This window comes from Triticum dicoccoides, chromosome 3A (genome assembly GCF_002162155.2).
Source record: "Triticum dicoccoides isolate Atlit2015 ecotype Zavitan chromosome 3A, WEW_v2.0, whole genome shotgun sequence".
Classification (NCBI taxonomy): domain Eukaryota; kingdom Viridiplantae; phylum Streptophyta; class Magnoliopsida; order Poales; family Poaceae; genus Triticum; species Triticum dicoccoides.
In genome coordinates, this window is record NC_041384.1 from 84,895,441 (window position 1) to 84,967,529 (window position 72,089).

The window sequence follows — 72,089 nt, forward strand, 5'->3', positions numbered from 1 at the left end:
GGATTAGGGGGTCTCCGAATAGCCGGACTATATCCTTTGGTCGAACTGTTGGACTATGAAGATACAAGATTGAAGACTTCGTCCCGTGTCTGGATGGGACTCTCCTTGGCGTGGAAGGCAAGCTAGGCAATACGGATATGTAAATCTCCTCCCTTGTAACCGACCTTGTGTAACCCTAGCCCCCTCCGGTATCTATATAAACCGGAGGGTTTAGTCCGTAGGACAAAATACAATCATACCATAGGCTAGCCTCTAGGGTTAGCCTTTACGATCTCATGGTAGATCAACTCTTGTAATACTCATATCATCAAGAACAATCAAGCAGGACATAGGGTATTACCTCCATCAAGAGGGCCCAAACCTGGGTAAAAATCTTGTCCCCCTCCTCCTGTTACCATCGGCCTTAAACGCACAGTTCGGGACCCCCTACCTGAGATCCGCCGGTTTTGACACCGACAACCGTCAACCTCCTCCAGCCTCCACCTGCGACTATTCATCCATGGGCTCCTATTCATCCAGCCTCCACCACGCGCTACTCCACCAGCCCTCTCCACGGGCTCCTATTCAACCACCCCTCCATGGGCTACTGTTCATCATGCCCTCCATCATCTACTGTTCATCCTGCCCTCCACAGGGTGGTCCTGTTCATCCTGCCCTCCATGGGGTCTTGTTCATCCAGCCCCAACCGGCTCGATCGATCGGGGTACTGTTCATCCAGAGGCAACACCACGGGTTCCTGTTCATCCACCCCCACCAGGAACTGTTCATCCCCCCCCCCTGCAACACTCACTGCTCATCCAGAGGCAGCATCGATCGGCTTCAGTTAGCAGCAGTAGCGAAGGAATCGCTCGATCGGTTTCAGTTAACAACCATCGATCGATCACTCGGGTTCAGTAACGCGTAGCCTGTAGTGCAATCGCTCGGGTTTAGTTAGAGCCCAACGCCTCGCTCGGGTTCGGTTAAAGCCTAATGCCTCGCACACACGCGCGTACGTACGAGAGAAATGCGCATCGCTCGGCCCCCGACCCACCGTAACGGGGACTCCCCGATATTTTCCGCGCCCTGGCTTCTACCATGGTTTTTTCCGTCATGGACGGCCCAAAGAATGTCATGCGGCTGCGTCTCCGGCCTGCCCAGGATGAAAAGCCCATTTTCTTTCATGATTTTTTTTCATAGAAGTAGGACCCCACCACATCTATGATGATACCGTGTTTTTTCACAATTATCATCATAGAAGTGTCATAAGTATGACAGAAAAAATTCGTTCGGCCCAAAATGTCACGGATGTGTCCTTTTTTGTAGTGGTGGCAGCCCCTTTTCCTATAAAAGGAGGCCCGAGGCGACCAGGAGAGGGATTCGGCCTTTTGGAACAGGACAGCCACTGTAGCTAGTTCAGAAAGCTCAAGAACACCTAATGCATCCACCAAAGCAAGACTAGAGTTTTACGCGTCCTCGCGGCCCGAACCTGGGTAAAGGATCCGTGTGCTTGCTCCTAAACCTGCTCTTCTCACGACCCCGCGCCCGCCGACCGTAGAAGGGATCCCAGTGATCCCATAGGTGTCGTTCTCACTGACAGATTGTCGAGATTCGATGAATTGTGGATTTATGTAAGATTATCTATGAATATTATTTGAGTCTTCTTTGAACTCTTGTATGCATGATTAAATATCTTTGTATTTCTCTTTGAATTATCGGTTTGGTTTGGCCAACTAGATTGGCTTTTCTTGCAATGGGAGGGAGAGGTGCTTAGTTTGGGGTCCTTTCTTGCGGTGTCCTCACCCAGTGCCATAGTAGGGGTAGCGAGGCACGTATTGTATTGTTGCCATCAAGGATAAGAAGATGGGGTTTTCATCATATTGCTTGAGTTTATCCCTCTACATCATGTCATCTTGCTTAAGGTTGCTCGCTCCATTGTTCCGGAGAACGGAGTCTTGGTCATTTTTCCCATGAGGCATGGTTCGCACGTGTCAAATGATTCATAATCAAGAGACACCAAAAGTCCATCTGCATGGAGTTTCTTCATGCGTTTGACACCAATGTGACCAAGGCGGCAATGCCACGAGTATGTGGGACTATCATTATCAACCTTACACCTCTTGGCATTCACACTATGAACATGTGTAACATCACATTCGAGATTAAAAAAGAATAAACCATTAACCAGCGGGGCATGACCATAAAACATATCTCTCAAATAAATGGAACAACCATTATTCTCAGATTTAAATGAGTAGCCATCTCGCATTAAACGAGATCTAGATACAATGTTCATGCTCAAAGCTGGTACTAAATAACAATTATTGAGGTTTAAAACTAATCCTGTAGGTAAATGTAGAGGCAGCGTGCCGACGAGGATCACATCAACCTTGGAACCATTCCCGACGTGCATCGTCACCTCGTCCTTCGCCAGTCTCCGCTTATTCCGCAGCTCCTGTTTTGAGTTACAAATATGAGAAACCGCACAGGTATCAAATACCCATGAGCTACTACGAGCACTGGTTAGGTACACATCAATAACATGTATATCACATATACCTTTGGTATTGTCGGCCTTCTTATCCGCTAAGTACTTGGGGCAGTTCCGCTTCTAGTGACTGTTTCCCTTGCAATAAAAGCACTCAGTCTCAAGCTTGAGTCCATTCTTTGGCTTCTTCCCGGCAGCTTGCTTACCGGGCGCGGAAACTCCCTTGCCGTCCTTCTTGAAGTTCTTTTTACCCTTGCCTTTCTTGAACTTAGTGATTTTATTCACCATCAACACTTGATGTTCCTTTTTGATCTCCACCTCCGCTGATTTCAGCATTGAATATACCTCAGGAATGGTTTTTTCCATCCCCTGCATATTGAAGTTCATCACAAAGCTCTTGTAGCTAGGTGGAAGCGACTGAAGGATTCTGTCAATGACCGCGTCATCCGGGAGATTGACTCCCAGCTGAGACAAGCGGTTGTGCAACCCAGACATTTTGAGTATGTGCTCGCTAACAGAACGGTTGTCCTCCATCTTACAACTGTAGAACTTGTCGAAGACTTCATATCTCTCAACTCGGGCATGAGCTTGGAAAACCATTTTCATCTCTTGGAACATCTCATATGCTCCGTGCTGCTCAAAACGCTCTTGGAGCCCCGGTTCTAAGCTGTAAAGCATGCCGCACTGAACCAGGGAGTAATGATCACTACGCGACTGCCAGGCGTTCATAACGTCTTGAGTTGCTGGGAAAATGGGCGCTTCACCTAGCGGTGCTTCAAGGACATATGCTTTCTTGGCAGCTATGAGGATAATCCTCAGGTTACGGACCCAGTCCATGTAGTTGCTACCATCGTCTTTCAGCTTGGTTTTCTCTAGGAACACGTTTGTCGGGTGGTAGGTGCGACATATGCCAACGGGTGGCTTATCATTGTGGGAGCCAGTAAGACATCGCCGGTGCCTGGAAACGGGATAAGGCGAAGACATGCACGCCGGCGGATCTTACCCAGCTTCGGGGCTCTCCGTGGAGATAACACCCCTACTGCTGCTCTGCGGGGTCTCCGCATGATCACTAGATGGACAAGTAGCTACACAATGCTCCTTGAGCTGTTTGGTGGGAGGAGGAAGAAGGGCACGGCTAGCCTGCTTCCTCTCCTTGTGTGGTGTCTAAGACTAGCAGGGGGTCGAACCCTTTGCATGGGTGCCCCGGGGGGTTTATATAGGCCTACCCCCCGGGGGTACAATGGTAATCCGACTGGGCGCGGGTCCCAGCCGTCTGTGACTGCGCTCTCCGGCTTCTGCGCCGGCTGCTGGGGCCCGCCGACTGGCGGGTCCCGCCGGCGGCCGGCTCCTTGGTCGACAGGAAGGCCCCACTGTCCAGGGCCTGGTCGGCGGCTGGTTACTGTTGCTCTATCTTGGTGACGTGGGCTTCGTCGTGGTAGGCGCGGCTACAGTGCCGCTGCCCGTCGGGCGATCGCTGTAGCCTCACCGCGTCTTGTCTCCTTAATGGGGCGTCTCCATCGAGGGAGGCGGCAAGCCGGCTGCGGGGAGCCGGCTATGTCTTGGGCCGACTGGGGGGAGGCGTGGCCGCCTTCGGGTGCCTGTCTGCCCGAAGGGACCCACCATCTGTGGGCCACACTAGCGGCCCGTCGTGGGTGACACCAAGGTCAGCATGGCAACAGTGCCGCGCCGGACGGGTCATGCCTACTCCGTACGGCGCACTGTGCCAGGCGTGCTCCGGGATTCGAGGGTGGCAGACTCCACTGTAGTCACGCCCCGTCACATCGCCGTTAGGTGGATGCAAACTTTGAGGGTACGGTCTCGACCGCTTTATGGGAGCCGGCTTCTTGGAGTCGGCCTTCTCGCGGCCGGCTTCTCGAAGTCGGCCCTCCCATGGCTTTCTTCATGAGGGCTAAAGTCGGACCGCCTTCCGAAAGCCGGCCTGGGTGGTAGCCAGCAAGGGGAAGGCGGCTCCATGTCTTGGTTTCTTGAGAGCCGGACGGGCTCGTAATTTTTTTAGAAGGGCCAGGGGAAGCCGGCTATGCTACCCATGGCTATTTACTCCGACAGTAGTCCCCGAAGCTGATCGAGCTCCGAGGCGGACAAACGGACGAGAAGCTTGGTCAGCTTCCCATCCTGAAGAGCCGGCTATGCGGGCGTATGCCGACTTCAGAGAGCTCCGCGTCTTGCAGGCGGAAAAGGGGCCGACCTGCGTGCTGACCGCGGGCCCTCCCACGGCCACGTGGCAGCGAGATCCTGCCAGCGCGCGACAGGACACCGCCGCAGGCCCGGGCCCGCCACTCACAGGCCTTGGTCCGAGCGCGGATCTTCCGTGGCCCACATGGGCCGCTCCCCTTCCTGCGGCGGTTTTATTTCGCCGTTAAGGCACAATAAGCGCGGGACGTGGGGGAGTGGGCACGATCGATCCCCATGTTTCCCCACGCCGCGCCTCCTCGGCTCCGCCACGCGAGCCTATAAGTAGGGGGAGGAGGGGGAGCAGCAGAGGTTCGCACGCTCTCTCTCGCTCCGCCCCTTCTCGCCCTCGTTTCTTCCTCTTGTTGCCGCCGCAGCCTCCCGTCTCAGCGCCGCCGCGCCTCCACATCGTCTTGCTCCCATGGTGCTATCGAGCTCGTGGGACGGCTCCAACATCCATGAGGACCATGTTGAGTTCCTCCACCAGACTCGGCGCCTGCCCGACGCCAACCTCGTGCGGGTCCGCCTGGCGCCAGAGGCGGAGGTCTCGCCGGTGCCGGAGGAGGGTGAGCGGGTCGTCTTCCGCTCGCACTTCCTGCGCGGCTTCGGCCTTCCAGCAAGCGGATTTCTGCGCTCCTTCCTCGAGTTCTACAACCTTCAGTCGCATCACCTCACGCCCAATGCGGTGATGCTACTGTCGGCCTTCGTCTCCCTCTGCGAAGGTTTCTTGGGGCTGCTCCCCATGCTGGAGCTCTGGGGGGAGTTCTTCCAGAGCAAACTCGGCACCGTCGTCGCAGGCGTGCCCGCCCCCTGCGGGGCCTTCATCGCCATGAGGAGGGCGGGCGAGAACAACCCGTTCCCGCCCATCCCCCTGATCCAGTCAGTGAAGATCTGGCAGAAGTCATACTTCTACGTGAAGAACGTCGCCGAGCAAGGAGACCACGTCAACCTGCCGGCTTACGTAGCCGGCGCGCCGGCTGGGAGGCAGCCTTCATGGAGTTTCCGGTCCCGGTCACTGTCTCAGGCCGGGAACGCCGCCGTCTCCCGGCTTCTGGTGATGATCCAGTCGGAAGGCCTAAGCGGGGCCGACTTCGTGGGCACCTTCATGGAGCGCCGGATATCTCCTCTCCAAAGCCGGCCCCACATGATGTGCCAGATGAGCGGCCGCTTCAATCCAAGCCGGCTGAGCACCAGGGAGATGCCTCACGCGGAGGTATCGTATATGGTAAACTATATCTCCAACTGCAAGCTCGCCGAGGACTGGCGATACGGCAAGGCGCCGTATTCTCGCGCCAACCCTCCGCCCTTGGTAAGATTTCCTTTCTTTCTTCTTTTCGTTGGTTGCCGGCTTTATGATAGCCGGCTTCTGATCAGTCGGTTCTACTTAGCAGAACCCTCTTCTCCCGCCGACGATCGGAGCAGCGGGGATAGAGCGCCAGTATGCCCCCGACCGCACGGCAGACGACGTTGACGACCCGGATTTGGGGGCGGCCGCCATGGAAGACGCGGTCGTGGGGGACGACGTCGAGCCCGGGGGCTCAAGGCTTACCGCCAGCTTCAAGGACTGGCCGGATGATGCTGAAGCCGAAGTCGCCCCGCGTCGCCAGCCGGTGGCCGACCATCAGGGCGCGCGCTCGTCCATCGCGCCGGCTGCCGGCGGTGGTGCACAGAAGCGTCGGGCCGCTTCAGGCCTCTTCGGCAGTCGGCCGAAGAAGTCCAAAGCCTCCACCGCGGCGACCAAGCGAGATGAGGCGGCTGCGAAAGCGGCCTGCTTCCGCAAGGCGATGAAGCAGCCTCAAGCGGTCTTAGCGTAAGTCGTCAATTGCCCTGTCGCATGCTTTTCATCATTCTCTTCTTGTTCGAGCATTCTTCTTAATTTCTTCCGCTTGCTGGACAGGGCGCCGCTTTCCCTTGAGCGTGGTCCGGGCGGCTCCGTAGTTGGGCCGACTGGAGGTTCTTCAAGCTCCCGCCGCGTGGACCCCTCGCCGACCTCAGGGAGGCCACAGAGCGGAACTCCCGTGAAGCGCGGGAGGAGCGCGAGGCAGCGGAGAAAGCGGCCGCCCAGGCGGCGAGGGAGTAGGCTGACGCAGCTGCCAAGGCCCAGACGGAGGCGGCGACCGCGGAGACGGAGGCGGAGGGTTCGTGCAACCAGCCTCCGCTGCTCGCCATTCCCCTCCGAGCCGTGGCCCCCGACACCCCATTGCCCTTGGCGGAGGAGATCGTCCAAGACCCGCCGCTGATGGAGAGGGGGGAGGACCCCGTGGCCTTTGCGAGGAGAGCGCCGCCAGCAGCGCCTACCGGAGCAGGCCAAGGTGGACAATCGTCAGCGGCGCTAGAGGGGTCGACCGGGGGTGAGCTGGAGGACAAAGCCGGCCTCGAGGTGCAGCCAGTGACGGGCCGGCGCGCAGGGGGAGGCGCCGCTCCGCCGGAGTTGCGCCGAGTTGCGGGCGCAGGCCGGTCGGCGGAAGATCTGGAGGCGGCCAGCACTGCTACGTCCGAGTGGACTCCCAGCGGGGGGACTGGCGAGCTGAATGTGGCGGCTCAAGGGGTCCGGAGCCGGCTGCAAGCTCAGGCCGCCCTGCTGCAACAGTTCACCCAGGAATTCCTGTCGACGCGAGCCGCCATCCGGGTGAGTCCTTCATTCTTAGCCGCTTTGATCTCTTGATTTCTTCCGTGGGGGCGCGTCAGCGCACCCACTGGGTGTAGTCCCCGAGATTCGGGCCGACTGCTGCGCAATCGGGTCGGATCTTTCTTGACGGCTACCTTACCTTTGCTTCTTGTCTGAACTTCCAGGAATATCACAACTCCCGTGCTGCCGCCTTCAACTCCCAGGCTCGGGAGTTGAGCCGGAGGACCGACGACCTGGCCGACAGCCGAAGTAAGTACTCGATCTTGTCTGTCTCCTATGGGGGCGCGTCAGCGCACCCACTGGGTGTAGTCCCCGAGATTCGGGCCGACTGCTGAGCAGTCGGGTCGGATCTTTCTTGACGACTCTTTCCTTATTGGTTTTTCTTTTTCTTTGTCTTCAGGGGCCAACGCCGACTTGAGGAAGGAGCTCGGCAAAGCGAAGGCCGCCCTTCATACCAAAGATGCCGAGTACGCTGCCTTGGTCCAGGAGCGTGATCGCCTGGCCAAGAAGCTGGTCGACCAAGAGAAGAGCCACAAGGCGGCCCTGCGGAAGGCACAGGATAGCGAGGCCGCCCTGAAGGCAGAGTATGAGACCGAGGCGGCGAGCTGGGCTGAGACCCGGCGAGCACTGGATGAAGGCTTCGGCCGGATCGAGGATTTGATCGACGGTAAGCCGCCTTCCTCGCCCCTCTCCTGCCCCTTGCCGCCTGGGTTTTTGGCTTAACTTGAGCTGCTGCTTGTTTTTTGGTGCAGGCTACTTCCCTGGCTACTCCGCCTTCGCCGCCCAAAGCATCGAGGCCCATCGCGAGGCGCGCCGTCAGGCGGGGGCCAACATCGTGCCGGATGCGAACCGGACGCTTGAGGAGCAGCTCTTGGCTGTCCAGGCGCAGTTGCAGCCGGCTCATCAGATGCTTCCCCGGCTCCAACGTGCCAGGGCGCAAGTGTTGGCCGCCCTCTGGCCCGACGAGACGATCCCTCGCACCCCAAGCCGGACTGCCGACTGGCTGGAGGTCGCAGTCGGTCGCTTTGAGGCTTGGAAGGCGTCGGCGGCCCGCCTCGGGGCCGGGCGGGCGTTGGAGTTCGTTCGGGCTTGGTACCCAGGGCTGAGCCTGGACCAGCTGCGCACTTGGCGGATGGAGGCCAACGCGGAGCTGGAGGAGGTGAGGCCGGCTATCGCCCAGCGGGCTTCGACAATCGCCGAGTGCACCGACATCAGCGTTTTTGCACCCGAGATCGATGATGACGGTGTTGCCCAGCCGGAAGAGTGGTTCGGGCTGAACCCGGCGGTGGGCGAGGACTCGGCGGAGGAGATTGCCTCCAGCGACGAGGGTGAGGATGACGAAGAGGAGGACGGCGAAGACGTCGAGCCGGCTGGTGGAACAACCGGCCGACCTCAGGCCGCCCGTGCCTCTAGCAACGAGGCGCGTGGAAGCGCGCCCTCTGCGGGAGGCGGTGACCAAGCCGAAGTTCGCCAGCCGGCCGCTCCTTCAGCCGGCATGACCGTCTCTGCCAACCAGCCCGGCTCGTCAGTTGCTCCGCCAGCTTGACCTACCGTCTTTACTTATCCTGCTTGTTATCTTTTGAACAATCTTCATTAAGTTTCGCAGTTCCACCCACTGGGGGTGTATCCAAACTATGTTGAATGCTGGCCTCTCAGAGGTTTTTTATGTAAATATTGTTATGTGCATGTTTGGTTTCCATTCGTGTATGCTTTTTATCCTTAGGCCTTTTCCTTTGCCGCCTTCCCTCTTTGGGGAGGCAAGTACTTGAGCTTTCTTGGATTGAAGTGAAGTGAATGGAAACCGGCTGGCCGGCTACTCTGGTAGCCAGTCGGCGGTGGGAGAAAAAACGGCTTTTGTTATATTAGTCCGTTAGTCCCTAGCCGTTTTTCATGTGGGCGCCCGTTCCTGCCTTTAACTCTTGCCAGCCGGACAGCCGGTTCTTCGAACTGCGACTTTTGGCGAGAGAAGGCTTGGGAGCCGGCACACTACTTGTCTGACTGCGGGTAGGACTTCTAATATAACTCCAGTCGGCGAGTCCCCGAGCCGACTAGTCGAACCCGGTGCCGGACGGAACAAGTAAATGAAATGACAAGGTCATAAGCATGATACTTTTCATTCATAGATAAGAGATGGCAGTCCCCGAGCCCTCCTCGGGGGGCCTATTGTCTCGAACTTAGTTCAAAAGTTAGCGTGATACATACTGCATTTCAGCTGTAAAATCTTCGAAGGAGGTTGGCGTTCCATAGTCGTTCCGACTCCTTGCCGGAGTCGTCTCTCTTGCGTGCCTTCGGCTTCTGTGCGTCAATCAGGTAGTAGGAGTCATTGCCTAGAGCTCTGCTGATGACGTAGGGGCCTTCCCAAGGGGTCGAGAGCTTGTGCTGGCCGGTTGTTCGCTGGATCAGCCGGAGCACAAGATCGCCCTCTTGGAAAGATCTTGGCCTGACCTTCCGGCTGTGGTAGCGGCGTAAACCCTGCTGGTAGATAGCAGACCGGCTGAGGGCTAACAGCCGGCTTTCTTCCAGCAGGTCGACGCCGTCTTCTCGTGCTTCCTTGGCCTCCGCTTCCGTGTACATGGTTACTCGAGGCGAGTCGAACTCGATGTCAGTTGGGATGACTGCCTCGGCACCATACACAAGGAAGAAAGGGGTGAAGCCGGTTGACTTGCTTGGTGTAGTGCGCAGACTCCAGAGGACAGCCGGCAGCTCATCGAGCCAACAGCTGGCTGAACGCTCCAGAGGTACGATCAGTCGGGGCTTGATGCCGGAGAGGATGAGGCCGTTGGCTTGCTCGACCTGGCCGTTTGACTGCGGGTGGGCGACGGATGCTAAGTCTAGCCGGATACCTTGGGCTGCGCAGAAATGTGCCAAGGCTCCTTTGGCAAAACTCGTGCCATTGTCGGTGATGATGCTGTGTGGCACGCCGTACCGAGTTGTTATGTCTGCGATGAACGTCACAGCAGTCGACCCATTCAGCTTGTTGATCGGCTTTGCTTCAATCCACTTGGTGAATTTGTCCACGGCGACGAGCAGATGCGTCATGCCGCCGCGCGCCGTATTGAATGGGCCCACCATGTCCAGTTCCCAAACGGCGAAGGGCCAAGTGAGGGGAATGGTCTTGAGTGCCGAAGCCGGCATGTGTTGTTTGGAGCTGAAGAGTTGGCACCCCTTGCAATGTTTAACTAATTCTTTGGCGTCATCCAAAGCAGTCGGCCAGAAGAAACCATGGCGGAAGGCTTTGGCGACAAGTGATCTTGAGGCCGCATGGTGGCCGCATTCTCCTTGGTGAATGTCTCTGAGGATTGCAATGCCCTTCTCTTGCTCGATGCACCATTGGAGGATTCTAGTGACACTGCGCTTGACTAGTTCTCTGTTGACGATTGTGTATGCTCCGGCTCGACGTTGGACTTGTCTTGCTTCTGTTTCGTCAGCCGGCAGATCTTGGTTTACTAGGAAGTTGAGGATGGACTGAGCCCATGACGGATCCGCGACTTCTTCTACTGCCAATGTGGCTACTGCCACCAGGGTGGGTGGGCTGGGTGGTGAGATACTGGAGTCGGCCGCCGGCTGTTGTGCTGGTGCAGTCCCCGGGCCGGCTACCGCAATCCCCGAGTCGGGTGTGGCAGTCCCCGAGCCGGTTGCCGAAGTCCCCGGGCCGGCTGCGGGAGTCTCGGGGTCGCCTGCTTGGTTCCTCGAGCCGGACCCGGCCGCATCGGGGTCAGGCGGCACGATGATGGAGTCGGACTCTGGAGACGACTTGATAGATGGCTTGAGGAGGCGCTGTAGAGCGACGCCGGTTGGTATTGCTTGCCGAGTAGAGCCTATTCGAGCCAGGGCATCGGCCGGCTTGTTGTCGGCTCGTGGTACGTGGAGGAACTCGCATCCTTCAAAGTATCCGCTGAGTTGTTGGACCAGGAAGCGGTAGCTCGCCATATTTGCGTCCTTGGCGTCCCAGTCGCCGGATGATTGCTGGACCACCAGGTCCGAGTCGCCATAACATAGGATCCGGCGAATGCCGAGTTCTTTGGCAAGCTGGAGCCCGTGTATGAGCGCCTCGTACTCGGCCACGTTGTTGGAGGCGGCAAAGTGGATCTGTAGTGTGTATCTGAGCTTGTCGCCTTTGGGAGAGGTAAGGACAACGCCGGCTCCCAAGCCTGTGCGCATCTTGGACCCGTCGAAGTGCATGCGCCAATGGGTGGAGTCGGGAGCCGGCGGCAGGTACTGGGTCTCGGCCCAGTTGACGAGGAAGTTGGCCAGTGCTTGGGACTTGATGGCGGTGCGGGGCTGGTAGAAGATCGTGTAAGGGGCCAGCTCGATGGCCCATTTCGCCACCCGGCCGGATGCGTCCCGGCTGCCTATGATCTCGGCCAGCGGGATGGTGCATACGACCGTGACGGGATGCTCTTGAAAGTAGGGCTTCAGCTTCTTGGCGGTGAAGTACATGCCATAACACATCTTCTGGTAGTGCGGGTAGTTCTGCTTTGAGGCGGACAGCACCTCGCTCAAATAATACACCAGCCTCTGGACCGGCTGGGCTCGGCCTTCTTCTGGGCGTTGGACTACGATCACGGTGCTGACCACCCGGCTGGTTGCGGCGATGTAGAGGAGCATGGGCTCTTTCTCAGTCGGCGCCGCCAGAACGGGCGGCGTGGCTAGCATCTTCTTCAGCTCGTGAAAAGCTTGGTCGGCCTGGTCGTTCCACTCAAAGTGAGTGCTCTTCTTCATGAGGCGGTAGAGGGGGAGAGCTTTCTCTCCGAGCCGGCTGATGAAGCGGTTCAAGGAGGCCAAGCACCCGGTGAACTTTTGAATGTCTCGAAGCTTGGTGGGGATCGCCATTCTCTCGATGGCCTTGATCTTCACCGGGTTGCATTCGATGCCGCGTTCGGAGACCAGGAAGCCTAGGAGCTGGCCGGCTGGCACTCCGAACACGCATTTCTCGGGGTTGAGCTTGATTTGGAACCGGCGTAGGTTCTCAAACGTTTCCTTGAGGTCTCCCATCAAGGTGCCGCGCTTCTCCGTCTTCACCACGATGTCGTCCACGTAAACGTGAGCGTTTCTGCCAAGCTGCTTGAGGAGGCACTTCTGCATGCAACGCTGAAAAGTGGCACCGTCATTTCTCAAGCCGAATGTCAGTCGGGTAGCAGAAGGCTCCAAATGGCGTGATGAAGGCGGTCTTCAGGCGGTCGTCCGGATCCAGCTTTATCTGGTGATATCCTGAGTAAGCATCCAAGAAGCTCAACAGCTCGCATCCGGCTGTGGAGTCTATCACTTGGTCAATCCTTGGCAGGGCAAAGGGATCTTTGGGGCAGGCCTTGTTGAGGCTTGTGTAGTCTATGCACATGCGCCACTTGTTGTTCTTCTTTAGCACGAGGACCGGGTTGGCGAGCCACTCTGGAAAGAAAACTTCCATAATGAAGCCGGCTGCCAGAAGCCGGGCTATCTCCTCCCCTACAATCCTACATTTCTCCTCCGACAGTCGGCAAAGAGGTTGTTTGACTGGCTTTGCGTCTTCTCGAACGTGTAGTTTGTGCTCGGCGAATTTCCTCGGAACACCCGGCATGTCCTTGGGGGACCATGCAAAGATGTCCCGATTCTCACGGAGGAAATCGGCGAGCTCGCCTTCCTATTTGCTGTTCAGGTTTGCCCCGATGACGGCAAACCTCTCTGGGTGCTCGGGGTCAAGAGGTATCTTCTTCGTCTCCTTGGCCGGCTAGAAAGATCCTTGAGCATCATGCTCCTTGGGGTCGGGGGACACGGCCGACTGCTTGCCGGCTATGGCCACGACTCGGTCCAACATCTTCTTTTCTTCGGCAATCACAAGGGACTCGGCCAGCCGGCTGCTGGCTGCTGCGCACTCAGAGGACTTCTTGTAATCGCCGGCTACGGTGATGACGCCTTTGGTGCTTGGTATCTTCATCTTGAGGTATGCATAGTGGGGAACTGCCATGAATTTGGCCAAGGCAGGTCGGCCAAGCAATGCATGGTAAGGGCTCTCCAGGTCCACCACTTCACACCAGATCGCTTCCCGGCGGAAATGCTCCTTGTCCCCGAAAAGTACATCAATCTTGATCTTGCCAATGGGGGCGCAGGACAGGCCGGTTACGATGCCATGAAACACTGTCCGAGTAGGCATGAGCTGCTTCGTCTTGACGTTTAGCTTCTCCAGGGTGTCACGGTACAGGATGTTGATGCTGCTCCCGTCGTCTATCAACACACGGGAGAAGCGGGAAGCGCGTTTGTCTGTCGCGAGGGTGGCTTCCAGGACCAACGCATAAGAGCCGGGAGACAGCATCACCTCTGGATGGTCGGCCCGGCTCCAACTGATGGGCTTTTCTGACCAATGCATGTGTCCGGCGGGTTGGCAGCGACCACGCTGACTTCCTGGTGCTCTCGGCGCCTACTGCGCCGGTCTTCGGGCTGGCTCGTAAAGACGATGTAGGTTGCTTGCTCGTCGGGGAATTCGTCGTGCATGGCTCCGACTGCGGGCCGAGCGGCCGGAGGCGGCGGGGCCGGAGGCGGCGGGCCGGCAAGCGGAGGCGGCACGAGCCCCTCGCCTTTAGAGATTCGGGTGAGCCAATGGCACTTCCGGGTTGTGTGGTTGGACGGCTTCGCGCCGCTGTGGAACTTGCAGGGGGCGTCGAGAGTTTGCTCGTAGGAGAAGCAGGCTGCCAAGCCGGCCTGCCGCCCTTGGGCTTCTTGGGCGCGGGTCGCCCTTCAGGCGGCGCGTCTTCAACTGTGGCCACCTGCTGACTGGCGGGAGGCGGCGCGGGACCCTTGCGCTTGTGGTCGTTCGGGTGTGGGCGTCGGCCGGAATCCCCAGCCGGCGTCTTGGGCGCCGGGTTAAGTACTTTCCCGGACGCGTCTACCCGAAGCTCGGTCTTCATCGAGGAGTCGGCGGTGGCGTACTTGTCCGCTATGTCCAGAAGCTCGTCGAGGGTAGTCGGCTCGTCGCAGAGGACCTTGTGCTTGAGGAGGGTGCCTTCTCGGCATCTGGCTGTGAAGTATTCTATGGCTTGCACCTCGTGCACCCCTTCGCAAGAGTTGCGGAGCTCGGCCCAACGCGTGAGGTAGTCGCGAGTGGACTCGGCGGGGCCTTGTACGCACAGGGAGAGCTGTCTGGGCTTGGGAGCCCGCTTGTAGGTGCTGGTGAAGTTGCGGATGAAGGCTTCTGTGAAGTCCAGCCAGCTGTTGATGCTGCGCGGCTTGAGGCTATTGAGCCAGGTCCGCGCCGTGCCTTGCAGCATGAGGGGCACGTACTTCAGGGCAACGCGCCGGTTGCCGTTGGCTATGCTAACCGCCGTGGAGTAGTCGATCAACCAATCTTCCGCCATGGGTTTATATAGGCCTACCCCCCGGGGGTACAATGGTAATCCGACTAGGCGCGGGGCCCAGCCATCTGTGACTGCGCTCGCCGGCTTCTGCGCCGGCTGCTGGGGCCCGCCGACTGGCGGGTCCCGTCGGCGGCCGGCCCCTTGGTCGACAGGCAGGCCCCACTGCCCAGGGCCTGGTCGGCGGCTGGTTACTGTTGCTCTATCTTGGTGACGTGGGCTTTGTCATGGTAGGCGCGGCTACAGTGCTGCTACCCGTCGGGCGATCGCTGTAGCCTCACCGCATCTTGTCTCCTTAATGGGGCGTCTCCTTCGAGGGAGGCGGCAAGCCGGCTGCGGGGCGCCAGCTCTGTCTTGGGCCGACTGGGGGGAGGCATGGCCGCCTTCGGGTGTTTCTCTGCCCGAAGGGACCCACCATCTATGGGCCACGCTGGCGGCCCGTCGTGGGTGACACCAAGGTCAGCATGGCAACAGTGCCGCGCCGGACGGGTCATGCCTACTCCGTACGGCGCACTGTGCCAGGCGTGCTCCGGGATTCGGGGGTGGCAGACTCCACTGTAGTCACGCCCCGTCACATCGCCGTTAGGTGGATGCAAACTTTGAGGGTACGGTCTCGACCGCTTTATGGGAGCCGGCTTCTTGGAGTCGGCCTTCTCGTGGCCGGCTTCTCGAAGTCGGCCCTCCCATGGCTTTCTTCATGAGGGCTAAAGTCGGACTGCCTTCCGAAAGCCGGCCTGGGTTGTAGCCAGCAAGGGGAAGGCGGCTCCATGTCTTGGTTTCTTGAGAGCCGGACGGGCTCGTAATTTTTTCAGAAGGGCTAGGGGAAGCCGGCTAGGCTACCCATGGCTATTTACTCCGACAACGTTGAAGTTGAGGGAAACATTAGCGTGGGACATTTGATCTACAAGACATACTGCAAAGTTTTAGACTATGTTCATGATAATTAAGTTCATCTAATCAAATTATCTAATAAACTCCCAGTCAGATAGACATCCCTCTAGTCATATAAGTGATACATGATCCGAGTCAACTAGGCCGTGTCCGATCATCACGTGAGATGGACTAGTCATCATCGGTGAACATCTTCATGTTGATCGTATCTTCTATACGACTCATGTTTGACATTTGGGTCTTCCGTGTTCCGAGGCCATGTCTGTACATGCTAGGCTCGTCAAGTCAACCTAAGTGTATTGCGTGTGTAAGTCTGGCTTACACCCGTTGTATGCGAGCGTTAGAACCTATCACACCCGATCATCACGTGGTGCTTCAGAAAAACGGACCTTAGCAATGGTGCACAGTTAGAGGGAACACTTTCTTGAAATTATTGTGAGGGATCATATTATTTAAGCTACCGTCATTCTAAGCAAATAAGATGTAAAAACATGATAAACATCTCATGCAATCAAATAGTGACATGATATGGCCAATATCATTTTGCTCCTTTTGATCTCCATCTTTGGGGCACCATGATCATCATCGTCACCGGCATGACACCATGACCTCCATCATCATGATCTCCATCATCGTGTCTTCATGAAGTTGGCTCGCAAACTATTACTTCTACTACTATGGCTAACGGTTAGTGATAAAGTGAAGTAATTACATGACGTTTATGTTGACACGCAGGTCATAAATAAATTAAGAAAACTCCTATGGCTCCTGCCGGTTGTCATACTCATCGACATGCAAGTCGTGATTCCTATTACAAGAACATGATCAATCTCATACATCACATATATCATTCATCACATCCTTTTGGCCATATCACATCACACGGCATATGCTACAAGAACAAATTAGACGTCCTCTAATTGTTGTTGCAAGTTTTTATGTGGCTGCTATAGGTTTCTAGCAAGAACGTTTCTTACCTACGCCAAAACCACAACGTGATATGCTAATTTCTATTTACCCTTCATAAGGACCCTTTTCATCAAATCCGATCCGACTAAAGTAGGAGAGACAGACACCCGCTAGCCACCTTATGCAACTAGTGCATGCCAGCCGGTGGAACCAGTCTCATGTAAGAGTACGTGTAAGGTCGGTCCGGGCCACTTCATCCCACGATGTCGCCGAATCAAGATAAGACTAGTAACGGCAAGTAAATTGACAAAATTGACGCCCACAACAACTTGTGTTCTACTCATGCATAGAAACTACGCATAGACCTAGCTCTGATACCACTGTTGGGGATCTTTGCAGAAATTAAAAAATTTCTACGCATCACCAAGATCAATCAATGGAGAAACTAGCAACGAGAGAGAGAGTAGTGCATCTTCATACCCTTGAAGATTGCGACGCAGAAGCGTTACAAGAACGCGGATGAGGGAGTCATACTCGTGGCGATTCAGATCGCGGTTGATTCTGATCCAAGCGCCCAACAAGGGCGCCTCCGCGTTCAACACACATGCATCCCGATGAAGTCTCCCACACCTTGATCCAGCAAGGAGAGAGGGAGAGGTTGGGTAAGACAACTCCAGCAGCAGCACGACGGCGTGGTGGTGTTGGAGCAGCGTGGTACTCCGGCAGGGCTTTGCCAAGCGTCACGGGAGGAGGAGGAGGTGTTGGGGAGGGGGAGGGTTGCACCTTGGATGTGGTGCAGCTGCCCTCCCACCTCCCCTCTATTTATAGGGGCAAGGGAGAGGGGGGCCGGGCCCCTCCAGATGGATCTAGAGGGGAGGCGGCGGCCAAGGGGGGAAGGCTTGCCCCCCAAGCCAAGGGGGGCGCCCCCTTTAGGGTTCCCCCAAACCCTAGGCGCATGGGCCCTAGGGGGTTTGGCGCCCAGCCCACCTAGGGGCTGGTTCCCCCTCCATATTCAGCCCATAGGGCCCTCCGGGGCAGGTGGACCCTCCCAGTGGACCCCCGGAACCCTTTCGGTGGTCCTGGTACAATACCGATAAACCCCCGAACACTTTTGGTGACCGAATAAGGACTTCCCATATATAAATCTTTGTCTCCGGACCATTCCAAAACTCCTCGTTACATCCGGGATCTCATTTGGGACTCCGAACAACATTCGGTAACCACGTACAAACTTTCCCTATAACCCTAGCGTCATCGTACCTTAAGTGTGTAGACCCTACGGGTTCGGGAATCATGCAGACATGACCGAGACATCTCTCCAATCAATAACCAATAGCAGGATCTGGATACCCATGTTGGCTCCCACATGTTCCACGATGATCTCATCGGATGAACCACGATGTCAAGGATTCAATCAATCCCGTATACGATTCCCTTTGTCTATCGGTATAGCACTTGCCCGAGATTCGATCGTCGGTATACCGATACCTTATTCAATCTCGTTACGGCAAGTCTATTTACTCGTTCCGTAACACATCATCCCATGACCAACCCCTTAGTCACATTGAGCTCATTACGATGATGTCTTACCGAGTGGGCCCAGAGATACCTCTCCGTCATACGGAGTGACAAATCCCAGTCTCGATCCATGCCAACCCAACAGATACTTTCAGGGATACCCGTAGTATACCTTTATAGCCACCCAGTTATGTTGTGACGTTTGGCACACCCAAAGTACTCCTACGGTATCCGGGAGTTGCACAATCTCATGGTCTAAGGAAAGGATACTCGACATTGGAAAAGCTTTAGCATATGAACTACATGATCTTGTGCTAGGCTTAGGATTGGGTCTTGTCCATCACATCATTCTCCTAATAATGTGATCCCATTATCAACGACATCCAATGTCCATGGTCGGGAAACCGTAACCATCTATTGATCAACGAGCTAGTCAACTAGAGGCTCACTAGGGACATGTTGTGGTCTATGTATTCACACATGTATTACGATTTCCGGATAACACAATTATAGCATGAACAATAGACAATTATCATGAACGAGGAAATATAATAATAACTATTTTATTATTGCCTCTAGGGCATATTTCCAACAGTATTTATATTGAATGGTGGAGCTGTCAGTTGGTGCAGTTCGAAGCAGAGCATCATGGTGGGATCTACGTGTGAAGCAGAGTACATAGCTGCTTCAGAAGCAGCAAATGAAGGAGTTTGGATGAAGGAGTTCATATTCGATCTAGGTGTAATACCTAGTGCATCGGGTCCAATGAAAATCTTTTGTGACCATACTGGAGCAATTGCCTTGGTGAAGGAATCTGGATTTCACAAAAGAACCAAACACATCAGGAGACGCTTCAATTCCATCCGCGATCAAGTCCTGGAGGGAGACATAGAGATTTGCAAGATACATACGGATCTGAATGTTACAGACCCATTGACTAAGCCTCTCTCACGAGCAAAACATGATCAACACCGAGACTCCATGGGTGTTAGAATCATTAATATGTAATCTAGATTATTAACGCTAGTGCAAGTGGGAGACTGAAGGAAATATGCCCTAGAGGCAATAATAAAATTGTTATTTATATTTCCCCATATCATGATAAATGTTTATTATTCATGCCAGAATTGTATTAACCAGAAACTTAGTACATGTGTGAATACATAGACAAAGAGAGTGTCCCTAGTATGCCTCTACTTGACTAGCTCGTTAACCAAAGATGGTTAAGTTTCCTGACCATAGACATGTGTTGTCATTTGATGAACGGGATCACATCATTAGAGAATGATGTGATGGACAAGACCCATCCGTTAGCTTAGTATTATGATCGTTTAGTTTGTTGCCATTGCTTTTTTCATGACTTATACATATTCCTCTAACTATGAGATTATGCAACTCCCGAATACCGAGGAACACCTTGTGTACTATCAAACTTCACAACGTAACTGAGTGATTATAAATATGCTCTACATGTGTCTCCGATGGTGTTTGTTGAGTTGGCATAGATCAAGACTAGGATTTGTCACTCTGTGTATCGGAGAGGTATCTCTGGGCCCTCTCAGTAATGCACATCACTATAAGCCTTGCAAGCAATGTGACTAATGAGTTAGTTGTGGGATAATGCATTACGGAACGAGTAAAGAGACTTGCTAGTAATGAGATTGAACTAGGTATGATGATATCAACGATCGAATCTCGGGCAAATAACATACCGATGACAAACAGAATAACGTATGTTGTTATGCGGTTTGACCGATAAAGATCTTCATAGAATATGTAGGAACCAATATGATCATCTGGGTTCCACTATTTGTTATTGATCGGAGATGTGTCTCAGTCATGTCTACATAGTTCTCGAACCTGTAGGGTCCGCACGCTTAACGTTCGATGATGATTTTGTATTGTATGAGTTATGTGTTTTGATGGCCGAATGTTGTTCGGAGTCCCGGATGAGATCACGGACATGACAAGGAGTCTCAAAATGGTCGAGACATAAATAATGATATATTGGACGATGTTATTTGGACATCGGAAGAGTTCCGAGAGGTACTGGGTAAAAACGGAGTGCCAGAGGGGTTACCGGAACCCCCGGGGAAGTAATGGGCCAACATGGGCCTTAGGGGAGAGAGAGGGAATGCCAATAGGAGGTGGCGCCCCCCCCCCCATGGGGAGTCCAAATAGGACTAGGGGAGGGTCGCTGCCCCCCCCCTCTCCCTCTCCCTCTCCCTTCCTTCTTCCCCCTTCCACCAAGTGGAATCAAGTGGAATCCTACTAGGACTTGGAGTCCTAGTAGGACTCCTCTCTCCTGGCGCGCCCTACAGGGGCTGGCCGGCCTCCCCCTCTCCTCCTTTATATACGGAGGCAGGGGCACCCTAGAAGACATAAGATCAATTGTCTTAGCCATGTGTGGTGCCCCCTCCACAGATTACACCTCAGATCATATTGTCGTAGTGCTTAGGCAAAGCCCTGCGCGGATCACATCATCAACACCGTCATCACGTCGTCGTGCTGACGGAACTCATCTACATCCCCAAACCTCTGCTGGATCAAGAGCTCGAGGGACGTCATTGTGTTGAACGCTGCAGAACTCGGAGGTGTCATGCGTTCGGTACTTGATCGGTTGGACCGTGATTGGACCGCAAAGAGTGTGACTACATCAATCGTGTTAACATAAAGCTTCCGCTTTCGGTCTACGAGGGTACGTGGACACACTCTCCCCTCTCGTTGCTATGCATCTCCTAGTTAGATCTTGCGTGATCGCGGGAATTTTTTTGAAATACTGCATTCCCCAACAAGGTGTTGTTCTTACTGAACAAACCTCCTACTTATGATTAACCCTCCCAGAAGCATCCGCAACTACGAGAAAAGTATTAAGAATAAATTCTAAACATAGCATTAAACTTTTGGATCCAATTGGTCCCTTACGGAATAGCGCATAAACTGGGGTTTAAGTTTCTGTCACTCTCGCAACCCATCATCTAATTGCTACTCCACAATGCATTCCCTTAGGCCCAAAATATGGTGAAGTGTCATGTAGTTGATGTTCACATGACACCACTAAGGGAATCACAACATACATACTATCGAAATATCAAACACATATCAAATTCACATGATTACTTGCAACATGATTTCTCCCATGACCTCAAGAACAAAGGTAACTACTCACAAATGATAAACATGCTCATGATCAAAGGGGTATTAAATAGCATATTGGATCTGAACATATAATCTTCCACCAAACCATATAGTAATCAACTACAAGATGTAATCAACACTACTAGTCACCCACAAGTACCAAACTATAGTTCCGGTAACAAGATTGAACACAAGAGATGAGATAGGGTTTGAGAGGAGATGGTGATGTTGAAGATGTTGATGGAGATTGCCCTCCCCAAGATGGGAGAGTTGTTGGTGATGATGATGACGATGATTTCCCCCTCCAGGAGGGAAGTTCCCCCGACGGAATTGCTTCGCCGGAGGGAAAAAGTGCTCTTGCCCAAGTTCCGCCTCGAGGTGGCGGCGCTTCGTCCCCAAAGTCCTCCTCTTATTTTTTTTCTAGGTCAAAATGACTTATATACCAAAAGATTGGCACCGGAGGTGGGCCGAGGGGAGCAAACCCACCGGGGTGCACCTAGGTGGGTTGTGCCCACCTGGTGGGCCCCCTCTGGTACTTATTGTCTGCAATAATTCTTATATATTCCATAAAAAATCCTCGTGAAGTTTCAGCTTGTTTGGAGTTGTGCAGAATAGGTAGCCTGACGTAGCTTTTCCAGGTCCAAATTTCCAGCTGCCGGATTTCTCCCCCTTGGTGTGTACCTTGCAAATTATGAGAGAAAAGGCATTAGAATTACTCCAAAAAGGATTATTATGGATAAAAACAGTAGAAATAATAGTAAGAAAACATGATGCAAAATGGACATATCAACTCCCCCAAGCTTAGACTCGCTTGTCCTCAAGCGAAAACCGAAATCGAAATAAATGTCTGCATGCTTTGAGAGAGAGGTGTCGATAAACACAAAATACGGACATAGAAGCATCATGTTGAATATTATAACAACAACAAAATTAAACATAGGACTTTTATCATAGAACTTTTTATCATATACTTCTCATGAATAAGTAATAGTTCATCACACAATCGAAGTATAAAGCAAAAGCTCTATTAGGAACCAACAAACTATGTTCTCCGTCAACTTCGCAACTACAATTCATCATCTTTTCAGGAAGGGTCATGTGTCAGAGCCTTTAGGCAAGTCCACATACTCAACCATCATATAGCCTGATTGCTAACACTCACCTCGTACTCATGAGCAAAACGTTTCCACCGGACACATAGAAAGATAGGGGCTTATGGTTTCGCCTCCCAACATCCTCACCTCAAGGGTGATGTCAACAATAATAACTCATGCCACCCATATTCAACTGGACATATGTGCCTAGATCTTTCCTCACCACATGATGCTTGCCAAAGGAGAAAAATAAAAGGAATAGAGAGAAAAACTTTTACTCTTGCATAAAAGTAAAATATAGGCCCTTCATAGAGGGAAGCAGAGGTTGCCATGTGCTTATTTGTTTGTATTCTCAATCCCTTAGTGCAAAAGAACGTCACGTTACATTGCCCCTTGTGATAGCGACCTTTATTATGAAATCTGTCGCTTTTATTCTTCACCATCACAAGTTCGTGCAACACTCAATTTTCTCTTACATTAAATGATCTCCCACTTTTAGAAGCAATTTTTATTGCCCTTTTGCACTGATGACAACTTACTTGAGGGATCTTGCTCGATCCCTAGGTAGGTATGGTGGACACTTGAAAATAGGATTTGGGTTTAAGGGTTTTTGGATGCACAAATAGTATCTATACTTAGTGTGGAATTTTGGCTAGCAAAGATAGGGGCAAGCACCACATGTTAAAGGATCCATGACAATATGACTTCTATGTGAATATGAACAAGCATAAATCATTAAGTTTCCTTCCTTGTCCAACGTCAACAATTTTAGCATATAATATTTTGATGAGGGCTCACAATCACAAAGGATTTCTAGGATAGTATATTTATATGTGAATCTTCTCTTCCCTTATTAATTCTTTCATGAGTTGCATAATTGACTAATGTATGTTTGTCAATCTCTAATAAAATTTTCTACTTATACTTTTCCTTATGTGATGCCATTACCTACCATAGGATTAGTATATAATCTTATTGATTTATTTCCTTTCTTTTATTTATTTCCCTTCTCTTTCTCCCTTCTTATTTCTTTTCTTTATTTGCAACATGAGAGTAAAGAAAGCAAAAACTCATGCTAAACTTTATTATATAACTTGCACACGATTACAAGGATAGATCACTAAGCGAACTCTCAAAGAAGAAAGGATCAAAATAAACTTTTATTCAACTAAAGCAAAAGGATCAAACTAAAATAAGTAAAAGCAAAAAGATAGTGGGATGATACAATACCGGGGCACCTCCCCCAAGCTTGGCGGAAGCCAAGGGGAGTGCCCATACCCGATACTCAGTTCTCCTTTGGTGGTGAAGAAGATTATGGTGGTGATGAAGTAGTGTTCTCCAATATAACCATGAGTAGATCCTTCAAACCTTGAATCTCCCGAAGGACTTGATGAATTAATTCACTATTCTTCTTCACCTCAGCCATTACGTTTATTCTCATGGCCCCACAGTTTTGTTCCTGCACTGTTTTCTCTTGGCCGAGATATGTCCCAGTTGGACGGTATGTGCCTATGAGGAGTGTTCTGATAACCCACAAGTATAGGGGATCGCAACAGTTTTCGAGGGTAGAGTATTCAACCCAAATTTATTGATTCGACACAAGGGGAGCCAAAGAATATTCTCAAGTATTAGCAACTGAGTTGCCAATTCGAGCACACCTGGAAACTTAATATCTACAGCAAGGTATTTAGTAGCAAAGTAATATGATAGTACTAGTAACGATAGCAAAAGTAACGGTAGCAAAAGTAGTATTTTTGGTGTTTTGTAGTGATTGTAACAATAGCAACGGAAAAGTAAATAAGCAAAGAACAATATATGGAAAGCTCGTAGGCATTGGATCGGTGATGGAGAATTATGTCGGATGCGGTTCATCATGTAACAGTCATAACATAGGGTGACACAGAACTAGCTCCAATTAATCAATGTAATGTAGGCATGTATTCTGAATATAGTCATGCGTGCTTATGGGAAAGAACTTGAATGACATCTTTTGTCCTACCCTCCCGTGGCAGCGGGGTCCTAGCGGAAACTAAGGGATATTAAGGCCTCCTTTTAATAGAGTACCGGACCAAAGCATTAACACATAGTGAATTGATGACCCACAAGTATAGGGGATCTATCGTAGTCCTTTCGATAAGTAAGAGTGTCGAACCCAACAAGGAGCAGAAGGAAATGATAAACTGTTTTGAGCAAGGTATTCTCTGCAAATACTGAAATAAGTGGTAACAGATAGTTTTGTGATAAGATAATTTGTAATGAGCAACAAGTAACAAAAGTAAATAAAGTGCAGCAAGGTGGCCCAATCCTTTTTGTAGCAAAGGACAAGCCTGGACAAACTCGTATATAAGGAAAAGCGCTCCCGAGGCCACATGGGAATATCGTCAAGCTAGTTTTCATCACATTCATATGATTCGCGTTCGGTACTTTGATAATTTGACATGTGGGTGAACCGGTGCTTGGGTGTTGTTCGTACTTGAACAAGCATCCCACTTATGATTATTCTCTATTGCAAGCATCCGCAACTACAACAAAAGTATTAAGGTAAACCTAACCATAGCATGAAACATATGGATCCAAATCAGCCCCTTACCAATCAACGCATAAACTAGGGTTTAAGCTTCTGTCACTCTAGCAACCCATCATCTACTTATTACTTCCCAATGCCTTCCTCTAGGCCCAAATAATGGTGAAGTGTTATGTAGTCGACGTTCACATAACACCACTAGAGGCTAGACAACATACATCTCATCAAAATACCGAACGAATACCAAATTCACATGACTACTAATAGCAAGACTTCTCCCTTGTCCTCAGGAACAAACGTAACTACTCACAAAGCATATTCATGTTCATAATCAGAGGGGTAATAATATGCATAAAGGATCTGAACATATGATCTTCCACCAATTAAACCAACTAGCATCAACTACAAGGAGTAATTAACACTACTAGCAACCTACTAGCACCAATCCCGGACTTGGAGACAAGAATTGGATACAAGAGATGAACTAGGGTTTTGAGATGAGATGGTGCTGATGAAGATGTTGATGGAGATTGCCCTCTCCCGACGAGAGGAGAGTTTGTGATGACGATGGCGATGATTTCCCCCTCCAGGAGGGAAGTTTCCCCGGCAGAACAGCTCTACGGGAGCTCTAGATTGGATCCGCCAAGGTTCCGCCTTGTGGCGGCAGAGTTTCGTCCCGAAAGGTTGCTTCCTATTTTTTTCTCGACGAAAGACTTCATATAGGAGAAGATGGTCATCGGAGAGCCACTAGGGGGCCCACGAGGTAGGGGGCGCCCTAGGGGGCGCGCGCCCCGACCCTCGTGAGCAGGGTGTGGGCCCCCTGGTCTTCATCTTTGGCGAGGATTTTTCATTATTTATTATAAGGTGTTCCGTGGAGTTTCAGGACTTTTGGAGTTGTGCAGAATAGGTCTCTAATATTTGCTCCTTTTCCAGCCCAGAATTCCATCTGCCGGCATTCTCCCTCCTTATGTAAACCTTGTAAAATGAGAGAATAGCCATAAGTATTGTGACATAATGTGAAATAACAGCCCATAATGCAATAAATATCGATATAAAAGCATGATGCAAAATGGATGTATCAACTCCCCCAAGCTTAGACCTCGCTTGTCCTCAAGCGAAAGCCGATAACAATAAATATGTCCCCATGTTTAGAGGTAGAGGCGTCGATAAAAATAAAATACGGACATGAGGGCATCATGATTATTCTCATAACAGCAACATACATAGATATTGTCATATGATTACTTATGTTCAAGTGATGATCTATTCACAATGCAAAAGTATGAATCAGAAACCTTATTGAGAACCAACAAACTATAACCTCAGTCATTGAAACAATTGCAATTTATCATAACATCAGAAAGAGTCTATGTCAGTGCTAAAAAGCAAGTCCACATACTCAACTATCATCTAGTCCTTCATGATTGCTAACACTCGCGCAATACTTGTGGTTACGGAGTTTTAATCGGACACAGAGAAAGATAGGGGCTTATAGTTTCACCCCACAACTTTTTACCTCAAGGGTAATGTCAACAATAATAACTCATGCCCCCCTACATCCAATTAGATATATCTATCAGGATCTTTCCAACACACTATGCTTGCCAAGGGATAAAATGTAAAAAGGAAAGGTGAAGATCACCATGACTCTTGCATAAGGTAGAAGATAATAATAAAAGATAGGCCCTTCGCAGAGGGAAGCAGAGGTTGTCGTGCGCTTTTATGGTTGGATGTACAAAATCTTAATGCGAAAGAACGTCACTTTATATTGCCCCTTGTGATATGAACCTTTATTATGCAGTTTGTCGCATTTATTACTTCCACATCACAAGATCGTATAAAGCTTATTTCTCCCACACTAATCATACATATTTAGAGCAATTTTTATTGCTTTGCACCGATGAAAACTTACTTGAAGGATCTGACTCAATCCATAGGTATATGGTGGACTCTCATGGCAAAACTGGTTTAAGGGTATTTGGAAGCACAAGTAGTATCTCTACTTGGTGCTGAGAATTTGGATAGCATGAGGGGGAAAGGCAAGCTCAACATGTTGGATGATCCATGACAACATACTTTATCTCATATATAAGAAAACATAACCCATTACATTGTCTTCCTTGTCCAACATCAACTCTTTAGCATGTCATATTTTGATGAGTGCTCCCAATCATAAAAGATGTCAATAATAGTATATTTATATGTGAAACTTCTCTTTCCTTATTACTTCCTATTAATTGCAACGATGACCAAAGCTATGTCTGCCAACTCCCAACAACTTTTAATCGTCACACTCTTTCTATGTGAAGTCATTACTATCAATAAGATCAATATGAACTTTTGTTTCTTCTTATTCTTTTTCTCTTTTCTTTTCTTTTATTCACCCAAGATCATAGCAAGAAGATCAAGCCCTTGACTCAACACTAATCTTTATTATATAGCTCATGGACTCGATTACATAGAGAGATCATAAAGCAAAACTTAAAACTAGATCATGCCATAAACTTTATTCTACTAGATCAAAATACTACTAATAGGATCGAACTAAGGAAAACGGTAAAGATAGGAGTTGTGATTATGATACAATACTGGGGCACCTCCCCCAAGCTTGGCAGTTGCCAAGGGGAGTGCCCATACCCATGTTTTTATATCTCCTTGGTTGGTGAAGAAGGTGGAGGTGTTGTTGATGATGCAGGCTTGTCATCCATCTTCCAAGGCATAGGTTCACCATCATAGAAGGATGATCAAGTCTCCGGAATCCTCGAATCTGCAGCCAAACTCATTCTTTTGAATCTATATTCATACTCATAGTTTTGGTTTTGCAGGTCATAGATTTGGGCTTGGAGGTGCTCGATCTTCTCATATAGCTTGAAGATGGCCTCCTTGGTGTTCTTGGCATCCGGCTTGTAGTTGTTAGTGAACTCCGCGAGCATCATGTGGCTAGCGTTGATTCCACGCTCCACCATCCCCTGGCACTTGAAAACTTGTTGCTCCATTGCTTCGAGCCTCATGTCCACGCTTCTGGTTCCCTTTGGTCCCTCAGCATCGCGGATGTGCAGCAACCCATCACGCATCTCAATGGTTTGAGGGTGTCGCAGCACCTCCGCGAGGTAAGGGTTGATGACCTTCTCAAAGAACTTGTCCTTGGAAGCACTTGGGGATGTCATGATAATCTAGATCTGTCAGAAAAACAACTCAAAACAAAAACAAGAGATTTTTGCGTGATACGGGAGTCAAAACCTTCGGGAGAATATATAGTGAATTTTACCGACCAAAATATGTATCGTGCAAGAAAACGGAGTCCGGAAGGCACACGAGGTGCTCACGAGGTAGGGGGGCACGCCCAGGGGGTAGGGCACGCCCTCCACCCTCGTGGGGCCCTCGTGTCCTTCCCAGACTGCTACTTAATTTTCTATTTTTCTAAATATTCCAAAACGGAGAAATATTGCCTTAAAAATTGTTTTGGAGTCGGTTTACTTACCGTACCACATACCAATTCCTTTTCGGAGTCTAAAACATTTCAGAAAGTGTCCCTTATGTATTCCTCCGGGGTTACGGTTTCAATAATATTGGTTTCAATATTTATGGGATTACCTGAGATATAATGTTTAATTCTTTGACCGTTTACCACCTTCGTATTTGTGCCTTCGAAGTAGTTGATTTTTATGGCACCGAAACGATAGACCTCCTCGATAACATAGGGGCCTTCCCATTTAGAGAGAAGTTTTCCTGCAAAAAATCTTAAACAAGAGTTGTATAGCAATACATAATCACCTACATTAAACTCATGCTTTTGTATCCTTTTGTCATGCCATCTTTTAACCTTTTCTTTAAACAACTTGGCATTTTCATAAGCTTGGGTTCTCCATTCATCAAGTGAGCTAATATCAAATAACCTCTTTTCACCGGCAAGTTTGAAATCATAGTTGAGCTCTTTAATAGCCCAATATGCCTTATGTTCTAGTTCGAGAGGTAAGTGACATGCTTTTCCATATACCATTTTATACGGAGACATACCCATGGGATTTTTATATGCAGTTCTATAGGCCCATAATGCATCATCAAGTTTCTTGGACCAATTCTTTCTAGACCTATTGACAGTCTTTTGCAAAATTAATTTGAGTTCTCTATTACTCAATTCTACTAGACCACTAGACTGTGGGTGATACAGAGATGCAATTCTATGATTGACGTCATATTTAGCAAGCATTTTACGGAAAGCACCATGAATAAAATGAGAACCACCATCAGTCATTAAATATCTAGGGACTCCAAACCTCGGAAAAATAACTTCTTTAAGCATTTTAATAGAAGTATTATGATCAGCACTACTAGTTGGAATAGCTTCTACCCACTTAGTAACGTAATCAACAACAACTAAAATATGTGTATATCCATTAGAGGCAGGAAAAGGTCCCATATAATCAAAGCCCCAAACATCAAATAGTTCAATAACAAGTGAATAATTCATAGGCATTTCTTGACGTCTACTAATATTACCAATTCTTTGACATTCATCACAAGATAGGACAAACTTACGGGCATCCTTGAAGAGAGTAGGCCAATAAAAACCAGATTGCAATACCTTATGTGCAGTTCTATCTCCCGCGTGGTGTCCTCCATAAGTTTCGGAGTGGCACTTGTGTAGGATTTGTTCCTGTTCATGCTCAGGTACACAACATCTAATAACACCATCTACTCCTTCTTTATAAAGATGTGGGTCATCCCAAAAGTAATCTCTCAAATCATAGAAGAACTTTTTCTTTTGTTGGTATGTGAAGCTAGGTGGTATAAATTTAGCAACTATGTAATTAGCATAATCAGCATACCAAGGGGTACTACGAGAAGTACTTATGACATTTAATTGTTCATCAGGAAAGCTATCATCAATAGGTAGTGGGTCATCAAGAACATTCTCTAACCTAGATAAGTTGTCTGCAACGGGGTTCTCAGCTCCTTTTCTATCAACAATATGCAAATCAAATTCTTGTAGCAAGAGAACCCATCTAATAAGTCTAGGCTTAGCATCTTTCTTCTCCATAAGATATTTAATAGCAGCATGATCAGTGTGGATAGTTGCTTTAGAATCAACAATATAAGGTCTGAACTTATCACAAGCAAATACAACTGCTAAAAGTTCTTTTTCAGTAGTAGCATAATTTCTTTGAGCATTGTCTAGAGTCTTACTAGCATAATGGATAACATTTAATTTCTTATCAACTCTTTGCCCTAGAACAGCACCTACAGCATAATCGCTAGCATCACACATAATTTCAAAGGGTAAATTCCAATCAGGTGGCTGAACAATAGGTGCAGAGACAAATACTTTCTTAAGTATTTCAAATGCTTCTACACAATCATCATCAAAGACAAATGGTATATCTTTTTGTAATAAATTAGTCAGAGGCCGAGAAATTTTTGAGAAGTCCTTAATGAACCTCCTATAAAATCCGGCGTGACCAAGGGAACTTCTTATACCTTTGATGTCCTTGGGACATGGCATCTTTTCAATAGCATCAACCTTGGCTTTATCAACTTCAATACCTCTTTCAGAAACTTTGTGCCCCAAGACAATACCTTCATTAACCATAAAGTGGCACTTTTCCCAATTCAAGACAAGATTAGTTTCTTCACATCTCTGCAAAACTCGATCAAGATTGCTCAAGCAATCATCAAAAGAAGATCCATAGACGGAAAAATCATCCATGAAAACCTCACAAATCTTTGCACAAAAGTTAGAGAATATAGCCATCATGCATCTTTGAAAGGTAGCAGGTGCATTACATAAACCAAAAGGCATACGTATATAAGCAAAAGTACCAAAAGGGCATGTAAAAGTAGTCTTTGATTGATCTTTAGCTGACACAGGTATTTGAGAGAAACCAGAATAACCATCTAGAAAGCAGTAATGTGTATGTTTGCATAATCTTTCTAGCATTTGATCGATAAAAGGTAAGGGGTAATGATCTTTCTTAGTAGCCTTATTTAATTTGCGGAAATCAATTACCATCCTATAACCTATAATAATTCTTTGTGGAATCAATTCATCTTTATCATTAGGAACAACGGTAATACCTCCCTTCTTAGGGACACAATGAACAGGACTTACCCACTGACTATCAGCAACGGGATAAATTATACCTGCCTCCAGAAGCTTTAGTATTTCTTTTCTTACCACTTCTTTCATTTTAAGATTCAGACGTCGTTGAGGATCATGAACTGGTTTGGCATCTGCTTCCAAATTTATTTTATGTTGACATAGAGTGGGACTAATGCCCTTAAGATCATCAAGAGTATATCCAGTAGTAGCACGGTGCTTCTTCAGAGTTTTCAATAATCTTTCTTCTTCATGCTCTGAAAGGTTAGCACTAATAATAACAGGATATATTTTCTTTTCATCAAGATAAGCTTATTTAAGATTATCAGGCAACGGTTTAAGCTCAAACACGGGATCACCCTTAGGTGGAGGGGGATCCCCTAGGATTTCAACAGGCAAATTGTGTTTCAACATAGGTTCCTGTTTAAAGAATACTTCATCTATTTCCCTTCTTTCATTCATAAACATATCATTCTCATGGTCTAGCAAATATTGTTCTAAAGGATCACTAGGAGGTACAGCAATAGAAGCAAGACCAATAATTTCATCCTTACTAGGCAATTCTTCTTCACGGTGTTGTTTACTAAATTTAGAGAAATTAAATTCATGAGTCATATCATCCAAGCCAATAGTAACAACATTCTTTTCGCAGTCTATCTTAGCATTAACAGTGTTCAGGAAGGGTCTACCAAATATAATGGGACAAAAGCTATCTTGTGGGGAACTAAGAACAAGAAAATCAGCAGGATATTTAGTTTTTCCTGCACAAGACTTCAATATCTCTAACAATTCCCACTGCTGAAATAGTATCTCTGTTAGCAAGTTTAATTGTGACATCAATATCTTCTAACTTGGCAGGTGCAATTTCATGCTTGATTTCTTTATACAAGTCATAATGTATAACACTAGCACTAGCACCCATATCACATAAGCCATGATAACAATGTTCTCCTATTTTAACAGAAATAACAGGCACGCCTACCACAGGTCTATGTTTATCTTTAGCACAAGGTTTAGCAATTCTAGCAGTTTCACCGCAGAATTGAATAACATGCCCATCAATATTATCAGACAAGAGCTCTTTAACAATAGCAATATTAGGTTCAACTTTAACTTGCTCAGGAGGTGTATATGTTTTAATATTGCTTTTACGAACCACAGTTGAAGCTTTAGCATGATCCTTTATCCTAACAGGGAAAGGTGGTTTCTCAACATAACTAGTAGGAACAATAGGATCATCATAAGTGATAATCTTTTCTTCAACTTTAGTAGGTGCAGCTACTTTTACTTCTATGGGAGGATGATATTTAAACCACTTCTCCTTAGGGAGATCAACATAAGTAGCAAAAGATTCACAGAAAGAAGCTACTATCTCAGAATCAAGTCCATATTTAGTGCTAAACTTATGAAAAATATCGGTATCCATAAAAGATTTAACACAATCAAACTTAGGTGTCATACCTGACTCCTTACCATTGTCGAGGTCCCAATCTTCAGAGTTGTGTTTAATTCTATCCAATAAATCCCATCTAAATCCAATAGTCTTCATCATAAAAGAGCCAGCACAGGAAGTATCGAGCATGGTGCGATTATTTTCAGAAAGCCAAGCATAAAAAATTTGAAGAATTGTTTCTCTTGGGAGCCCATGATTGGGGCATGAATATAATATTGATTTAAGCCTCCCCCAAGCTTGAGCGATGCTTTCTCCTTCGCGAGGCCAAAAATTATATATATAATTGCGATCACGATGAACAAGATGCATAGAGTAATACTTTTGATGAAATTCCAATTTCAATCTTCTATAGTTCCATGATCTCGTATCATCACATAGCCTATACCATATCAATGCGCCTCCCTTCAAAGATAAAGGGAAGACCTTCTTCTTAGAAACATCATCGGGTATACCTACAAGCTTAAATAATCCACAAACTTCATCCACATATATTAGGTGTTCATCAGGATGCTTTGTTCCATCTCCTGTAAAAGGATTAGCTAGCAGTTTTTCTATCATACTCGAAGGATACTCATAAGGAATTTTATTTTTCATATTCATTTTCAATAGGTTCAGTAGGTTGAGGAGCAACTATTTGCTCTAATGGTCGGGGTGAAGATACCCCGAACAAGCCCCTCAGAGGATTACTTTCCATAGTAACAACTGACAGTAAATTTCAGCACACTATATAAATTTTTCCTCACCAAATTCCACCTACCAAAGGCGCTTCACTCCCCGGCAACGGCGCCAGAAAAGAGTCTTGATGACCCACAAGTATAGGGGATCTATCGTAGTCCTTTCGATAAGTAAGTGTGTCGAACCCAACGAGGAGCAGAAGGAAATGATAAACGGTTTTCAGCAAGGTATTCTCTGCAAGTACTGAAATAAGTGGTAACAGATAGTTTTGTGATAAGATAATATGTAACGAGCAACAAGTAACAAAAGTAAATAAAGTGCAGAAAGGTGGCCCAATCCTTTTTGTAGCAAAGGACAAGCCTGGACAAACTCTTACATAAGGAAAAGCGCTCCCGAGGACACATGGGAATATCATCAAGCTAGTTTTCATCACATTCATATGATTTGCGTTCGGTACTTTGATAATTTGACATGTGGGTGAACCGGTGCTTGGGTGCTATTCTTACTTGAACAAGCATCCCACTTATGATTAACCTCTATTGCAAGCATCCGAAACTACAACAAAAGTATTAAGGTAAACCTAACCATAGCATGAAACATATGGATCCAAATCAGCCCCTTATGAAGCAACGCATAAACTAGGGTTTAAGCTTCTGTCACTCTAGCAACCCATCATCTACTTATTACTTCCCAATGCCTTCCTCTAGGCCCAAATAATGGTGAAGTGTTATGTAGTCGATGTTCACATAACACCACTAGAGGCTAGACAACATACATCTCATCACAATATCGAACGAATACCAAATTCACATGACTACTAATAGCAGGACTTCTCCCTTGTCCTCGGGAACAGATGTAACTACTCACAAAGCATATTCATGTTCATAATCAGAGGGATAATAATATGCATAAAGGATCTGAACATATGATCTTCCACCAATTAAACCAACTAGCATCAACTACAAGGAGTAATTAACACTACTAGCAACCTACTAGCACCAATCCCGGACTTGGAGACAAGAATTGGATACAAGAGATGAACTAGGGTTTTGAGATGAGATGGTGATGATGAAGATGTTGATGGAGATTGCCCTCTCCCAGTGAGAGGAGCGTTGGTGATGACGATGGCGATGATTTCCCCCTCCGGGAGGGGAGTTTCCCCGGCAGAACAACTCTGCCGAAGCTCTAGATTGGATCCACCAAGGTTCTGCCTCGTGGCGACGGAGTTTCGTCCCGAAAGGTTGCTTCCTATTTTTTTCTCGATGAAAGACTTCATATAGGAGAATATGGTCATCGGAGAGCCACCAGGGGGCCCACTAGGTAGGGGGCGCGCCCTAGGGGGGCGCCCCCCACCCTCGTGAGCAGGATGTGGGTCCCTGGTCTTCATCTTTGGCGAGGATTTTTCATTATTTATTATAAGGTGTTCCATGGAGTTTCAGGACTTTTGGAGTTGTGCAGAATAGGTCTCTAATATTTGCTCCTTTTCTAGCCCAGAATTCCAGCTGCCGGCATTCTCCCTCCTTATGTAAACCTTGTAAAATAAGAGAGAATAGCCATAAGTATTGTGACATAATGTGAAATAACAACCCATAATGCAATAAATATCGATATAAAAGCATGATGCAAAATGGACGTATCATGAATACATGAACTCCTCAAACTATGGTCATCACCGGGAGTGGTCCCGATTATTGTCACTTCGGGGTTGCCGGATCATAACACATAGTAGGTGACTATAGACTTGCAAGATAGGATCAAGAACTCTCATATATTGATGAAAACATAATAGGTTCAGATCCGAAATCATGGCACTCGGGCCCTAGTGACAAGCATTAAGCATAGCAAAGTCATAGCAACATCAATCTCAGAACATAGTGGATACTAGGGATCAAACCCTAACAAAACTAATTCGATTACATGATAAATCGCATCCAACCCATCACCATCCAGCAAGCCTACGATGGAATTACTCACGCACGGCAGTGAGCATCATGAAATTGGTGATGGAGGAAGGTTGATGATGACGATGGCGACGGATTCCCCTCTCCGGAGCCCCGAACGGACTCCAGATTAACCCTCCTGAGAGAGCTTAGGGCTTGGCGGTGGCTCTGTATCGTAAAACGCGATTGTCGGTGTCAAAACCGACGGATCTCAAGTAGGGGGTCCCGAATTGTGCGTCTAAGGCAGATGGTAACAGGAGGCAGGGGACACGATGTTTTACCCAGGTTCGGGCCCTCTTGATGGAGGTAAAACCCTACGTCCTGCTTGATTGTTCTTGATAATATGAGTAGTACAAGAGTTGATCTACCACGAGATCAGAGAGGCTAAACCCTAGAAGCTAGCCTATGGTATGATTGTCTGTTGTCCTATGGACTAAAACCCTCCGGTTTATATAGACACCGGGGGAGGCTAGGGTTACACAAGGTCGGTTACAAAGGAGGAGATATGCATATCCATATTGCCTGGATTGCCTTCCACGCCAAGTAGAGTCACATCCGGACACGGGACGAAGTCTTCAATCTCGTATCTTCATAGTCCAACAATCCGGCCAAAGGATATAGTCCGGCTGTCCGGAGACCCCCTAATCCAGGACTCCCTCAGTAGCCCCTGAACCAGGCTTCAATGACGATGAGTCCGGCGCGCAGTGTTGTCTTCGGCATTGCAAGGCGGGTTCCTCCTCCGAATACACCACGGAAGAGTTTGAATACAAGGATAGTGTCCGCCTTGCAAAATAAGTTCCACATACCACCGTAGAGGGAATAATATTTCCACAAATCTAATCTGCTGACACGTTTTGGCAGCATGACATCATGCCATGGCCCGGTAATTATTTGAACCGTTTTTCTTTAACCAGCCCCGCACATAACGCGAGGCAGTTTCTTGACACGTCTTGTCGAAGCAGAGATCGTGTCCCCTTATTGCGGGATTCCCATCAATACAGACATGGGTAACCCAACTGCGCCATCAATTATGGCGCTTGGAGGATAAGCGAGTTTTACCAGGCTGGTGGGGGCGCATAGTTCCGTCCGCCCTTATAAAGGGATAAGGTCTCACCTTTTTCTACCCACGCCTTCTTCCTCCTTGCTCATCCATTTTCGCGCACTCGAGCTCCAGCGCCCAAGTCCACATCCTTCTCCTCAACTCTCTCCAAACATGTCCGGAGCGGGAGGCAAGTGGATGGTATCCTCCATCACGGAGGGACACATCAAAAAACTACGGGGGGATGGATACTTCGCCACGGATATCGCGCACCGGCTGCCAGCCGCGGGGCAGATTGTCCCCACCTCGGAACCTCACGAAAGGGTGGTTTTCCTCCCCCACTTCGTTCGCGGACTGGGGTTTCCCCTCCATCTATTCGTCTGCGGCCTTATGTTCTATTATGGGCTGGACTTTCATGATCTGGCCCCGAATTTCATCCTCAACATCTCGGCGTTCATCTCGTGTGTGAGGCTTTCCTTCGCATCCGGCCCCACTTCGGCATGTGGCTAAAGACCTTCAATATCAAGCCGAAGGTGGTTGGCGGCCAACAAGCGGAATGCGGTGGAGCCATGGTGGGCAAAATGCCCAACGTTACATGGCTCAAGGGCTCCTTCGTGGAGACCATAAAGGGGTGGCAATCGGGGTGGTTCTACATCACCGAGCCGCGCGACACCAACTAGGTGGCGGCCCCCGAGTTTTGATCTGGAATCCACACGCGGCTCACTTCCTGGAAGGAGAAGGGCCTGTCCTGGGGCTCATCGGTGGAGCTGGACGGACTCCAGAAGTGTATCCGGAACATGATAAGCAAAAAACTTAAGCTTGTCAATATAGTCCAGGTCATGCTCTTCCGTCGGATCCTCCCGTGTCAACAACGGGATTTCAACTTATGGGAGTTCGACCCGGCCCAGCACCAGACTCTATGCGAGCTCTTCGACACGATGCATAAGGACGTCTGGAAGGTGTTGTTCAAGGGCGTCGAGGTCCCTCCTTCTCTTATCGAGGACCGTGGGCTAAGCGCGAAGCGCCCTGTGAATCCGGTAAGTTTTGTACATCTAGTAGGGTATTTATTTCCCATAGCTCAACTATGTGCGGGGTCTGAGCTCCCATGCCTTTGACAGGACTAGGTGGAGACATCGGAGCAGATTAATTGTCCGGCCCCTCTGCCCGAAGACCCTGTGGACGCTCTCCTAATGGAGATGCGGACTCCGGCTCCTTATGAGGTGCCGGAGAAGACCAAGAAGAAGGCCAAGGGAACCCGAAAGAGTTCCTGGCGCCAAGTGGTATCGGACTCACCATCCGATAACTCCGAGATGCACTCCTCCCGTGAAAACGAGGAGGAGGAAGATGAAGACTCTCCCCATCCAGCCGGGGGAGACAAGAAAAGGAAGGCCGCCCCAACCGGGGAGGCCGAAGGGTCCAAGAAGGGAAGGACTCTCCTTCCGGACTGTTCCACCACTGCCGCCGACAGTGAAGACGAGTGGCTACTCAGGGCCAAGCCCCTGGCGAAGTCGTAAGTATTCGGATACCAGAGTAACTCATAGCATACCTTTGTTGCACTACTTCTCCTAACATCGAATATGATTATGCAGTCCGCCCCGAGCCCGTATCGACGTATCCTCGTCGGACGGTTCCTTGGACTCGTCAGACATGAATAGTGATACACTTCCAACCGCCTTCTCCCCTTGCCCTATGGACAATGCCGAGGTATTGTCTCAAGGGGAACCGAGCCGGGGGGAGGTAGTCCCGGAGGCGCCACAAGGCGACCTTCCGGACTCTAGGAGCAAAGGGAGCAAGGCTCACAGGGGCTCCAAGTTTGGCTCTCAGCCGAACACTGCGCCGGAACCTCCAATGGTTCCGGACTCGGGCAGGCGGCCTCCTTCCAAAAGGGGCAAGCCATCCGTGCCGGTGACCTTTGTCCATCCAGAGGCACCGGACGACCTGCTGGGAGTGCTTTGCAGCGCTTCCATCGACGAAGAGCACCGCACTATTATGAGTGCGGTGATCAAGAAGGTTCAGTCCGCCAAGAGCGGACTGACTGAAGCCTGTACCAGCCTTCTAACAGGCTTTGAGGTAAGTATTTAAAATATAGGAAAATATTACCGCATAGACAGTAGCCCCTGATGCTCTGTTTGGTGTTCACAAAGAAAAGCCGAATAGAGGATCAAATAATATCTGCAGGAGTCTAATATAAGTATGTCTGTATGTGTATGAAGGCTTCGCTGCTGACCTCTGCCGCACTGACTGCGGAGGTCTCCGCACTGAAGCAGGACCTCGAGCGGTCCGAGAAAGAGCTCGGCCTTGCCAAGAGGCAGCTCGAGGAGAACAAAGGTAAGTAATACCTTGTCTATATAAAAAAATAAAATGTGGTTGCAAAATGACAGGATCATCATAAATGTGCCAAGAGCCACGACCGAAGTGGCGACCCTGAAGCAAGCGTTGTCCGAGGCTGAAAACAAAGCGGCCAAGGAGCGCACCAAGCGAGAAAAACAAGAGGCACGGGTGGGCGAGGTGCAGCAAGAGCTCCAGGCTCTCGTGAAGAAGCACGAGGCTTTGGAGCTTGACTCGAGGACGCGAGAGTCCGAGCTTGCCGCGGCCCTCGAGAGCACAAAGCATGCCAAGGCCGAAACCTAAAAGGCCCTCCAGGAGATTGAGGCGATGGGGAAGATAGCGGCGGGTAAGGCATTCAATATGCAAAGCAAGCATGTGAAAGTGAATTACTTGTTACTTACCCGAGTCCGGAGCTCTCCAGGAGCATTCGCAGATTTGCCCCGCAGCGTGTCGGATGCCGCGAAGTATTACCAGGCCGAGGAGGGAAGCTCGACGGAGAAGTTGTTCTAGTCTTAGTATACTGGGACCGAACACCCGATGCCTGTGAGCGACCAGCTGAAGCAACTGGTCGAGCTGCACAAGGCGGCCGAACAGGCCATGAGGGGCTTTATAGTCCGGATGTGGCCTGGCGACTCCCTTCCCAACAGCTACTTCAGCCTGGTGAGGTGGCTTGTGGATGCTTGCCCACGGCTGGAGGTCATAAAGTGGTCCGTCTGCATCGAAGGTGCACGCCGGGCTTTCGCCTGTGCGAAGGTGCACTGCGCCAAGATGGACGCCGAGAAGCTGGTGAAGGAGGGGCCGCTGCAGGGCAAGGAGCATCGCCACCCCGAAATGTATTATGAGGGTGTCCTGAAGGGTGCCCGTCTTGTGGCGGATGAGTGTGCGAATGATGTAATTTTTGAATGAACTTGCTCCTGTGATCCTGTATTATGAAAACTTGTTCATGTACGCTATGCAACACTTGTTTGAATTTAAAATATTACCTTCTGTGCGGTTGTTTATCAAATCTGAGAGATGGCCAGTCGTCGGCTTCTGCCCCCATGCCGCGAGTGCTGGGGTGTTCGGGATAAACCTGAGCACTCTTTTTCCCATTGCTGGGTCCTTCGAGGGAGGTGCTCAGCATAATGAACAAGGCAATCGGACTATAATGCTTTATCACTCTCACTTAGCCATAGAAGTCTACAATTTCAAATTTCGGCGAAGCCCCTAGTATTCGGAAGGCCAAATTTGGGGCGCTATACACACCTTAAGCCGGACAAAGCCGACTCCTCGCTCTAAGCGGCATAAGTCTTTAGGGACTCGAGACCTCTCGAACAGCGATCAGCTCTCGCCTTATCATGACAGTCAGTTTTAGCTTTCTCTACTGAGGTGCTTAGCCCAGATGAACTGGGGCACAATCGCAGTAGTTCTCCCAGTGCTACCTTAGCCGATATAGCGGAACGTAAGGTACCAAAACATGGGAGCCGGGCAAAACCAACTATTGACCCAAGACATGATTCGGAGCTGATGCATATAATGCTATAAGTTCGGGGTGCCGCACTGTTGAAAGTGTTCGGACTTCTCACGCCGTATTATGGGATATGCTTAAGCCCCTGGCGTATGGGCCGTACCAGAGTGTACGGGTGCTAAATTTCATGAATGAACATATATATATAAGAAGAATAGAGAATGCGATAATAGTCTAGTGTTATGCATTGTTTATTCAAAAAGGTGCGTCGAAGCAGAATGATACAAGTAGTGTGATAAGCAAAAAGTAGGACTATTTGACATGTCCCCTCCAAGGGCAAGCTGAGGAACTATATTTAAAGCAGGTATTTCACTCGTTATCAGAGACCACCTGGGAATTCCTTGATGCGACGTAGCTTTCTGCCTCCTTGGTTGTTATATCGTGTGTTCGGCAATCGTACTGCCGGACGGGGCTTCTAGAGATTAAAGTCCTGAAAGAAAGAAAAATAACAAAGCGGGAAGCCCCTAGTGCGGTTGAGCCGCGTCCTGGGGCGTGTCGTAGTCATGCCCCCCTCCCCACATGTGCCCATGGTATTTTCAATGCGTAATTATGTACGCGTGGCATGGATTTCGCCGTTTGGCTGGGACTGGGCTGGGGGCCGCATTGCTATGCGAGCTCGGAACGTGCCAGGCAGTCTTGTTGCCGATTACTCCGGGCCCACTTGAAGGTGTCCGGGTCCTTAATCGCCGAACTGGTGGATTGCCTTAAGAGGCTGCTTTGCGCTTCAGCTGCGAGGGCCGCAGTGTGCTCCTCCGTGCGGAGAGAGCGCTCTGTGTTTCCATTGACTGTGATGACCCCCCGAGGTCCTGGCATCTTGAGCTTGAGATATGCATAGTGCGGTACCGCGTTGAATCTCGCAAATGCGGTTCACCCGAGCAGTGCATGATAGCCACTGCGGAACGGGACTATATCAAAGATTAACTCCTCACTCCAGAAGTTATCCGGGGATCCGAAGACCACTTCCAGTGTGACTGAGCCTGTGCAATGGGCCTCTACACTTGGTATGACGCCTTTGAAGGTCGTTTTGTGGGTTTGATCCTTGAAGGGTCTATACCCATTTTGCACTGCGTCCTGATAAAGCAGGTTCAGGCTGTTGCCGCCGTCCATAAGGACTCAAGTGAGGTGAAATCCGTCGATGATTGGGTCTAGGACCAGCGTGGCGAATCCGCCATGACGGATACTAGTGGGATGGTCCCTGCGATCGAGGGTGATCAGACAGGAGGACCATGGGTTGAACTTTGGGGCAACTGGCTCCAACACATATACATCCCTTAACGCACGCTTCCGCTCCCTCTTGGGGATGTGGGTTGCGTATATCATGTTCACCATCCACACTTGTGGGGGGAACCTCTTCTGTCCTCCGGTGTTCGGTTGCCGGGGCTCCTCCTCGTCATCGCTATGTGACCCCTTATCTTTGTTTTCGGCATTTAACTTGCCGGCCTGCTTGAACACCCAACATTCCCTGTTGGTGTGGTTAGCTGGCTTGTCGGGGGTGCCAAGTATTTGGCACGAGCAATCGAGTATTCGGTCCAAACTGGACGGGCCCGGAGTGCTTCTTTTGAATGGCTTTTTCCGCTGACCAGGTTTAGAGCCTCTAAATTCGGCATTGACTGTCGTATCCTCGATATTGTCATTGTTGATGTGGCGCTTGTGTTTGTTGCGACGTGACCTGCCATTGCCATCCTTGGTATCCGAAGTACCATGGTTCTTTGATATATTATTGATGCGAGCCAGCCAGCTGTCTTCTCCCGCGCAAAAGCGGGTCATGAGTGTCGTGAGGGCTGCCATAGATTTCGGCTTTTCCTGGCCAAGGTGCCGGGCGAGCCACTCGTCGCGGATGTTGTGCTTAAAAGCTGTTAGGGCCTCTGCATCCAGACAGTCGACGATTTGATTTTTCTTTGTCAGGAACCGTGTCCGGAATTGCCTGGCCGATTCCTCTGGCTGCTGAATTATGTGGCTCAAGTCATCGGCATCTGGTGGTCGCACATAAGTGCCCTGGAAGTTGTCGAGGAATGCGGCTTCCAGATCTTCCCAATAGCCGATGGATTCTGCTGGCAGGCTGTTGAGCCAATGCCGAGCTGGTCCTTTGAGCTTGAGTGGGAGGTATTTGATGGCGTGTAGATCATCACCGCGGGCCATGTGTATGTGCAGGAGGAAGTCCTCGATCCATACCGCAGGATCTGTTGTGCCGTCGTATGATTCAATATTTATAGGTTTGAAACCCTCTGGAATTTGGTGATCCATTACTTCGTCTGTGAAGCATATGGGGTGTGCGGCGCCTCTGTAGTGGGCTATGTCGCGACGCAGCTCGAATGAGTCTTGTCCGCTGTGTTCGGCCCAGCCGGATTTACTTTTACTGTATCCGGCGTGACGGTTATCGTCTCGCGTAGTGGCGCACCCCCGTGATCCGTAGATCAATCTTACGTGTTTTGCTTTGTCCTCCAATACGTCTCGCAGGTCTAGCGTGTTTCCCCATGCCTTGTCATTTTTATTTGAGTGGCGTCGGGGTGCGGGGTGAGTTTTTGGCTGAAATGCCTCTCTGTCGCGGCCGCGAGGTGGCCGATCAGCCACGTCATATGCTGGAGATGTAGGTTTTAATGCTTCCTCCTCCATTCGGGGTAGCAACCTGCGCTTTGGGTAACTCTTGGAGGGGCGTTCGAGTTCATATTCCTCAGCCGCAAGGACTTCAGTCCATCTGTCAGCTAGCAAATCTTGATCAGCTTGAAGCTGTTGTTGCTTTTTTTAAGGCTATTTGCCGTGGCTATAAGCCGGCGCTTGAAGCACTCTTGTTCGGCGGGATCCTCCGGCACGACAAATTCATCGTCGTCGAGGCTTGCCTCGTCTTTGGAGGGAGGCATGTAATTATCATCCTCCGCCTCTCCATCTGCCGCTCTCTCGGGAGGGCTGGCTTCTCCATCCTCCTGCTCTAAATCTTGCTGGAGGGGATTGTTGTCGTCTTCGGCACTGTCCGGAGTGCTATTATCTCCTGTGCCGGTGTCACCGCTTTTGCTTTGGCGAGACTTAGAGCGGCGCCGCTGACGTCGGCGCTTGGGTTGCTTCTTGGAGGGGTCATCCTCTGTTGTCTCGTCGCCATTGCCTTCTTTGGGTGTGTCCACCATGTATATATCATATGATGAGGTGGTTGTCCAGTGCCCTGTGGGCAGTGGTTCATCTTCGTCTCCCGCATTGTCGTCCACACTGTCGATGTCTTCGGAGTCGAAGTCGAGCATGTCGGTCAAATTGTCGACAGTGGCTACTAAGTGGGTGGTGGGTGGGCGGCGAATTTCTTCGTCATCCGCATCCCAATCCTGCCGAACATAGTTCGGCCAGCACTCTCCTGACAGGGAGAGAGACCTTAATGAGTTTAGTATGTCGCCGAAGGGCGAGTGCTGAAAGATATCCGCGGAGGTGAACTCCATGATCGGCGCCCAGTCAGATTCGATAGGAACGGGCGCAGGCAGTTCGGAGTCCGTGGCTGGGGAAGAATCCGGTAGTTCGGCATCATGGCACCTGTGAAGGGTAAGGTCAATACTCGGCTCGATCGCTGCTGAGAATACGGCCTCTATGGCGGGGTCTATCCACCCGTCCATGGATGGCGCAATTGGCTCCGAATTGAGGGTCGGAGCGGTTGCCGGTGCGGTCTCCTGAACACTGTCCGATGGTAGAGCTAAATCATGCTCATCGTGACCGTGCGGCGCACTCGGCAGGGGCTCGAATCCGTCGAAGATCAAGTCTCCGCGGATGTCAGCCATGTAGTTTAAGCTTCCAAACCTGACCTGGTGGCTAGGGGCATAACTCTCGATCTTCTCTAGATGGCCAAGCGAGTTGGCCCGCAGTGCAAAGCCGCCGAATACAAAGATCTGTCTGGGGAGAAAAGTCTCACCCTGGACTGCATCGCTATCGATGATCGAAGGAGCCATCAAGCCTAACGGTGACGACACAGAGGAACTCTCAATGAAAGCACCAATGTCGGTGTCAAAACCGGCGGATCTCGGGTAGGGGGTCCCGAACTGTGCGTCTAAGGCAGATGGTAACAGGAGGCAGGGGACACGATGTTTTACCCAGGTTCAGGCCCTCTTGATGGAGGTAAAACCCTACATCCTGCTTGATTGTTCTTGATAACATGGGTAGTACAGGAGTTGATCTACCACGAGATCAGAGAGGCTAAACCCTAGAAGCTAGCCTATGGTATGATTGTCTGTTGTCCTACGGACTAAAACCCTCTGGTTTATATAGACACCGGGGGAGGCTAGGGTTACACAAGGTCGGTTACAAAGGAGGAGATATGCATATCCGTATTGCCTGGCTTGCCTTCTACGCCAGGTAGAGTCCCATTCGCACACGGGACGAAGTCTTCAATCTCGTATCTTCATAGTCCAACAATCCGGCCAAAGGATATAGTCCGGCTGTCCGGAGACCCCCTAATCCAGGACTCCCTCAACGATGAATCCTTCTCTCTAGTTTTTTTCTCCCTGAAAGTGAATATATTGAGTCAAGGTTGAGGTCGGTGGAGCGTCAGGGGGCTCACGAGGCAGGGGTGCGCCCAGGGGGTAGGGCACGCCCCCACCCTCGTGGATAGGTGGTGGCCCCCTAACGTGGATCTTTCTTCCAGCATTTTTTATATATTCCAAAATAATTCTCCGTTGATTTTCAGGTCATTCCAAGAACTTTTATTTCTGCACAAAAATAACACCATGGCAATTCTACTGAAAACAGCATCAGTCCGGGTTAGTTCCATTCAAATCATGCAAGTTAGAGTCCAAAACAAGGGCAAAAGTGTTTGGAAAAGTAGATACGACGGAGACGTATCAACTCCCCCAAGCTTAAACCTTTGCTTGTCCTCAAGCAATTCAGTTGATAAACTGAAAGTGATAAAGAAAAACTTTTACAAACTCCGTTTGCTCTTGTTGTTGTAAATATGTAAAGCCAGCATTCAAGTTTTCAGCAAAGATTATGAACTAACCATATCCGCAATAACACTTAGGTCTCATGTTTACTCATATCAATGGCATAATCAACTAGCGAGCAATAATAATAAATCTTGGATGACAACACTTTCGCAAAACAATCATGATATGATATAACAAGATGGTATGTCGCTAGCCCTTTCTGAGACTGCAAAACATAAATGCAGAGCACCTTTAAAGATCAAGGACTGACTAGACATTGTAATTCATGGTAAAAGAGATCCAGTCAAGTCATACTCAATGTAAACTAACAGTAATGGATGCAAATGAGAGTGGTGCTCTCCAACTGGTACTTTTTAAATAAGAGGATGATGACTCAACATAAAAGTAAATGGATAGGCCCTTCGCAGAGGGAAGCAGGGATTTGTAGAGGTGCCAGAGCTCGGTTTTGAAATAGATATGAATAATATTTTGAGCGGTATACTTTCATTGTCAACATAACAACCGAGAGATGGTGATATCTTCCATGCTACACACATTATAGGCGGTTCCCAAACAGAATGGTAAAGTTTATACTCCCCCTCCACCAACAAGCATCAATCTATGGCTTGCTCAAAACAACAAGTGCCTCCAACTAATAAGAGTCCCAGGGGAGTTTTATTTGCAGTTATTTTGATTAGATTTGCATAAAGCATGGGACTGGGCATCCCGGTGACCAGCCATTTTCTCGTGAGTGAGGAGCGGAGTCCACTCCTCTTGAGAATAACCCGCCTAACATGGAAGATACGGACGACCCTAGTTGATACATGAGCTATTCAAGCATACAAAACAGAATGTTTATTTGAAGGTTTAGAGTTTGGCACATACAAATTTACTTGGAACAGCAGGTAGATACCGTATATAGGTAGGTATGGTGGACTCATATGGAACAACTTTGGGGTTCATGGAATTGGATGCATAAGCAGTATTCCCGCTTAGTACAAGTGAAGGCTAGAAAAAGACTGGGAAGCGACCAGCTAGAGAGTGACAACAGTCATGAACATGCATTAAAATTAATCAACACCGAATGCAAGCATGAGTAGGGTATAATGCACCATGAACATAAATATCATAGAGGCTGTGTTGATTTTGTTTAACTACATGCGTGAACATGTGCCAAGTCAAGCCACTCGAATCATTCAAAAGAGGATACCACCCTATCATACCACATCACAACCATTTTAATAGCATGTTGGCACGCAAGGTAAACCATTATAAGCTCCTAGCTAATTAAGCATGGCATAAGCAACTACAATCTCTAATTGTCATTGCAAACATGTTTATTCATAATAGCCTGAATCAGGAACGATGAACTAATCATATTTACAAAAACAGGAGAGGTCGAGTTCATACCAGTTTTTCTCATCTCAATAAGTTCATCATGTAATCATCATTATTGCCTTTCACTTGCACGACCGAATAGTGTGGAAAATAATAATAGTGCATGTGCATTGGACTAAGCTGGAATCTGCAGGCATTCAATTCAAGAGAGAAGACAAGAGGTAATATGGGCTCTTTTTTTAGATCAACAATAATGCATATAAGAGCCACTTTAACATTTTAATCATGGTCTTCTCCTCTCGACCCCCAAAGGAAAGAAAAAATAAAACTATTTACACGGGAAAGCTCCCAACAAGCAAAAGAAGAACGAGAAATCTTTTTGGGTTTTCTTTTTAGTATTACTACTACAGGTATGGAAAGTAAACTAGCTAAAAGCTACAACTATTTTTTTCGTTTTTCTTAAGGTTTATTAAACACACAAGAAGAAAGCATAAAAAGGAAAATAAACTAGCATGGATATTACAGTGAAAAGGTATGAGCACCGACACCTAGCATGAGTGTGTGAACATAAATGTAATGTCGGTGAGAAATATGTACTCCCCCAAGCTTAGGCTTTTGGCCTAAGTTGGTCTATGGCCACGGCTGGCCTGGCGGATATCCAAAGTAATACTTGGGGTCATACTATGAAGAAGCCTCGGATTGCCACTGGTTGGCAATCACCTCTGGATCCCACTGGTAATCAGACTGTGGTGGAGGATCAAATTGTGGTTCCGGCTCTGGCTCTGTAGCTGATGTAGGGTTCCGGTAGGCGTGAATGGCCTCCAACGGAACAAGGTACTTGCCTGCAGATAAATCAAACAAGGAAGGAGCAGGCAAGGTAATAGTCTCAGGATGATTTTTACCAAATATTAATTTGTACTTAAGCGCATTTTCCCTATTCTTAACAATAAAATCATGTGCTACCATACTCTTATAATCTAAAAAACAGGAGGCAGCAACTTCTCTTCCTTCTCATAATGCCTAATAGGTATGTTAAAGTGTGCAGCGAGGCGCGAGGCGAAGATGCCTCCAAGGACGGGGCCCTTAGTACGGCTAAGATTTAACCGCTTTGCAACAATAGCGCCCATAGTAAATGTGTCATCATGGAATAAGGCATGGCACAATATCAGGGGCACTAAGGTTGCCACAGTTTCCACGACCAATTAAGCATCTACTAGCAAATATTGCGAAGTAACGTAAAATAGGAAAATTATGCTAGTAATTCGTGCGTCGGAAACCTTCCTCGTTTCCCCTACATCAATGGTATCAATAAACCCATCCACATCGTCACGATGTGGTTCCTCTACGCTGCCCTCAAAAGGTATCAAACAAACCCGACAAAAATCACGAAGTGACATCTCCTTATGCTCATAATATAAATAAAATTCCACCGTAGGTGGTGAGCTCCTAGCATGGAAATGAAAGTTTTGCACAAAGATATTGGTGAGTAAGAGATATTGTTCGCGTTGGTCGTGGAGGAAGGCGATGAGGCCTGCATTCTCATCCAATTCATAGAAATCATCATAAATCCCGGCTGCTCTCATGAAATTATCACAAGGCCATTCACATGGTCGAACTTCCGCGGTGCGAGGGAGATTGTATTTGGGCCTCTTATCCTCCTCACTTTGCTTATCCTTCGAGCTTCGGCTCGATGAGCTCCTCAAAAATCTCTTCATCTTTTTCTGAAAATTTCAGAAATTTTTAGTAACTTCAAAATAAAGTGAACCAAACTCAACAAAATTTATAGCAACTACTCCTACAAGTGCCTAGAGACAGTATCATGCATCAAAACTACTTTTGACCACATAAATTTGACATGCAAGCTCAAGAACAGGGTCACCTAAGCAACAAAAATATGCAATGAATAAAGCACTAGAACAAAAACTAATTGGACCATTGGAGGAGTCACATACCAAAGAACAATCCCCCAAAGCAGTTTTGTGAATGGAGCTTTGAGCAAGGAGATCGAAAATGGCAGCAAGATGAGCTTGGACTCGGTTTTGAGCTGGCTAGTGATGTTTTTTGGGAGGAAGAAGGAGTGTGTGCTGGCTGGAATAAGTGGAGGGGAGCCATCATGGGCCCACGAGGTAGGGGCACGCCCAGGGGGGTAGGGCGCGCCCTCCACCCTCGTGGCCAGGTGCTTGCTCCCCCTGTTGTGTTCTCAGTGCCAGATATTCTCAAATATTCTAGAAAAAATCATATTTAATTTTCAGGGCATTTGGAGAACTTTTATTTTCAGGATATTTTTTATTGCATTGATAGTTCAGAAAATAGACAGAAAAATACTATTTTTGCTTTATTTAATATAAATAACAGAAAGTAAAAAGAGGGTACAGAGAGTTGTGTTTTCTAAATTCATCCATCTCATGCTCATCAAAAGGAATCCACTAACAAGGTTGATCAGGTCTTGCTAACAAACTCATTCCGAGTAACATGGAACCGGAGAATTTTCAAATAACACTAGGTTACCTCAATGGGGATATGCACATCCCCAACAATAAGAATATCCTATTTCTTCTTGACAGTAGGAAGAGGAAATTCAAAACCTCCAAAAATAATCAATGGAATTTTTCCAATAGAGTTTATACTATGAACTTGAGGTTGTTTCCTCGGAAAGTGTACTGTATGCTCATTACCATTAACATGAAAAGTGACATTGCCTTTTGTGCAATCAGTAATAGCCCCTGCAGTATTCAAAAAGGGTCTTCCAAGAATAATAGACATACTATCGTCCTCGTGAATATCAAGAATGATAAAGTCCGTTAAAATAGTAACATTTGCAACCACAACAGGCACATACTCACAAATACCGACAGGTATAGCAGTTGATTTATCATCCATTTGCAAAGATATTTCAGTAGGTGTCAACTTATTCAAATCAAGTCTATGATATAAAGAGAGAGGCATAACACTAACACCAGCTCCAAGATCACATAAAGCAGTTTTAACATAGTTTCTTTTAATGGAGCATGGTATAGTTCGTACTCCAGGATCTCCTAGTTTCTTAGGTATTCCACCCTTAAAAGTATAATTAGCAAGCATGGTGGAAATTTTAGCTTCCGGTATCTTTCTTTTATTAGTAACAATATCTTTCATGTACCTAGCATAAGGATTCATTTTAAGCATATCAGTCAAACGCATACACAAGAAGATAGGTCTAATCATTTTAGCAAAGCGCTCAAAATCCTCATCATCCTTTTTCTTAGATGGTTTAGGAGGAAAAGGCATGGGTTTCTGAACCCATGGTTCTCTTTCTTTATCGTGCTTCCTAGCAACAAAGTCTTTCTTATCATAATGTTGATTGTTTCATTGTGGGTTATCAAGATCAACAGCAGGTTCAATCTCTACATCATTATCATTACTAGGTTGAGCATCAACATGAACATCATTATTAACATTATCACTATGTTCATGCTCATTACCAGATTGTGTTTCAGCGTCAGAAATAGAGATATCATTGGGATTCTTAGGTGTGTCGATAACAGGTTCACTAGAAGCATGCAAACTCTTATCATTTTTCTTTTTCTTCCTCTTAGAAGGACTAGGTGCATCAATATTATTTCTCTGAGAATCTTGCTCAATTCTCTTAGGATCTCCCTCAGGATACAAAGGTTCCTGAGTCGTTTTACCACCTCTAGTAATAACTCTAACAACATTATCATTTTTCTTACTATTTAATTCACTGAGAAAATCATTATGAGCTTTAAGTACTTGTTCTACTTGAGTGGTAACCATAGAAGCATGTTTACTAATAAGTTTAAGTTCACCTTTAACATTAGCCATATAATCACCCAAGTGTTCAAGCATATCAGCATTGTGTTTCAATTGTCTGCCAACATAAGCATTGAAGTTTTCTTGTTTAACCATAAAGTCATCGAACTCATCCAAGCATGGGCTAGCAAACTTAGTAAATGGGATTTCAGCTTTATCATATCTATAGAGAGAATTTACCTTTACTACCTGTGTCGGGTTATCAAGACCATGTGTTTCTTCAATAGTTGATGGATTAAAAGCATGTATTTCTTCAAAAGGCGCTAAATTAAGACCATGTATTTCTTCAACGGGAGGTAAATTCTTAACATCTTCAGCTTTTATACCTTTTTCCTTCATAGATTTCTTTGCCTATTGCATATCTTCAGGACTGAGAAATAGAATACCCCTTTTCTTTGGAGTTGGCTTAGGAGTTGGCTCATGAAGTGTCCAATTATTTTCATTGGTCAACATATTATTCAATAAAATTTCAGCTTCATCTGGTGTTCTTTCCCTGAAAACACAACCAGCACAACTATCCAGGTGGTCTCTGGAAGCATCGGTTAGTCCATTATAAAAGATATCAAGTATTTCATTTCTTAAGAGGATGATCAGGCAAAGCATTAAGTAATTGGAGAAGCCTCCCCCAAGCTTGTGGGAGACTCTCTTCTTCAATTTGCACAAAATTATATACTTCCCTTAAAGCAGCTTGTTTCTTATGAGCGGGGAAATATTTAGCAGAGAAGTAGTAAATCATATCCTGGGGACTATGCACACAACCAAGATAAAGAGAATTAAACCATATCTTAGCATCACCCTTTAATGAGAACCGGAATAATTTAAGGATATAATAGTAGCTAGTTTTCTCATCATTAGTGAACAGGGTGGCTATATCATTTAATTTAGTAAGATGTGCCACAACAGTTTCAGATTCATAGCCATAGAAAGGATCATATTCAACTAAAGTAATTAGCTCAGGATCAACAGAGAAATCATAATCCTTATCAGTAACAAAGATAGGTGAAGTAGCATAAGCAGGATCATATTTCATTCTAGCATTCAAAGTTTTTTGTTTCAGCTTAGCTAATAATTTCTTAAGATCACTCCTATCATTGCAAGCAAGAAAATCTCTACCAGTTTCTTCATCCATAACATAGCCCTCAGGCACAACAGGTAATTCATATCTAGGGGGAGAATCTTCATCATCACTTTCATCAATATTATCAGTTTCAATAATTTCATTCTCTCTAGCCCTAGCAAGTTGTTCATCAAGAAATTCACCAAGTGGCACAGTAGTATCAAGCATGGAAGTAGTTTCATCATAATTATCATGCATAGTAGAAGTGGCATCATCTATAACAAGCGACATATCAGAATTAATAGCAGAAGCAGGTATAGGTGTCGCAAGTTTACTCAAAACAGAAGGTGAATCAAGTGCAGAGCTAGATGGCAGTTCCTTACCTCCCCTCGTAGTTGAGGGATAAATTTTTGTTTTAGCGTCTTTCAAGTTCTTCATAGTGACCAGCAGATATAAATCCCAAGTGACTCAAATAATAGAGCTATGCTCCCTGGCAATGGTGCCAGAAAATAGTCTTGATAACCCATTGTCGAGGGTTTGGTGCGACATATGCCAACAGATGGCTTATCATGGTGGGGGCGAGTAGAACGTCGCCGGTGCCTGGAAACGGGATGAGGCGAAGACATGCACGCCGGCGAATCTTACCCAGCTTCGGGGCTCTCCGGGGAGATAATACCCCTACTGCTGCTGTGCGGGGTCTCCGCATGATCACTATGGTCAAGTGTTTACACGGTTGCTCCTTGAGCTGTGTCTGGTGGTAGGAGAGGGCAAGGCTAGCTCTCTCTCCTTCTATCTGGTATGGTATAGAACTACTGGGATCCAACCCTTTGCACGGGTGCCCTGGAGGGTTTATATAGGCCTACCCCCCAGGGGTACAAATGGTAATTCGACTGGGCGCGGGCCCAGCCGTCAGTGCCTCCGACCTCTGACTTCTCCGCCGACTGTTGGGGCCCGCCGACTGGTGGGCCCCGCCGACTGGTCTGGTACGGAGCCGACAGGCCGCATCCGCCGCGGGCGGGTCTTGCCGGCTGCTGATTACTGTAGTCGTGCTCCTGATGACGCAAGCTTGGTCATGGGGTCGTGGCAACAGCCCCGCCGCCTGGCGGGCGATCACTGTGGCCACTCCCCATCTCTTCTTGATTAATGGCGCGTGGGCCCCAGGGGAGGGCTCGGCCGACTCCCCCGGGTCGACTCCCGATGGTTCCGACTGGCGGTTCTCCCGCCATCTCCCGAGGTCTCGCTGACTGGTGGGCCCCGCTGCCTCCAGGCCGTACAGACAAGCTGTCGTGGGCACAGGACCCGGTACAGTGGTGCTGATGTCAGGGCCGGCCGGGCAACAGTGCCACGCCGCAGGGAGATCTTCCCAAGTACGGCGTGTTGTAGCCATGCCTGCCCTTGGTAAGGGGCGGGGAGTGGGCTTCATTGTAGCCACGCCCCTGCCCCGTCCCCTTCGATGAGGTCACAGTTTGTTGGAGTCACCGGCCGACTCCCCAAAGCCGGCTTCTCTGGAAGTCGCCCCTGGGACTCGGACGTGAGCGGGCAGTCGGCCGCCTTGCCGTAGACTCCCCAGGAGGCGGCTCTTCGCCCTGTGGTCTTGAGGGGCACAGCCTGCCCCGATGTCTTGAAAGGTTATGGGGCTCGGGTTGGCCTACCCGTGGCCCATTACTCCGACACCCACAAGTATAGGGGATCGCAACAGTTTTCGAGGGTAGAGTATTCAACCCAAATTTATTGATTCGACACAAGGGGAGCGAAAGAATATTCTCAAGTATTAGCAACTGAGTTGTCAATTCGACCACACCTGGAAACTTAATATCTGCAGCAAGGTATTTAGTAGCAAAGTAATATGATAGTAGTGGTAACGATAGCAAAAGTAACGGTAGCAAAAGTAGTATTTTTGGTGTTTTGTAGTGATTGTAACAATAGCAACGGAAAAGTAAATAAGCGAAGAACAATATATGGAAAGCTCATAGGCGTTGGATCGGTGATGGAAAATTATCCCGGATGCGGTTCATCATGTAACAGTCATAACATAGGGTGACACAGAACTAGCTCCAATTCATCAATGTAATGTAGGCATGTATTCCAAATATAGTCATACGTGCTTATGGAAAAGAACTTGCATGACATCTTTTGTCCTACCCTCCCGTGGCAGCGGGGTCCTAGCGGAAACTAAGGGATATTAAGGCCTCCTTTTAATAGAGTACCGGACCAAAGCATTAACACATAGTGAATACATGAACTCCTCAAACTACGGTCATCACCGTGACTGGTCCCGATTATTGTCACTTCAGGGTTGCCGGATCATAACACATAGTAGGTGACTATAGACTTGCAAGATAGGATCAAGAACTCTCATATATTGATGAAAACATAATAGGTGCAGATCTGAAATCATGGCACTCCGGCCCTAGTGACAAGCATTAAGCATAGCAAAGTCATAGCAACATCAATCTCAGAACATAGTGGATACTAGGGATCAAACCCTAACAAAACTAACTCGATTACATGATAAATCTCATCCAACCCATCACCGTCCAGCAAGCCTACGATGGAATTACTCACGCACGGCGGTGAGCATCATGAAATTGGTGATGGAGGAAGGTTGATGATGACGATGGCAACAGATTCCCCTCTCCGGAGCCCCGAACGGACTCCAAATCAGCCCTCTCAAGAGAGTTTAGGGCTTGGCGGCGGCTCCGTATCGTAAAACGCGATGAATCCTTCTCCCTGATTTTTTTCTCCCCGAAAATGAATATATGGAGTCAAGGTTGAGGTCGGTGGAGCGTCAGGGGGGCCATGAGGCAGGGGGCGCGCCCCCCACCCTCGTGGACAGGTGGTGGCCCCCTGACGTGGATCTGTCTTCCAGTATTTTTTATATATTCCAAAATAATTCTCTGTTGATTTTCAGGTCATTTCGAGAACTTTTATTTCTGCACAAAAATAACACCATGGCAATTCTACTGAAAACAGCGTCAGTCCGGGTTAGTTCCATTCAAATCATGCAAGTTAGAGTCCAAAACAGGGGCAAAAGTGTTTGGAAAAGTAGATACAACGGAGACGTATCATGTTCTCGAACCCATAATTGTGAATCAGATTATGAATTTTTTTACGATGTAACTTGTGTAAGGGCCTCCTCGTTGGGAGCTCTTCTTGCACTTCCAGGCTCACTTGATTGTTTGATGATCCCATGGCTTCCCCTTCTTCCTCCATAGCAACCTCTTCAGCTTCATCCCTCCTTAGATCTTCCTGAACCGACCTTATGTCTCCTTCTCCATTGTTGAAGGGTGAGGAAGACGTGAAGTTGGTCTACTTGAGTCTGTCAGAAATCAGCAAGAAAAGAGAATAGAGGATTTCTCCATGATACGATGATTAACAGGTTCTGGAAGTATATATAGATTTTTTATCTTGGAGGACAAGTATATAGTAGAAAAAGGAGTACGGAAGGTGTCCCAGGTGGGCACAACCCACCTAGGCGCGCCAGGCAAGCCTGGCATGCCCTGGTGTCTTGTGCCCACCAGGGGACGCTTCCTGGAAGTTTCTTTATTTCCAAAATTCTCAAATATTCCAAAACTGATAAAAAATATTTTTGTGGATTTTTCGAAGTCCTTTTACTTACCGTATCACGTACCTCCTTATTTTCACGGTTCTGGAGTGTTCTGGAAGGACACTTTTATGTGTTCTTCCGGTGTCAAAGTTTGGATAATATTACTTTCAACATTAATAGGCTTACCTGAGATATAATGCTTTATTCGTTGCCCATTGACAACCTTCGGGTTTGTACCTTCGAAATTATTTATTTTGATGGCTCCAGACTGGTAAACCTCCTCGATGACATATGGGCCTTCCCATTTTGAGAGGAGTTTTCCTGCAAAGAATCTAAAATGCGTTGTACAAAAGAACATATTCTCCGACTTTAAACTCATGCTTTTGGATTCTTTTGTCATGCCATCTTTTATCTTTTTCTTTGAATAATTTTGCATTTTCATAAGCTTGGGTTATCCATTCATCTAGAGAGCTAATATCAAATAACCTCGTTTCACCAGCAAGTTTGAAATCATAATTGAGTTCTTTGATTGCCCAAAATGCTTTATGTTCTAACTCAAGGGGCAAATGACGAACTTTTCCATAAACCATTTTGTAAGGAGACATACCCATAGGATTTTTATATGTTGTTCTATAAGCCCAAAGTGCATCATCTAATTTCTTGGACCAATTCTTCCTGGACCTATTAATAGTCTTTTGCAAAATTAATTTTATTTCTTTATTGCTAATTTCAACTTGACCACTAGAATGAGGATGATATGGTGATGCAATTCTATGGTTAACATTATACTTGGCAAGCATTTTACGGAAAGCACCATGAATAAAGTGTGAACCACCATCAGTCATTAAATATCTAGGGACTCCAAACCTTGGGAAAATAACTTCCTTAAGCATTTTAATAGAGGTGTTGTGATCAGCACTACTAGTTGGAATAGCTTCTGCCCATTTAGTAACATAATCGACAGCAACCAAAATATGTGTATACCCATTAGAGGAAGGAAAAGGTCCCATGTAATCAAATCCCCAACCATCAAATGGTTCAACAGCAAGTGAAATCATAGGCATTTCTTGACGCTTACCGATATTACCTATTCTTTGACATTCATCACAAGATAAGACGAACTTACGGGCATCCTTGAAGAGAGTAGGCCAATAAAATCCAAATTGCAATACCTTGTGAGCAGTTCTATCTCTAGCATGATGCCCTCCATAAGTTTCGGAGTGACATTTCCGTAGGATTTGTCCCTATTCATGCTCAGGTAGACAACGTCTAATAATACCATCTACTCCTTTATAAAGATGTGGGTTATCCCAAAAGTAATGTCTTAAATCATAGAAGAATTTTTTCTTTTGTTGGTATGTAAAACTAGGTGGTAAATATTTAGCAACAATGTAATTAGCATAGTCAACATACCAAGGAGTACTATGAGAAACATTTATTGCAGCTAACTGCTCATCAGGAAAACTATCATCAATAGGTAGTGGGTCATCAAGCACATTTTCAAGCCTAGATAAATTATCAGCTACTGGGTTCTCAACTCCTTTTCTATCAATGATATGTAAATCAAATTCTTGTAATAAGAGAACCCATCGAATAAGTCTAGGTTTAGCATCTTTATTTTCCATAAGATATTTGATAGTAGCATGGTCTGTGTGGACAGTTACTTTGGAATCAACAATATAAGGTCTGAACTTATCACAAGCAAACACCACTGCTAAGAATTCTTTTTCAGTAGTAGCATAATTTCTCTCAGCACTGTCTAGAGTTTTACTAGCATAATGAATAACATTCAGTTTATTATCAACTCTTTGTCCTAGAACAACACTAATAGCATAATCCTTACCATCACACATTATTTCAAAAGGCAGGTTCCAATTAGGTGGTTGAACAATAGGAGCAGAAATGAAGGCTTTCTTGAGTGTTTCAAAGGCTTCTAAACAATCATCATAAAAACAAAGGGAATATCCTTCTGCAAGAGACTAGTGAGAGGCCTAGAGATTTTAGAAAAGTCTTTGATAAATCTCCTATAGAAACCAACATGACCTAAGAAACTATGAATACCTTTTATATCTTTAGGACATGGCATTTTCTCAATTGCATCAACCTTAGCTTGGTCCACTTCAATACCTCTTTCAGAAATTTTATGACCCAAGACTATGCCTTCATTAACCATAAAGTGGCACTTCTCCCAATTCAAGACAAGATTTGTTTGTTCACATCTCCACAAAACTCGATCAAGATTGCTTAAACAATCATCAAAAGACTTCCCATAAACAGAAAAGTCATCCATGAAAACCTCAACAATCTTTTCACAAAAGTGAGAGAATATAGCAGTCATACATCTTTGAAAGGTAGCAGGTGCATTACATAAACCAAAAGGCATACGTCTATAAGCATAGGTTCCAAAGGGACAAGTAAAAGTGGTCTTTTCTTGATCAGGTTGAGAAACATGTATTTGTGAAAAAGCCAGAATATCCATCAAGGAAGCAAAAGTGTGTGTGCTTAGATAGTCTTTCAAGCATTTGATCAATAAAAGGCAAGGGGTAATGATCTTTTCTAGTTGCTTTGTTTAATTTTCTAAAATCTATTACCATTCTATAGCATGTAACAATTCTTTGTGGAATAAGTTCATTCTTATCATTAGGAACAACAGTTATAACTCCTTTCTTAGGAACACAATGAACATGACTTACCCATCTACTATCAGCTATAGGATAGATTATACCTGCTTCCAGAAGTTTTAATATTTTCGTTCTTACCACTTCTTTCATCTTCGGATTTAACCGACGTTGGTGATCAACAGCGGGTTTAGCATCAAGTTCCATATTAATTTTGTGCTGACATAGAGTGGGACTAATGCCCTTTAAATCGTCAAGAGTATATCCAATAGCATCTCGGTGCTTCCTTAGAACTTTCAATAATCTTTCTTCTTCATGTTCTGAAAGGTTAGCACTAATAATAACAAGATATATCTTCTTTTCATCGAGATAATCATATTTCAAAGTGTCTAGCAATTGTTTTAATTCAAACACAGGATCACCTTTAGGTGGTGGAGGACCTCCTAGAGTTTCAATAGGCAAATTGTGTTTAAGTAGAGGACATTGTTCAAAGAAAAATTTATCTATTTCATTTCTTTCATGCATATGAAAATCATTCTCATGGTCTAGCAAATATTGTTCTAAAGGATCAGTAGGTGGTACAATAATAGAAGCAAGGCCAATTAATTAATCCTTACTAGGCAATTCTTTTTCATGAAGATTTCTACTAAACTTGGAAAAATTAAACTCATGAGACTCAACACCAAAACTAACACCGACAGTTTGTTTCTTACAATTTATCTTAGCATTAAGGTGTTCAAGAAAGGTCTACCAAAGATAATGGGACAAAAGTCATCTTGTGGGGAACCAAGAACAAGAAAATCAGTAGGGTATTTTATTTTCCCACACAAGACTTCAACATCTCTAACAATCCCAATTGATGATATAGTGTCTCTATTAGCAAGTTTAATAGTAACATCTATTTCTTCTATTTCCGCGGGTGCTATGTCATTCATAATTTCTTGATATAATGTGTAAGGAATAGCACTCACACTAGCACCTATGTCACATAAACCATGATAGCAGTGATCTCCTATTTTAACTGAGATGATGGGCATGCCAACAATAGGTCTATGTTTATCCTTTTTATCAGGTTTGGCAATTCTAGCAGCTTCTTCACAAAAGTAAATAACATGCCCATCCATATCTTCTTCCAAGAGGTCTTTAACCATAGCAATTCTAGGTTCTACTTTAATTTGTTCATCGGGTTTAGGTGTTCTAGTATAGCTTTTGTTAACCACAACTCAAACTTTAGCATGTTCCTTTATCCTAACAGGGAAAGGTGGTTTCTCAATATAAGCAGAAGTAACAACTGGACCAACATTATAAAGTATAGTTTCTTCTTTAATTGGTGTCAGTTCTTTAATTTCTTCTTTAATAGGTGGGTGATATTTAAACCACTCTCTTTAGGGAGTTCAACATGAGTAGCAAATGATTCACAAAAGGAGGCTACTATCTCAGAGTCAAGTCCATATTTAGTGCTAAACTTTTGAAAAGCATCGGTATCCATAAAAGATTTAACACAATCATACTTAAGTTTAACACCCGACTATTTACCTTTGTCGAGTTCCCAATCTTCAGAGTTGCGTTTAATTCTTTCCAAAAGATACCACCGGAAATCAATAGTCTTCTTCATAAAAGAACCCGCACAAGAAGTATCAAGCATGGTTTGATCATTACGAGAAAGCCGAGCATAAAAATTCTGGATAATAATTTCTCTTGAGAGCTCATGATTGGGGCATGAATATAGCAGTGACTTAAGCCTCCCCAAGCTAGAGCGATACTTTCTCCTTCACGAGGCCAAAAATTATATATATAATTCCGATCACGATGAACTAGATGCATAGGATAAAACTTTTGGTGGAACTCCAATTTCAAACGATTCCAATTCCAAGATTCAATATCATCGCATAGCCTATACCATGCCAATGCTTTTCCCTTCAAAGATAAAGGGAAAACCTTTCTCATAACTTCATCTCCGGGTAAACCTGCAAGCTTAAACAATCCGCAAATTTGTTCTACATATATCAAGTGCATATCAGGATGTTCCGTTTCATCTCCTGCATAAGGATTAGCTAGCAGTTGTTCTATCATACCCAAAGGAATTTCACATTCAATATTTTCAGTAGGTGCAGTAGGTTGAGGGGTAATTAATTATGGTTCCGGACGAGGTGAAGATACCCTGAACAAACCCCTCAAAGGATTGTTTTCCATGATAACAAGTGACAATAAATTTCAGCACACTATATAAATGTTTCCTTACCAAATTTCGCTTACCAAAGGCGCTTCACTCCCCGGCAACGACGCTAGAAAATAGCCTTGGTGACCCACAAGTATAGGGGATCAATTGTAGATCTTTTCAATAAGTAAGAGTGTCGAACCCAACGAGGAGCAGAAGGAAATGACAAGTAGTTTTCAGTAAGGTAATGTCTGCAAGTGCTGAAATCGTAAGTAGCAGGGTAGTTTGATAGCAAGGTAATTTGTAATGAGCAAGTAACGATAGTACTAACAAAAGTGCAGCAAGGTAGCCCGATCCTTTTGAGGCAAAGGACATGCCAAAACGGTCTCTTATGATAAGCAAAGCGTTCTTGAGGGTACACAGGAATTTCATCTAGTCACTTTCATCATGTTAGTTTAATTCATGTTCGCTACTTTGATGATTTGATATGTGGGTGGACCGGTGCTTAGGTGTTATTCTTACTTGAACAAACCTCTACTTATGATTAACCCTCCCGCAAGCATCCGCAACTACAAGAAAAATATTAAGAATAAATTCTAACCATAGCATTAAACTTTTGGATCCAATCGGTCCCTTACGAAATAGCGCATAAACTGGGGTTTAAGTTTCTATCACTCTCGCAACCCATCATCTAATTGCTACTCCACAATGCATTCCCTTAGGCCCAAAATATGGTGAAGTGTCATGTAGTCGATGTTCACATGACACCACTAAGGGAATCACAACATACATACTATCAAAATATCGAACACATATCAAATTTACATGATTACTTGCAACATGATTTCTCCCGTGACCTCAAGAACAAAGGTGACTACTCACAAATGATAAAAATGCTCATGATCAGAGGGGTATTAAATAGCATATTGGATCTGAACATATAATCTTCCACCAAATAAACCATATAGTAATCAACTACAAGATGTAATCAACACTACTAGTCACCCACAAGTACCAATCTATAGTTCCGGTAACAAGATTGGGCACAAGAGATGAACTAGGGTTTGAGAGGAGATGGTGATGTTGAAGATGTTGATGGAGATTGCCCTCCCCGAGATGGGAGAGCTGTTGGTGATGATGATGACGATGATTTCCCCCTCCGGGAGGGAAGTTCCCCCGGCGGAATTGCTCTGCCGGAGGGCAAAAGTGCTCCTGCCCAAGTTCCGCCTCGAGGTGGCGGTGCTTCGTCCCGAAAGTCCTCCTCTTATTTTTTTTCTAGGTCAAAATGACTTATATACCAAAAGATGGGCACCGGAGGTGGGCCAAGGGGAGCACAACCCACTAGGGCGTGCCTGGGCTCCCTGGCATGCCCAGGTGGGTTGTGCCCACCTGGTAGGCCCCCTCTGGTACTTATTGGCTCCAATAATTCTTATATATTCCATAAAAAATCCTCGTGAAGTTTCAGCTTGTTTGGACTTGTGCAGAATAGGTAGCCTGACGTAGCTTTTCCAGGTCCAGATTTCCAGCTGCCGGAATCCTCCCCCTTGATGTGTACCTTGCAAATTATGAGAGAAAAAGGCATTAGAATTACTCCAAAAGGCATTATTATGGATAAAAACATTATAAATAATAGTAAGAAAACATGATGCAAAATGGATGTATCACCCCCATGCCAACATCGTCGGATACCATGCCCGCCAAGTGTTCACTCAAATGCCATTGAACTTCTTTTTACCTTCTCGTTGTTTCCCAAGTAAGTGCGATGGTGGGGTACTTGGTGTGGAGGATGGGTTATTGTGTGAAGTGTGGTTGGTTGTATCCGCAAAATTTTTAGGTATGAGACAAGGGAGCTCGACCTTTTGGCAAAACATGCATTCCTCGTTTCATGAGCAAAAGCACTTCGCGCCCTACAACTTGCACATGACCCATATATGCAATGTGAAGTTGCTAGCCCATCAGTGGTACACCATCTCCAACTTTGGCATGAAGTATTGTGGTGCAGTTGCACAAATGGAGAGAAGATGGCCACCGGGCGCATCAATCATGAAGAACGAAAGTTTTGCTTCTTGTTGCTCTATATGTTGGTCAATTCATTGATTCGATCAGTGTTTCAACTTGGTAATCATCACATTCTATAGACCGAATGTGATGTCGTGTTTTACCACCGAACCGAGGGCAAACCGTTTACATTCATACATTATCGGACGAAGCTCGAGGGGCACAATGTGTGGGATGACATGTGCAAATTCTAACTTGAGTATCGTTGAATTTGGAAACAATGGATTTGAAAAACTTGTTGAACATTCGGTTATCTCATATGTAATATTTATATTTGAACCATTTTTGTAGTATGGATATTTGCATGTTATTTTATGGATGAATTGTGCTACTTTCTATAATTATTTCGATTGTCACGGATTTAGAGAAAAACAAGCAAGGACGAGTGTTTAGGGGACATGGTCTGATAGCCGGCTCTTGTGTCCATATTCACGGCCGAGCCTAGACTAGTCCGTGCACAAATAGTGTGCCCGTTTTAGGGGACAATGTTAGTGATGAACTTATGAACGGAACGTCGTTAGGAACAAAAAAATCATACCTCCAGGGCATCTCATTTATTTTTTGTAGATGACCCACCCCTATTCTTTCAGGCAAATCAAATTCAAACCAATTATGTAAATTGATAAACCTTGATGAATGTTTGATGGGCCAGGCCCTGTTACTAGCGGGGTTGTCATATGTAAGAAATGCAAATTGAAAATATCAATTTTGATGAAGACACTTTGGCTTGCCTACTCCGGATGGTCTGGTTAAGCAAAAATTGCAAAACATACAAGATAAGCTCACTAAAAAATGTTGTTATGGGAATGCCTATCTCAAGTAGGCAAAAAAGTATTTGTTAAAATCCATTGATCGATCTTTGCATACATATATTTAGTAAGTGTCTTCAAATTACCTCTGGGTTGTGTGATGGCCTTGGTCAAATGGTCTGCAACTATTGGTGGGCTTGAGGAAAGAGAAGAGTAGTACACACCGAAATTCGTGGGAACAAATTATCAAACTAAAAGGAATGGGTGGCCTTGGCTTCCAAGACTCTTGACTTTTTAGTATGGCGTTGCTTTCTTGCCAAGCATGGTGCCTACCGACTATCCCATATAGTTTATGTGCCAGAGTTATAAGGGCTAAGTATTATCCTCATGACAGGCTCGAGGATATGGTGTTCACCAAAAATCCCCCGTCTTCATGGCAAAGTATATCTCATGGTCTTGATTTGATCAAAAAAAGGGTTTAAGATGAACCAATACCGACGGTACTAAAATTATGATCTGGAGGGACTGATGGATACTTCAGAAGCCTGATTTCAAGACCTTCTCCCTTAAGGGCGGTTGCCGCCTTCGCTAGGTATATGAACTTGTGAACTTGAGTGGTACATGGAACACATAGACAATTTGCCAGTATTTCCACTCGATGTCGAAGATAATTTGAAGATCAAGACCTTCGATGGTAATCCTGACAATTTCATTGCCTGGGCTTGTGAGAAATCTAGAACTTCACTGCATATAGTGCCTACTATCTCGCTTTGAAGAAATGTACCAAGTCGATCAATGTGCATCCAGTTCTATGTCCAATGGTAACTAGACTATGTGGTTGGCATCTGGGGCTACAATCTGCTCCATGGTGAATTTTTTCTCCTGCATACTTGCAATAGACTCTTCCGACCTGGCTTCTACAACACTCTAGGAACCTTAAGCCCTCTGATGATTGCCCGCTTCTGGTGCGAAGCCTGAAGATCATATAATGCATTGTGCAAATGCACTTTGTCTTGAGTATTGTGTCATTCTATGGATAGAACTTGGAGCTTGTCTCACGTCGTCGAGCTAAAAAATATTGGACCGGAGTGGGTGCTCCATACTACATGTGAGATGGCAAAGCACCAAGGGTGAAATTTCTTATGCTATTTTAGAAGATTTGTGTTGGAAATATGCCCTAGAGGCAATAATAAAATGGTTATTATTATATTTCCTTGTTCTTGATAATCGTTTATTATCCATGCTAGAATTGTATTGATAGGAAACTCAGATACATGTGTGGATACATAGACAACACCATGTCCCTAGTAAGCCTCTAGTTGACTAGCTCGTTGATCAATAGATGGTTACAGTTTCCTGACCATGGACATTGGATGTCGTTGATAACGGGATCACATCATTAGGAGAATGATGTAATGGACAAGACCCAATCCTAAGCCTAGCACAAAGATCGTGTAGTTCGTATGCTAAAGCTTTTCTAATGTCAAGTATCATTTCCTTAGACCATGAGATTGTGCAACTCCCGGATACCGTAGGAATGCTTTGGGTGTACCAAACGTCACAACGTAACTGGGTGGCTATAAAGGTTCACTACAGGTATCTCCGAAAGTGTCTGTTGGGTTGGCACGAATCGAGACTGGGATTTGTCACTCCGTGTAAACAGGGAGGTATCTTTGGGCCCACTCGGTAGGACATCATCATAATGTGCACAATGTGATCAAGGAGTTGATCACGGGATGATGTGTTACGGAACGAGTAAAGAGACTTGCCGGTAACGAGATTGAACAAGGTATCGGGATACCGACGATCGAATCTCGGGCAAGTATCGTACCGATGGACAAAGGGAATTGTATACGGGATTGATTGAATCCTTGACATCATGGTTCATCCGATGAGATCATCGTGGAGCATGTGGGAGCCAACATGGGTATCCAGATCCCGCTGTTGGTTATTTACCAGAGAGTTGTCTCGGCCATGTCTGCATGACTCCCGAACCCGTAGGGTCTACACACTTAAGGTTCGATGACGCTAGGGTTGTAGGGAAAGTATGTACGTGGTCACCGAATGTTGTTCGGAGTCCCGGATGAGATCCCGGACGTCACGAGGAGTTCCGGAATGGTCCGGAGGTAAAGATTTATATATGGGAAGTCATCATACGATCACCGGAATAATTCGGGGGGTTACCGGTATTGTACCGGGACCACTGGAGGGGTTCCGAGGGTCCACCGGGAGGGTCCACCTGCCCCGGAGGGCCCTATGGGCTGTGTGTGGAGAGGGACCAGCCCCTTAGTGGGTTGGGCGCCTCCCCCTAGGGCCCATGCGCCTAGGGTTTGGGGGAACCCTAAAGGGGGGGCGCCCCCCTTGCCTTGGGGGGCAAGGCAACCCCCCTGGCCGCCGCCCCCTCCTCAGATTGGATCTGAGGGGGCCGGTCCCCCTCTCCCTTACCCCTATATATATGTGGGGGTGGGAGGGCAGCCGCACCCAAGTTCTGGCGCAGCCCTCCCCCTCTCCCAAGTCCCCCTCCTCTTCCGCGGTGCTTGGCGAAGCCCTGCAGGATTGCCACGCTCCTCCTTCACCACCACGCCGTCGTGCTGCTGCTGGATGGAGTCTTCCCCAACCTCTCCTTCTCCCCTTGCTGGATCAAGGCGTAGGAGACGTCACCGGGCTGCACGTGTGTTGAACACGGAGGCGCCGTGGTTCGGTGCTTAGATCGGAATCAACCGTGATCTGAATCGCTACGAGTACGACTCCTTCATCCGCGTTCTTGCAACGCTTCCGCTTAGCGGTCTACAAGGGTATGTAGATGCACTCTCCTTCCCCTCGTTGCTAGATTACTCCATAGATTGATCTTGGTGATGCGTAGAAAATTTTAAATTTCTGCTACAATCCCTAAGAGTGGCATCATGAGCTAGGTCTATGCGTAGTTTCTATGCACGAGTAGAACACAAAGTAGTTGTGGGTGTCGATATTGCCAATTTGCTTGTCGTTACTAGTATTATCTTGATTCAGCGGCATCGTGGGATGAAGCGGCCCGGACCGACCTTACACGTACGCTTACGTGAGACTGGTTCCACCGACTGACATGCACTAGTTGCATAAGGTGGCTAGCGGGTGTCTGTCTCTCCCACTTTAGTCGAATCGGATTCGATGAAAAGGGTCCTTATGAAGGGTAAATAGAAATTGGCATATCACGTTGTGGTTTTGGCGTAGGTAAGAAACGTTCTTGCTAGAAACCTATAGCAGCCACGTAAAAACTTGCAACAACAATTAGAGGACGTCTAACTTGTTTTTGCAGCATATGCCTTGTGATGTGATATGGCCAAAAGGATGTGATGAATGATATATGTGATGTATGAGATTGATCATGTTCTTGTAATAGGAATCACGACTTGCATGTCGATGAGTATGACAACCGGCAGGAGCCATAGGAGTTGTCTTAATTTATTTATGACCTGCGTGTCAACATAAACGTCATGTAATTACTTTACTTTATTGCTAAAGCGTTAGCCATAGTAGTAGAAGTAATAGATGACGAGACAACTTCAAGAAGACACGATGATGGAGATCATGATGATGGAGATCATGGTGTCATGCCGGTGACAACGATGATCATGGAGCCCCGAAGATGGAGATCAAAAGGAGCAAAATGATATTGGCCATATCATGTCACTATTTGATTGCATGTGATGTTTATCATGTTTTACATCTTATTTGCTTAGAACGACGGTAGCTTAAATAAGATGATCCCTCACTAAAATTTCAAGAAAAGTGTTCCCCCTAACTGTGCACCATTGCGAAGGTTCGTCGTTTCGAAGCACCACGTGATGATCGGGTGTGATAGATTCTAGCGTTCGAATACAACGGGTGTTGACGAGCCTAGCATGTACAGACATGGCCTCGGGACACATGCGAAACACTTAGGTTGACTTGACGAGCCTAGAATGTACAGACATGGCCTCGGAACACGGAAGACCGAAAGGTCGAACATGAGTCGTATAGAAGATACGATCAACATGAGATGTTCACCGTTGATGACTAGTCCGTCTCACGTGATGATCGAACACGGCCTAGTCGATTCGGATCATGTTTCACTTAGATGACTAGAGGGATGTCTATCTGAGTGGGAGTTCATTAAATAATTTGATTAGATGAACTCAATTATCATGAACATAGTCTAAATTGTCTTCACAAATATGTTGTAGATAAATAGCTCACGTTGTAGCTCCCTGTTTCAATACGTTCCTAGAGAAAGATTAAGTTGAAAGATATTGTAAGCAATGATGCGGACTAGGTCAGTAGTCCGAGGAGTGTCCTCACTGCCACACAGAAGGCTTACGTCTTTGATGCACCGCTCGATGTGCAAACCCCTACAACGTCGTCTGTGGATGTTGTGAACATCTGACAGACACATCCTGATGACTACATGATAGTTTAGTGCACCATACTTTACGGCTTAGAATCGGCATTCCAATGATGTTTTGAATGCCATAGAACATATGTTCCAAGAGCTGAAATTGGGATTTCAGGCTCATGCCCGTGTTGAGAGGTGTGAGACCTCTGACAAGTTCTTTTGCCAACAAGATGGAGGAGAATAGCTCAGCTAATGAGCATGTGCTCAGAATGTCTGGGTGCTACAATCACTTAAATCAAGTGGGAGTTGAACTTCCAGATAAGATAGTGATTGATAGAGTTCTCTAGCCACTATCACTAAGCTACTAGATCTTCGTGATGAACTATGACATGCAAGGGATGGAGTTGATCCCGGAGCTGTTCGCGGTGCTTAAGACCACAAAAGGTAGAAATCAAAGAAGGAGCATCAAGTGTTGATGGTTTAACAAGACCACTGGTTTCAAGAAGGGCAAGGGCTAGAAGGGAAACTTCATGGATGGAAACCAGTTGCCGCTCCAGTGAAGGAACCCAAGGTTGAACCCAAACCCGAGACTGAGTGCTTCTATTGTAAGGGGAACGGTCACTGGTAGCGGAATTACCCCAAATGCATGGTAGATAAGAAGGCTGGCAACTTCAACAAAGTATATACGTGTTATTAATGTGTACCCCACTAGTACTCCTGGTAGCACCTGGGTATTGGATACCGGTTCAGTTACTATTATTGGTGACTTGAAGCAAAAGCTATGGACTAAACGGAGACTGGCTAAGGGCAAGGTGACGATGTGTGTTGGAAGTGTTTCCAAAGTTGATGAGATCACCATCACATACTCCATCTGCCTTCGGGATTAGTATTGAACCTAGATAAATGTTATCAGGTGTCTACGTTGAGCATGAATATGATTAGATCATGTTCATTGCAATACGGCTATTCATTTAAATTAGAGAATAATGGTTATTCTGTTTACATGAATGATACCTTTCATGGTCATGCACCCTATGTGAATGGTTCATTGAATCTCGGTCGTGGTGATACACATGTTCACGCCAAAAGATGTAGAGTTAATAATGATAGTACCACTTTCTTGTGGCACTGCCGCTTAGGTTGTATTGGCGTAAGATGCATGAAGAAACTCCATATCGATGGATGTTTGGAGTCACTTGATTTTGAATCGCTTGACACATGAGAGCCATGCCTCATGGGCAGGATGACTAAGACCCCGTTTTCAGGTACAATGAAACGGGCAAGTGACTTGTTGGAAATCATACATGCAGATGTGTGTGATCCAATGAGAATTGAAGCGTGCGGTGGATATCGCTATTTTCTCATCTTCACTGATGATTTGAGTAGGTATAGGTATATTTACTTAATGAAGCACACGTCTGAAACGTTTTAAAAGTTCAAGCGATTTCAGAGTGAAGTTAAGAATCATCATAACAAGAAGATCAAATTCCTACGATCTGATCAATGAGAATTTCTGAGTTATGAGTTTGGCAAACACTTAAGACATTGTGGAATTGTTTCACAGTTGAAGCCACCTGGAACACCACAGGGTAATGGTGTATCCGGACATCATAAACGAACCTTATGAGATATGGTGCGATCTATGATGTCTCTTACCGATCTACCGTTTTCATTTTGAGGTTATGCGTTAGAGACAACTGCATTCACTTTAGATAGGACACCATCTAAGTCCGTTGAGACGACGTCGTAAGAATATGGTTTGCCAAGAAACCAAAGTTGTCGTTTCTTAATGTTTGGGGCTGCGATGCTTAAGGCTTCAGCCGGAGAAGCTCGAACCCAAAGCGGACAAACACATCTTCATAGGATACCCAAGGGTGACAGTTGGGTATACCTTCTATCTCAGATCCGAGGGCAAATTGTTTGTCGCTTAGAACGGGCCCTTTCTCGAGAAGGAGTTTCTCTCGAAAGAATTGAGTGGGAGGAAGATAGAACTTGATGAGGTTGTCGAACCTTTACTTCAACCAGAGAGTGATGCAACACAGAAAGATGTTTTCTGTGGCGCCTACGTCTGTTGAATAGGAAGTTAATGATAGTGATCATGAAGCTTCGGATCAAGTTGCTATCGAACCTCGTAGGTCGACAAGGATATGTACTACTCCTAAGTGGTACGGTAATCCTGTCTTAGATATCATGTTGTTAGACAACAATGAAACTACGAGCTATGGAGAAGCGATGGTGGGCCCATATTCCGACAAATGGTTAGGAGCCATGAAATCCAAGATAGGATCCATATATCAGAACAAAGTATGGACTTTGGTGGACTTGCCCGATGATCGGCAAGCCATTGAGATAAATGGATCTTTAAGAAGAAGACAGACGTGGGCGGTAATGTTACCGTCTATGAAGCTAGACTTGTGGGAAAGAGTCTTTTCACAAGTTCAAAGAGTTGACTACGATGAGAATTTCTCACCCGTAGCGATGCTTAAGTCCGTCGGAATCATGTTAGCACTAGCTGTATTTTTCGATTATGAAATCTTACAGATGGATGTCAAAACAAGTTTTATTACCAAGTTTTCGTAAGAAAAGTTGTATGTGATACAATAAAAGGTTTTGTCGATCCTAAGGATGCTAAAAGGTATGCTGGCTCCAGCAATCCTTCTATGGACTAGAGCAAACATCTCGGAATCGGGATATATGTTTTGATGGAGTGACCAAAGCTTTTAGGTTTATACAATGTTTGCTAGAAACTTGTATTTACAAGAAAGTGAGTGGGAGCACTACAACATTTCTGATAAGTATATGTGGATGACATATTGTAGATCCAAAATAATGTAGAATTTCTGGAAAGCATAAACGGTTGTTTGAAGAGTGTTTTTCAAAGGAAGACCTGGATAAAGCTACTTACATATTGGGCATCAAGATCTATAGAGATAGATCAAGATGCCTGATGATACTTTCAAAGAACGCACACCTCGACATGTTTTTGAAGGAGTTCAAAATAGATCAGTCAAAGAAGGGGTTCTTACCTGAGTTGTAAGGTGTGAAGTTGATTAAGACTCAAAGATTGACCACGGCAGAAGAAAGAGGAAGGACGAAGGTCGTCCCCTATGCTCTTGTCATAGACCCTATACGGCATGCCATGCTGAGTACCGCACCTGATGTGTGCCTTGCCACATGTATGGCAAGAGGGTACAAAGGTGATCTAGGTTTGGATCACCAGATAGCAGTCAAAATTATCCTTAGAGGAATAAGGAAATGTTTCTCGGTTATGGAGGTGATAAAGAGTTCGACATAAAGAGTTACGTCGATGCAAGCTTAACACCTATCCGGATAGCTCTGAGTAGAGATACCGGATACGTATAATGGAGCAATAATTTGGAATAGCTCCAAGTGGAACGTGGTAGCAGCATCTACGATATAAAGTTTTGCGAAATACATAGGGATCTGAATATGGCAAGACCCGTTGACTACAACCTCTCTCACAAGCATAACATGATCAAACCCAGAACTCATTGAGTATTAATCACATAGTGATGTGAACTAGATTAGTGACTCTAGTAAACTCTTTGGATGTTGGTCACATGGCGATGTGACCTGTGAGTGTTAATCACATGGCGATGTGAACTAGATTATTGACTCTAGTGCAAGTGGGAGACTGTTGGAAATATGCCCTAGAGGCAATAATAAATTGGTTATTATTATATTTCCTTGTTCATGATAATCATTTATTATCCATGCTAGAATTGTATTGATAGGAAACTCAGATACATGTGTGGATACATAGACAACACCATGTCCCTAGTAAGCCTCTAGTTGACTAGCTCGTTAATCAATAGATGGTTACAGTTTCCTGACCATGGACATTGGATGTCGTTGATAACGGTATCACATCATTAGGAGAATGATGTAATGGACAAGACCCAATCCTAAGCCTAGCACAAAGATAGTGTAGTTCGTATGCTAAAGCTTTTCTAATGTCAAGTATCATTTCCTTAGACCATGAGATTGTGCAACTCCCGGATACCATAGGAATGCTTTGGGTGTACTAAACGTCACAACATAACTGGCTGGCTATAAAGGTTCACTACAGGTATCTCCGAAAGTGTCTGTTGGGTTGGCACGAATCGAGACTGGGATTTGTCACTCCGTGTAAACGAAGAGGTATCTCTGGGCCCACTCGGTAGGACATCATCATAATGTGCACAATGTGATCAAGGAGTTGATCACGGGATGATGTGTTACGGAACGAGTAAAGAGACTTGCCGGTAACGAGATTGAACAAGGTATCGGGATACCGACGATCGAATCTCGGGCAAGTATCGTACCGATGCACAAAGGGAATTGTATACGGGATTGATTGAATCCTTGACATCGTGGTTCATCCGATGAGATCATCGTGGAGCATGTGGGAGCCAACATGGGTATCCAGATCCCGCTGTTGGTTATTTACCGGAGAGTTGTCTCGGCCATGTCTGCATGACTCCCGAACCCGTAGGGTCTACACACTTAAGGTTCGATGACGCTAGGGTTATAGGGAAAGTATGTACGTGGTCACCGAATGTTGTTCGGAGTCCCGGATGAGATCCTGGACGTCACGAGGAGTTCCGAAATGGTCCGGAGGTAAAGATTTATATATGGGAAGTCATCATACGGTCACCGGAATAATTCGGGGGGTTACCGGTATTGTACCGGGACCACTGGAGGGGTTCCGGGGTCCACCGGGAGGGTCCACCTGCCCCGGAGGGCCCTATGGGCTGTGTGTGGAGAGGGACCAGCCCCTTAGTGGGCTGGGCGCCCCCCCTAGGGCCCATGCGCCTAGGGTTTGGGGGAACCCTAAGGGGGGGGGGGCCCCCCTTGCCTTGGGGGGCAAGGCAACCCCCCTGGCCGCCGCCCCCTCCTCAGATTGGATCTGAGGGGGCCGGCCCCCCTCTCCCTTGCCCCTATATATATGTGGGGGGGTGGGAGGGCAGCCGCACCCAAGTTCTGGCTCAGCCCTCCCCCTCTCCCAAGTCCTCCTCCTCTTCCGCGGTGCTTGGCGAAGCCCTGCAGGATTGCCACGCTCCTCCTTCACCACCATGCCGTCGTGCTGCTGCTGGATGGAGTCTTCCCCAACCTCTCCTTCTCCCCTTTCTGGATCAAGGCGTAGGAGACGTCACCGGGCTGCACGTGTGTTGAACACTCTCCTTCCCCTCATTGCTAGATTACTCCATAGATTGATCTTGGTGATGCGTAGAAAATTTTAAATTTCTACTACGATCCCTAACAATTTGGTACATCGAAAACGAGATAATTCATTCGAAGCCACCACCTTATGTATCAAATATACTACTTTGTTGCCATATCTCATTTCCGATGTTAGTTGAACAGGGTCAAGATCATGATGTGGTAAAGAGGAAAGATGTCATTACTGAGCTTGAATCTTTAGCTCACAATCATATAAATTAAATGTGTGTTTAGATATACAACTTCTTCAATGAATTATATCCAAAAGAACCTCTCATTTAATACGGTTTATGAGAGAGTAGTTTTCTTGGTTTCGATGCTAAGACCTATATATAGATTAAGATGTAGCAATACTCCCCTTCATTAAATATGGTGTCAACCCAGATTTTTAATGAAGTGACATGTTTTTTTATCTATATTACACATTAGAGCATTGGGACTGCCCTTATTACTTCTACCTGAGGTTTGGCTGGAATGAGATCCTCTGACTTATCAAGGGATGTCAGGGTAGCTACAGTAGGCTGCCCTTCCTTCCTTGCATTCCATGAACATTACTCTAAAGCAAAAATT